The 63,262-nt window shown below is 47.1% G+C and overlaps 2 protein-coding genes and 2 long non-coding RNA genes across 9 annotated transcripts; 3 read left to right on the top strand and 1 right to left on the bottom strand.

Annotated features, from left to right (window-relative positions):
* Positions 1–17,093: 17,093 nt before the first annotated feature.
* LOC116452630 (1,25-dihydroxyvitamin D(3) 24-hydroxylase, mitochondrial) lies at positions 17,094–26,137 on the bottom strand. The gene is made up of 12 exons (XM_032127265.1): positions 25,656–26,137; positions 25,331–25,521; positions 24,920–25,013; positions 24,145–24,241; positions 22,917–23,008; positions 22,062–22,173; positions 20,585–20,730; positions 20,115–20,281; positions 19,857–19,935; positions 19,239–19,433; positions 19,034–19,145; positions 17,094–18,280 (listed from the first exon to the last, which is right to left on the bottom strand). Exons 1-11 carry the CDS (start codon positions 25,839–25,841, stop codon positions 19,035–19,037), a joined length of 1,470 nt encoding a protein of 489 aa, XP_031983156.1. The 5' UTR covers positions 25,842–26,137; the 3' UTR covers positions 17,094–18,280; position 19,034.
* LOC116452631 lies at positions 25,461–31,159 on the top strand. Its single transcript, XR_004243549.1, has 2 exons — positions 25,461–25,545; positions 28,842–31,159. It is a non-coding gene; the product is annotated as an uncharacterized LOC116452631 (long non-coding RNA).
* A 3,872-nt stretch (positions 31,160–35,031) lies between these two features.
* PFDN4 (prefoldin subunit 4) lies at positions 35,032–37,447 on the top strand. The gene is made up of 4 exons (XM_032127236.1): positions 35,032–35,137; positions 36,073–36,180; positions 36,603–36,746; positions 37,029–37,447. The coding sequence occupies exons 1-4, from the start codon at positions 35,090–35,092 to the stop codon at positions 37,158–37,160; spliced, it is 432 nt and encodes a 143-aa protein (XP_031983127.1). The 5' UTR covers positions 35,032–35,089; the 3' UTR covers positions 37,161–37,447.
* Positions 37,448–43,590: 6,143 nt separating this feature from the next.
* On the top strand, positions 43,591–61,631 carry LOC116452536. Of its 6 annotated transcripts, none has more exons than XR_004243533.1 (3): positions 43,591–43,830; positions 44,750–53,513; positions 58,263–61,631. It is a non-coding gene; the product is annotated as an uncharacterized LOC116452536 (long non-coding RNA). The 6 variants fall into 6 exon arrangements; XR_004243532.1 differs by having other exon boundaries at positions 43,591–44,904; positions 46,394–53,513; XR_004243531.1 differs by having other exon boundaries at positions 43,591–46,479; positions 46,757–53,513.
* The last annotated feature ends 1,631 nt before the right edge of the window (positions 61,632–63,262 follow it).

Raw genomic sequence — 63,262 nt, 5'->3', positions numbered from 1 at the left:
GGTGTTCTCCTGTCCTGAGGAGGAGCCAGGCACGAGGGAAAGGTCCAAATCTTCTATTTTCTTTGGACTTCTCCTGAGAAGCCAGGATTGATTGGCCTCGGGCACCTTGTCCTGATGTGTCCTGCTCCTTGGGCATCGCCTGGGAGAGCTCTCCGTGCAATCCCAGCTGTGAGTTCGTTCCTGCAGCTGCCCTGGGACACAGGGCTAAAGCTCCTCTTCAGCACAGGAGAGGCCCCCTCAGGCCACTGCAGGATTTGGGCAGCTGGAGCCAATTTTTCTCCCTGGAAAAATATGATTTGCTAAACTTCTGCCGAGTGCAAACACAAGGATGGACATCCCCGATTCCGTCCGCTGCAGGGATAAAAGCTTGAAGCTGTGGGAGGAAACATTAATCTTCCTGAAAGGCTGCGAGGGATAAGAATTTGATATCATTTTATTGCTGCCACTGGAGAGGAGCTGCCCCTGGAATATCAGATTGGAGCTGTGCCAGCTCCTGGGCTGTCCCTTTCCCTTCTGATCGCCTCATCTGAGCACTGTGACCCCGCCGGATTACTCAGCAAATTGTGAGCCAAAGCTCTACTCCAGGAGAATTCCAGCGCTCCCTGAGCAGCCCTGTCCTTCAGCACAGCTCCCCGGCAGGCAGCGACATTACAGCAGCACAGCCTCAGGTGACACCACGATGGGAGAAACAAAACAGGAACTTCAGGCAGCACAGGGAGATTTGTAAATCCTCTTGGTTCATGAAATCGCTCGTTTAATGTGAAAAAAAACTTATGCACCTGGGGATTCTGTTGTTTTATTGATTCAGTGGTTCCTGGCTTGAATGCATTTAGAAATGTTTTGATAGTTTTGGGTTTAAAAAAATAATTATCAGTGTGAGAAAATTGTCAATATTGCAAAAAGAGGCAAAGGGGAGTTATCAGATATTCAGAATTCATAGTGCAATTCAAGGATCCACAGGCTAATTGTAACTCACCAGCAGTAAAATCGATAATACTCAAATCCAGTAATATTCCACAGTTCTAAAGGGGATAATATTGCCAGGCAGGAACTTCATGACTAAATTAGATATTTAAAAGTGTAAATCCTCAAAAGCAGAAGTGGGGCTGTGCTTAAGAAGGTGAGGGGTTAACAGGTCTCTCATCCTCAGCCCCGACTCTCAGCTCTCCCCTGCCAGGGTTAATTCCTCCCACAAAGATCAATGCTGAGGGAAACTCTGCTGCTGATTCTCTAGCAAGGAGCGAGGGCAGGGCAGAAGTGAAACTCATCTGATTTCAACTTGTCACATCTGAACTCAAAATTGATTAAAAAAATTTAAAATATTAGAAGACTTCTAGGCCTGATGCAGCTTGGAGCAGTTGCTCCTGGATTCAGCCCCAAATATCAGTTTTTGAGCTTTAAATGGAGACGATTCACCTTGTTTGAGTGCAGCTCTCCAGCAGTGACACATCACTACCTGACACTCCTGAGCAGGACGTGGCCTGTCCTCCACGACCTTGGGAATTGCAATTTCCATACAACATTTCACTGTTCCCTTTGTTTTACCCACTTGTAAAAAGCAATTACAACTTTAAATCTGACCATGTTCTCTGCATCAGCTGGCAGAGATGCCCAGGATGCTGAGGGATGCTCAGGGAAATTCAGGGATGCTCAGGGATGCCCCGGGATGCCCCGGGATGCTCAGAAAACCTCCGGGATGCTCAGGAAAGCTTCGGGATGCTCCGGGAAGTGCAGGGATGCCGATGGAAAGTTCCGGGATGCCGATGGAATTGCAGGGATGCCGATGGAAGTTCCGGGATGCCCGGCAGCCCGTCAGCAGGTGGCGGCCTTAAGCTGTGCTCAGCGAGGAGATGCTCAGTGCGTCCTTTCCTTTCCTTTTTGCTTTCCTTTCCTTTCCTTTCCTTTCCTTTCCTTTCCTTTCCTTTCCTTTCCTTTCCTTTCCTTTCCTTTCCTTTCCTTTCCTTTCCTTTCCTTTCCTTTCCTTTCCTTTCCTTTCCTTTCCTTTCCTTTCCTTTCCTTTTTCCTTTCCTTTTTCCTTTCCTTTTTCCTTTCCTTTTTCCTTTCCTTTTTCCTTTCCTTTTTCCTTTCCTTTTTCCTTTCCTTTTTCCTTTCCTTTTTCCTTTCCTTTTTCCTTTCCTTTTTCCTTTCCTTTTTCCTTTCCTTTTTCCTTTCCTTTTTCCTTTCCTTTTTCCTTTCCTTTTTCCTTTCCTTTTTCCTTTCCTTTTTCCTTTCCTTTTTCCTTTCCTTTTTCCTCTCCTCTCTCCTCTCCTCTCTCCTCTCCTCTCTCCTCTCCTCTCTCCTCTCCCCTCTCCTCTCCCCTCTCCTCTCCTCTCTCCTCTCTCCTCTCTCCTCTCTCCTCTCTCCTCTCTCCTCTCTCCTCTCTCCTCTCTCCCCTCTCCTCTCTCCTCTCCTCTCCTCTCCTCTCCTCTCCTCTCCTCTCCTCTCCTCTCCTCTCCTCTCCTCTCCTCTCCTCTCCTCTCCTCTCCTCTCCTCTCCTCTCCTCTCCTCTCCTCTCCTCTCCTCTCCTCTCCTCTCCTCTCCTCTCCTCTCCTCTCCTCTCCTCTCCTCTCCTCTCCTCTCCTCTCCTCTCCTCTCCTCTCCTCTCCTCTCCTTTTCCTTCCCTCTTCTCTCTTCCTCCCACGCTTTTCCTGACAGAAGGGAGCCTGTTGTCTGGGAATTCTGCAAATGGATTTGGGAAAATACGTGCCTGGCTCGTTACAGGTGACTGGTGTAGGCAGCTGGAAGGGGCTGGGGCTCTCTGAAACACAAATGAGGATTCCTGGGGGCCAGACTGGCATTCCTCAGCCACTCGCCCTGGAGAGCTGCAGGAGGTGCCTGGCAGGAAGGGGCTGCTCAGAGGAGCAGTTCAGCAGCTCAGGGATTTGTGCTGGGGGAGCTGAAGGAAGCAGCACCTGGGGAAAGGATGGAATAGCAGCGATCAGCATTTCCCATTGCTGGTGCAGTGACTCACTGGGAGTGCCTGGAACGCTCTGCCTGCCGTGCTTTTCACTTTCCCCATCCACCTGATTGGTAAAGTCACCCTCACAGGTCACGGGGGCAGGAATCACAACCTGCACTGCTTATGGACTCGGGGTTTAGGGACTGAATCATTGGAGTCCTCTCCAGATACAGCTGTGACCTCATTCCCCCGCTTTATACCCCTGATAAATGTAGGGTTTATCAGTTTGGTCTCTGCTGTTCCTCCTGCCACGCCTGTCTCCTTACACCTCACACTTTTAGGCTTGACGTTTCCTTTTATCAAATGCTGCTTTGCAAATCCTTCTTTCAGATGTTGGTGAACACAGTGACCAACCCCTGGCAAAGTCTGGGCCACAGCACACACGACCAAATCAAAGAATTCAGAAAAACCCTAAATCTGGGATAACAGTGGCTGCTGCTCATGTGCCTTTGAAATAACATTAAATAAAACATTTCAGCATTGAAGAAAAACTCTCAGTAGAGATTCAGAGACCCCAATAAGGAGCAGTGGGTTTGGTGTCTGCTGAAACCACCCTTCTCCTGCCTTGCTTTGAAGGTCTTGGATCACTCCTGGGGATTCCAAGGTCTCACCTGGAATAGAAATTCCATTGATTGTTCAATAATTTAGATGGCATCCAGACAACTGTAGGAAAGAATATTCCCAGCAACAAATATTCATTCATGTTGTTCCCACCAGATGAGATTATTGTAACCAAAATTTCCATTATTGCAGCAAGCATCAGTTTTGTCCAGGATTTGGTCTTTCCTTCTAATCCATGTTCAGATTCCCAGAGAATGTGACAGTGATTCCAATCTGAGCCCGTGGAATTCCGGCCTTCTCGGCTCATCCTGCAGGGATGGCTTTGAAAGTTTATCTTTCCCAATGTGTTTGGTCTGGCTCAGAGCTGTCCCTGTGTTTATCTTTGTGCAATTGTTCTGCAGTTCGTTTATGAATTTGGGATTAGGGAGAGCTCCAGGGAAGTCTGGATAAGCCCACGGGATTTCTCTGAGCTGTGGGATTTGCATCATTTCCCCAGCAGAAACCACCTCTCAGCCATGTGCTGTCCCCACACCAAAGGCCAACTGGAATATTAGATTTAGGATTATTGGAAGCACAAGTTTGGGCTGTCCAAAATCCTTCTGGGAATTCATACCTTGCCATGGGATCTCGACCCACTTGGCAACAGCTACAGGGGAGTTTGAAGCTGATTTTGCCTCATCTGTCCTCGAATCCAAGGCTCAGGAGGGGCTGAGGTTCCAGACATTATTTACACAACTCCTTCTGGCATCTGTGTCTCTTCCAGGGCTGGGAAACCCTCCCTGGCTTGCCTTTTCCTCCCTGGCAGAAGGTGCCACAAGATAATCAACCGCAGTTCTAAGTTCTGAGCATTTGGGACTCAAAAGGACGTGCTCTCAAGCAGCCTTGTGCCCTACAGCTCTTCCCAGGTACTTCCAGCTGCTTCCCCCCTCCTGCAAAGGAATTTTCTGTCTCTTCTCTTTTGCCTTCAGAACCTGGCTGATGAACTGCACCTGTCTGTGCACGTTTGTACAGCTCAAACTGGAAGTGACATTTCTACTCTTTAACCGCCAGCTCTGGAAAAAATAATCTTTTCAAGCCCTCTGGGTTTCCTCCATGCTGCTGCAACTCCAACTGTTGCCCTTGTGTTGTTAAAATAGTCAAGCTGTGGTGACTGAGGGGAGGGTTTGGCTGCACAAGAGCTGTTCTTGTCATGACAGACTCACGGGCAGGTTTGTTTTTAGCATCTCTGGTAAAATCACAAGTCCCAGCTGTGAAAATAACATGTGGATGTCAACAGGTCAAGGGCATACTCATACATCCTTTAAAAAATTAGGTTATCATTGTGATTGTTTTTTAAATAAAGAAATACAACGAAGGGAAGCTGATTTGGACATTAATATTTGGCTAACTAAGAGTAACTTAAACATTTCTTTAACTATCAAATTTATCTCTTTTATGCCAATGAACCGGCTGTTATGATTGACTCCTACTCCAGCTTCTTCCCTTTGTTCCCACTTTGAACAAAAAGCCCAATTTTGGCCTGAAAAACCTTCTGAAGATGCCTCTTGAGCAGCCAGAGGTGGAGGGGGAGGTAAATGCCAACACATGACTCAGGCTGTGTCTCAAGCCACACAGCTGCCACTGTTTCCTCCAACTGGTCTCATTCTAAAGTTAGCTTTATTTTTTTTTTCACAGATCAAGATTTTGTGTTGTTAAATTTGTTCCCTGGGGTCAGAGAGTCCGTGCTGGTGTTTTCAGGTGCGGTTAATGATTTAATGTGACTCATATGTCAGGGCTCACTCACTCAGGCCTCACAACAAACTCAGCAGTGACTCAGGCAGCTTTTTATCATTGTGTAGAGATGATGTGTGCTCACAGAATTCTAAAAGAAAGAGGAGCAGTAGATATTTTAGCAGCATTTTTTTTTTGGTGTTCCTACTATCTGTTCATAGCCCTGTGAGGTGATTAGATAGCCCTTATCAGGGATAGAGCACATGTCCCAGAAAACAGCAGGTGATGGGCTCCTGCAGCTGCTGGAGGGCTGGGTTTACAGAGGACACCGTGGTTAATGTTTTTGCAGCTGGGCATGTGACTTCCAGAGGGGACACACAAGGGAGAAGGGAAAGGGGATCTCTGGGTCATGTGGCACTGTCGGGGTTGCTGAGTGCACAAGGCAGAATCACTCCAGGTCTCATCCAAACATGTCCAAACCCCAGAGGATGGAACTCACCCATTTCAGTCAGCTCTGGAAACCACCTTTAATGTGCCCAGGGGTTAACAACGAGAGCATTGTACAGAATCATGGAACTAGGGGGTGGGCTGGCTTGGGAGGGACATTAAAGCTCATCCATGTCCCACAGGCAGGGACGCCTTCCACTGTCCAGGGTGTTCCAGCCTGGCCTTGGACACTGCCAGGGATCCGGGGGCAGCCGCAGCTGCTCTGGGAATCCTATCCCAGCCCCTCCCCACCCTCCCAGCCAGGAATTCTTTCCCGATGGTGCTGAGCAGGAATCACAGTGGGAATGATTTCCATGTGTCGCTGTCCCTTGCTAAAGGAAGATGCAGCATCAGCAGAAGCTGGGGGTTTGGTCAAAAATAAAGATTGAGCTTGGAGCGTTGAGTCAGAACAGAAATCCCATAGGAACCTTGTGGGCACGTTGCATAAAATGAGACTTCTTCAGCAAGTAACAGCCTAAATATTCTGTTCCATAAATGTCACTTTTTGTAATGCTGGTGAAAGATAGGGACTATGTTTTTTTCCCCAGGAAAAACTTGCTTGGGAATTCTAAAAGCATCTTTACTGTGTGTATTCTGCAAATTTCATTTGAAAACACTTCCGAAGGGTGATCCTGGCACTTCCCTAACTCCGGATTTTGAGGAGTTATAAATAACTGGGAGGAAGTACTACACGTACCACTAGCTTGGGTAATATTTGATCGAGGTCAGTGTGCGATGAACTCCTCAGGTAACGGAGTCCAGTGGACAATTATTGCCTGACACTTCAGTGTTCTATTTGGATAATTTGACCTTTTAATTGAGCACTTAACCTGAAAGTTTACACAGTTTGAGGCCACTCAGCGGGAAAAAAACCCAACCCATATATATATTTTTCTCCAAATTTCCAATTGAAAGGAAAAAAGCTGGAAAATATAGTTTTCCTGTAGCTGCTGGCTGGTGTTGGAGCTCCCAGGAGGAGGGCAGGGGCGTTTAAACCCCACAATTTCCCAGCGGGGCAGAGTGGGTCACGTACTCCCAGGGCTGGGATGGGCTGCACTCGTTGGCCTCTCCCTTATCACGGGAGGGATTCCTGCTGGGTATTTGTTCTGCACGCTCAGGGTGAGCTGGGTTTGCTGTGCACACACAGCATGGTTGTATTCCATGTTTCCCCCAGAGCTGGAGCTCTCTTGGGAGCGCTGGGTTTGCCATGTAAGAGCAGCTCATTCACTCAGCAAATCCTTCAGGACGTGCTGGGAAAGGCTGCAGGAGGCAGCAGCCAGGGCTGGGCTGCTCCTGCTGCTGGAGGGTCTGGCCTGCCTGCATGGCTCCCTGTGCATTCCCAACCTGCTCCCAAGGAAAGGCATTCCCAAGACTGCCCTGATGCTCCAGATACTGGCTGGTTGCATTCCTGAGGGCTAAGGCTGGTCCCAAAGGGAATTCTGAAAACCTTGGTGTTTAGAGAAACCACACCATGATAAAAATATATATAATAATTCCTCTGGTGGATCACCCAGCTGCTAAAATGGGCTGTAACACTCCCAAGGAAGCAGCTCAGAGATTCAGAGACCTCAAATTCCAATGGTTTTTTTTTTTCCACCCTTAATAGTGTCCAATAAAAGATAAAAGATGGGAACCGCTTTCCTTCAGATCAGCAATTGCTGGAAGCCAGGGCAGTGCTCTTACTCATGGGCAAGCCTGATAATCCCAGCAAACTCACTCATCCATTCTCCAAGAGGAATTTATCCCCGTCCAGATCATGCAGTTCATTGCTGGTAAGAAGGAGGGAAACCTTTTGCAATATGTTGCTCCGAGCCAATCACCCTTTGCTACTGGTTTTTTCCTACCAGGTTGCCCAAGAATGTTAAAGAAAATTCAATGAGACTTTTTCACACCAATGACTACCCAATGCTTTTGTTGGCACCAACAAACCTGGGCTTGAAAGCTTGTGCAATGTGGAGATGGGATGGGTGGGTGGGGGAATAACTGAAAATGCAGAAGCAAACTCAGGGTTCAGGGTGTGGGATTTAGGATGCTTCTGCTTTGGGTGAGACAGAGAGGGAGAGCAAAAGAGAAAGAAATTCAACACAGAAGCAGTTCTAGCAGAAAGTTTTCAGTGAAATTGTAGAGAAAAAAGGGGTTTGGGAGATAATTCCTCTAAACATTGTCATGGCAAAGGAAAAACAGTGGCTACAAAGACTTCCATGTCTCTGAATATTTTCAGTATCCTCTGTGCAAACAAAGTGGTCTGGACTTCTGGACAAAATGTCCACAAGTCTCCTAATTGACAGTTCTGGCTGACAAACCAGCAATTAACATACTAAATGAATGACAGCTTCTCTGCTAGAACAAACTGCTTGAGGCGAAGGCTAATGGAGATTTATGATCTCTCTAGAAAAGGGAAGTGGTCATTTCCAACACAGCCAGCCATGATTTTGCCATTTTAGCCATCACCGCCAAACCAGGAAATATTGTTGTGCTCTGAACTGGTAAGGGCTGGTGGAAATCTTGCTCTGAGGCTGCCCACGATTAAGGATATTTAACTTGTGAGAGCAGGGAAGAGCAACCAGTCATTCTGCTTGGTTTTATTACTTGTCTCAATCCTGTCCACTTTGGAAAATGTGCAAATAAAGAACACTTTCTTTTTCATGTTATCATAAATATGGATTAGTCCTTCGAACCTTACAGGAAAGCTGAGGGTGCTGCGAGATCAAAAAGAGGGGAAATCCACATGAACTTAGAAAAATGTTGGCATTTTTCACCAATAAACATGATGTGTGGTGGGATGATCAAAGCTGCTGGATTAGTCCAAATATTATCCTTGGAACAGAGCCACAACCACTCCGTTCTGTTTCTCACTTAACCTTTCAAGTAAAAGTCCCATTACTCATGAGAGTGTCACACATTGCTCTGCAGCTCTCCTGGCCTGATTTCCTACTGTTTTTCCTGCTGTATCCCGAGGTCACACAGCTGCAATGTGCTGGTTCCCCACACTGACACTGACTCCCACTTGCTGCACCATGGGGGCACCTTTGCTTCACATACTGACCCTCATTATCTTCACAAGGCAGCTTAAAATGATCCAGATCTTTTATGTCTCCTGACACCATCAGTCTGCCCTGCTTTTCACACTCGGACCGGCTCCTAACATGGTAAAATTAGGGAAATCTGGGGAAAATGTGTAGCTGAGAGCTGTGAGCCTGCATCCCACCTGTCCCTGCATCCCTGCTCCCTGGGACATGCTCTGTGCTGCCCCTTTCCTACATCCCCTGGAGGGCTGAGGGAGGAATCTGGGGACAGGTTGGCCACAGTTCATCCTGGAAATGTTTGGGTTGGAAGGGGCCTTAAAGCCCATCCCATTCCACCCCTGCCATGGGCAGGGACACCTCCCACTGTCCCAGGCTGCTCCAAGCCCCAGTGTCCAGCCTGGCCTTGGACACTGCCAGGGATCCAGGGGCAGCCACAGCTGCTCTGGGCACCCTGTGCCAGGGCCTCCCTGCCCTCACAGGGGGGAATTTCATCCCAATATCCCACCTAAACCTCCTCTTTGTCAGTTTGAAGCCATTCCCCCTCGTCCTGTCCTTCCATCCCTTGTCCTGTCCCTCCATCCCTTGTCCAAACCCTCTCCATCTCTCCTGCAGCTCCTTCAGGCACTGAAAGGCCACAGTGAGGTCACCCCAAAGCTTCTCCAGGCTGAACAATCCCAGCTCTCCCAACCTTCCCTCGCAGCTGGGGGCTGCCAATGTCAGCACCAGTTCTGATGCTCAGGCTGGGGCTGCTCTGTCCCCAGCTGGGGACATTTCCCACTCCAGGAGCAGCCAGCCCAGGCCCTGGCCCTCCTGCCCAGCCATCCTGGTGAGCCCTATACTGGTTTTTGTGTGTGTCTGGTTGGGAAGACCACTGGAGCCGACTGAAAGGGGGAAGGTTTTCCCCTTTTCCCCCTCACCCCGTGCCCTGGCACTGGTTACTCATTAACCCCTTGCTATTAATAGCAGAGCAGCGTGCGTGGGGGGAGTGAGGGTTCAGCCAGTGCATTCTCCTACCGAGGGATGCCAAAAATAGACACACAAAAGTCCAACCCTGATGAAACTTTAACTGTTCTTAGTAAAAGCACCACATACTATACTAACTAACTGATCCCTGACACTCACGTCCGAATTCCTCAGAAGCTACGGAGTAAATGTGTTAAAACCCCATCATCTATTATATTTATAATATCTCTTTTGGCAGCATTTCCAAATTGTTATATATCCTTTTTTTTTCCTACTTTTCAGCTGACGGGATGAAATGAAGCTTGAGGATGTTTCAATGTATTTTATTAACTACAATCAAAATTAATATAAAGCAACTCTTGAGTCAATTCTCAACCAAGGAAATAAATTACAGATTTCAGTTTTATTGCTTTGAAGGTGCCAGTATTAATCCTGTGATTGCACCATCCTGGCTAATTTTTGTTTCCACAGGAAGAACCAGTGACAGGACCAAAAAGAAGGAGCCACAGTGGCTGTGCCCTGGCTCCCCTCAGCACTTGGAAGGCACTTCGAGGTGTATGAATCACCTCCTTGTCTGGACACATTCTGTAAATTCTCCCTCTCCTTGGAGAAGATCAAAGGAGATGCTCCATGGAACATTCCCCTCTTTTTGATTTCCCTGTCTCAGCTGCTGTCTGTCCCCCATCAGTGGCAGCAGTGACTCTCCACGGGGCAATATCTGCCCAAACCAACCTCTCTGGCCCCAGTGTGATGGGCTGGTGATGGACACGACAGAAGGTGTTATCTGCAGTGCCTGCTCTTGTCCCAGCCGAGATTTGGGGCAGGCTGAGAAAACAGCGCAGGAAATGACAGAAATTGGGTGGGTGGGGGATTCCAGGAGGGAAGGGAAAGGACTCTGACAGGTTGAGATGAGCACTGAGGGTGAGAATCGATGGATCCTCAATTCCTAACCAATGGCACCAGGTGAACCTGGAAAGGTGCAGCATGAAATGAGAGGACAAAACTCTGACGGGAAGCAGAGGAGGTGGAGCCCACCTGCTTTTGATAATTACAGCATTAAATTTAAGTTATGTGCTGTTACCCGAGCTTTTAAAACTGTTACTAATAATGTCAATGCAATTCTGTGCAAGCTGAGAATATGATAAAGTGCTGCCTGGACTGCTGGAAGTGGTTTGGAGAGCAGGTTTCCCCCAGGACTGACACTGCCTGATCACAGTCTGGATCTCACGCCAGATAAGCAAAGCTCTATCTCTAGGTTAGCAGCTGAAATAAATCTCTGTGTGCACAGGCAGGAGTAGGTAGGAAAGGGAGCAGTGGCTGCATATTTCTGAAAATTTAAGCGTTATCCACACACCAAAAAGGTGCAACTTTTGGCAGAAGTAAAGGTTTCCTGCTCGGACCAAGATTGTCCAAGGTTTTCCCACCAATTGCTGCTGCTGGTTTAGGACTGATGATGCTGGGCCTGAAGGTGTTTGGGTGGAGCTGCTTTCTAAAAATCAAAACATGCCATGAGACTGAGGTGGTTTCCATGAAATGCCCTTTCAAAATGAAAATGAAGAGTTGTTGACATAATAATGTTGAAGCCTATGGGTTTGGAGCCTGACTGGAAAAGAAATCTTTGTCCTGGAGGAAGCTCTTGTGACAGACCTGCTAATCTTAAAAACAATCCCAGCTTTTCTGAAAGACTGCTTCCCGTAAGATTTGCATCCAGCTGATGTATTTGCTCTCTCCCAAACTTCTGCTAATAAAGAACTTCTCTTCAATCTGGTTTTCAAGCACAAAGGAGTTTTAAATTCCGGGATTGTCTAGAAAAATAGCAAACCTGGTTCCCACTGTCCTTCAGCCTGGCCAATGCGGGGCACGTGGCTCCACAGCATGGCACAGGCACTCTGTGACCCCCCCTGCTTTAACCTTCCTCAGGAAAATGGTATTTCCACATCTCTATTTGCCCACAGGCTCCGATTTCCCCCAGAAATTCCTGTTGTTCCTCTATTGTTTTTCCCTGGATGTCATTGACTTCTATAAATAGCACACTCCTCTCTCTCCATGTCACAAATCTCTTTTCCAGTCTGGCACCGCTTTGGGTGCCAAGCACAACCCCAGAGGGGCTCGGAGGCAGCAGCAGCTTCCCCAGGGAATGTTGAATATGCAAAAAAAAAGTGAGCTCTGTGTTTCTGAGGGCACCTGCCAGAGCCCTGCTGCTGGATCAAAGCACAGATCAAATATTTGGCATCGGCCACGTCCCTCTCTGAACAACTCCTCCTGCAGGCAGTAAAATGTGCTATTTTTAAACCTTTATTCCATTCATTTGTATCCACACATGAATAAAACTCCCCCCCCTGCAGTGGTTATCTGTTGGCTCACAGCTGGCTCCGGTTCCTTAAGCAATGAGTTTCCCTTTCCATTCTGCCTTTGGGCAAGAGAAACTTTACAAGGGTTATGAATCAACTGTGTTCGAAGCTTTATCCTGTCTGGAAAATGTCTTGGGGCACACCTTCCCATGCCTTCCTTGCCAGGCTTCCCTTGGAGCCCGGCCCTGTGCTGGGAAGTTGTTTTGCCACTGTTCAGCAACAAAAATACCTTTTGCAATTGGATCTTTCTCATTCGAACCAGAGGGGAAGTCCCCGAGAGGTTCTTGTGTGTCCAAAGTGAAATTTTGGCGTTTGGAACAAAAACCTAAACTCCTGCTGGTTTTAGATGGCTTCATTTCATTTTAATATTTAAGAACCTGAGGGTCTACATCTCAAACCAAATGATTCAGCACCCATATTTCTCCTAAGAGAGACCTTGGGGATCCTTCCTGGTTCCTTTGGCTGCACAGAAGGGTTGTCTTGTCCTTCCCAGCTCCAGGGTCTCATCCCCAGGTACAAATTGGTGCCTCATTCCCATTGTTGACTCCAGTGATTTTGCAGCCAGGAGGTGAGTCAGAGCAGCCCTGTGATCCCACTAAAACCAACCCTGCAAAAAAGGGGTTTTGTCTGGATCAAAGTCCCCGGATCCCTAGTCACGAAAGGGGGTGAAGGACAAGGGCTCATAATTGGTCTGTGAACCACGAAGTTCCCTGGGGTGCAATCTCCACAGGGCTTTTATTGCAGGTGAGCAAACCACACCTAAAAAATTCCCCCAGCTACCCTCTCCTTTGGAATTGGTATGAGCAGCTCCGAGGGACCAGTTCTTTCCATTCCAGAAGAATTTAACTCCCATTGACTCCCATTAACTGCTGCCCATGGTGTCTAAATGAGAGCATCATCTATAAAGAAGTCAATAAATAAAATTACAATTGCAATTACAAGCCTGAATTCTTCTTGCAACTCTCTGGCACTTTCTGTTCCTGAAAATCCTTTTCAGTCTGCACACAAATAGGTATTTAATAGGCAGGTAGGAAGTACCACTGCTTCTGGAATTAATAAATCTGATAAAGTGACATTTCACTTCCCTGCAAATGTTTTCCTCAGCCTGTATTTCTTATCAGCCCTTCCAAGAGTGAGCACTTAGAGATGAACTTTGAAAAATTGAATTTTCTTAGGAAACCAAATGCCTGATCTCTTATGGAGCCAGCTTCCCTCCGTATGTCTTGAATCACAGAATCCCAGATTAGTTTATGTTGGAAAAGATCCCCAAGAGTCCAACCTTAGCTCAATCTCCACCTTGTCACCTAAACCTGAGCACTGAGTGCCACCTCCAGTGGCAGTGGAAGCTCCAAATAAGAATGCCCAGGGTGTCCAATTACTTTAGAACTTTATACCATTGACTGCATATAAAATATCTCCTGTTCTCTTCGTTGGTTTTTTATTTTATTTTAGTGGAGTGTGCTTTGAAGCTTCTCATTTGTGTTGAATGAGATGCTGAATGTTACAAGGAGCAATGTTTAAAGCTTTTCCTTCCTGTTGCTTTCAAACACAGCCAGAGTGAACACAGGATTCTTCCAGAGCACCAACACTTGGTATCTCCTGAACAGAGCAAAAGTTGTGGATGGTCCCAGTTATATTGTTATCCTGCCCCCAAAGTCCTCCTTGTTCTACTTCTGCTCCCATTTAAAATGACCAAAATTTGGGCCCCAGCTGAGGTTTTCTGCTGTGCTTTATGGTAGCACAGACACTTCAATCCCAGCAGTTTGAGGATGGTGTTTGGTGTCTGCAGGCTGAGGTTGGGTGTCCCTGCCAAGCCACCACAGCAGCTCCCAGGTCTGGGCAGGGGGTGGCCTTTGTCCACGGACTGAGCTGGCTCTTGGCTGAGCCCTGAGCAGATATCTGGGTACCTTTGCCCTGGAGAAAAAGATTCAGAGCCAGATTCAGGCACTGATCTCAACTGGAAATCTCCCTGTGGTTCCCGTTGGTAGAACTGAGATAGCAAGAAGGGCTTTTTTGAGGGAGCTTGGAAGCCTGGATGAGTGAACCTGCCTGAGGCTTCCCAAACATTTCCTTCCATTATTCCCATTAAATTTGGAGAACCTTTTTCCTTTCTTCCCCTTGAGCCAACTTTGTGCTGCTGGAAGTCCCTCTGCAGTGAGGGCACCCTTTAATCTGAGGTAAACAAGATCTGCACCTTTCCCCTGCTCCTCTCCTATCTCCTGTTTTTATGTGGAGCACAGTTCACCAGCAGCACAAATCAGATGAGACTCTGATTTCCATTCCAGTTTCGGGACACTGGAGTTGATAGTGGAGGGTAAAGTACCATGGACGTGCATATTCCAATTTGGGGTAATTTTTGTACTCCTGGCTCCCCTTTACGGCTCTGCTGCTGTCCCCGCCAGCAGCTGACTCCAGCACCTTCCCTTCCCTTCTCCCTTCCCTTCCCTTCCACTGCCTGGAGTTCACTCAACACATGGAAAATTAGAGGCAAAGAGTTTGAACTTGTTGAGAGGAATGTGCCCAAGAAAGCACAGGATCATTTCCCTGATTATTAAATGCATTCCATTCCGCACTTGTTTTGACATTGTCCCCGGACAAAAATACTTTGTTTTATAGAGAGACCTCGTTGTTGCTTTTCCTGTCAGGAATTATTGCTCCATAAGTGTTCTGCTCCATCCAAACCCTACGATGTAAAGTTCTCTAAGATTCCTTCTGGATCCAAGTCCTACAGCTGAAGTTTAACTTGTTAGGTTGTTCCAAAGGCACAAAGATGACAGAACTGAGATAAAAACCATGGACAACAGCTGGAATTCAATGTAGTCCTTCCTCTGCTAGCAGGGTGTGGGAATATAGGAGGTGAAATCCATACAGGAATTGTATGAGGCATTAAGGAAGTTTGACAAGAAAGACTCTGGTTTTCACTCTCTTCAAAGCTGATACTCAAAACTACCCAAGAATAAATATAAGTGAATAAGCACAGTGCTCAGTTTCATAATGCAATACTCACGCTTTTCTCCAAGCCTTGCCTGGAAGGTCGCTTTAAAAAAAATTTGAATGCAGCCACCCACACCTTGATATATCAATCCACAAATTATACATACGCCCAGGGTGAGGGATTAATGAGCTGCTGGTAGCTTCAATCTCAACAAACCTCTTGCTTCAATTATCTGAAGTAAAAAAAGGAGCCTTTTCTGCCAACAGAAAAAAGCTACAACTCTTCCATCGATTTTGAAGATGTGTGCCACAAGTGACTGAAAATTGTCCAACTTTCTCCTCTTCTAAGAAGTGATAATGCATTAAAAACCCACCCACCCACATGCAGTGCCATTACATTAAAAATGAAACTTCACATGTTTAAAATGAGGCATGGGATGAATTTTCTGAACGTTTGTCCTGAAATGAACTTTAGCTGCAAACAATTTGCAGAATTAATTTTTCAGATTTTGGGTTATTTTGCCCCATTAATTAAAGTATTGATAGAGATGTGAATTCTGCATCTGGTTTTTGAACACAAAGGTCCTTCTTAGGCTGGAGGGGACAAACCTGAGCATTCTCTGTCACTAATGAGAGCAGGGGAAGGTGTCTAAATCCCTCTGCAGGGACTGACTCAGAGCACAAGCTGGAGCACCAGCTTGTCAGGAACAGAGCACAGATCAAAAATTCCAGATTGTCAGGCCTCAAAACCGGCATTCTTTATCCATAAAAAGCATGGATTAGCTGGCTCCAACTTTGCCTTTTCAATTCCAACATGCCTAAAGCCTGAACAGAATTCACTTCCTTTTGGACAGGTAAGCCTTGCTCCCTTCCTTGTTGAGACAGGGAAGATGGAGGCCAATTAATTCCATTAAAGTTACAATCCAGCTGCCTTCCTCTGAGGAGTGACTGCAGGAAATGATCCCAGGGAAGTGGTGTTGAAATGGGAATTCTGAATGAGGGCCTCATTTCAAAGCAGCAAAGGACTGCACTGGATTTATCCCGCTGGGCAAAAGGTTTCCCAGATATTTATTAATCTCAGGGCATCCTGCTGGGTTTCTGCTCCGGAAATCCGAGGGAAAGGAAAGCTCTGTTGGTTTCTGAATGGGGAAGTCTGGGTTGGTCATTCATTATCTGTGTAGTTTGATAATTACCCATTTCCTAGGTAAATTGCTTTGGACATTTACTTGGAGGTAGCAGATTAATGAAGTTCTTTGCAAACTTCAGGAACCTGAAAAACTCTGAAGATTCTGGAGCTCAATTTTCCAGCTCAGCAGTTATTGGACTGCTGGTCATCCAGCAGAGAGCACAGATTTGTACCTGAGCTGGTACAGAATCAGTCAAAACCTTCCTCACAGCAACACCCGTGTGGATCTTTGAGGCCACTAAATTTAAGTAACAAAAATCCTGAGCAGTCCAGTAAATATCAACCTGTGATTTACTGCCCAGGAGCAATAAAGGGTTTCGAAACAGCTGATACTGAGGCTGTCAAGGGCAGTTCAACGAGATAACACCACTTCTCTTTGGCTGCCTCCACAAGTTAAATCATCAGAACATTTGTGAGCAGTCAGAGATGCCTGGAACTGAACAAACTGTTTCTCTCAGCACTTGTTCCATATTGGCACAGCTCCATTGGCTCCAATGCAGTAATATTAATTTATAATGCTGTAAAAGGAGGCTTTGGGTGGATTTTTGTCCCAGGATTTGGGTAGGTCCCACACACAGACCTGCACCTCAGCCCGAGCTCTCTGGGGATTGATCTCCCATCCCACTTCTCTGCTGAATTTGCTCTCAGTGTCACCCTCACCCTGCCAGGGACAGGACTGAGGGATGGCATTTTGAAAATATGCACCGTTTCTTCTGATTCTGCAAAAATTCAAGCTATTTCCATCCTTCCTCAGAACTTTGTATGGATTTTATCTTGTTGTCATGGTAGAGGAATGGAACAATCCCATCGCTGGGACCTCCATGCCAGGCAGAAACATGTCCAGACCACACTGAGGATGCAGAAGCCTCTTTTGTAAAGCTGCAAAGACTTTGTAATAAATCATAGAAGACTAATTCTAGAGATAAAAATAAAACTCTTTATTTTCTTACAAAACTGCCTAGAAATACTCAGATAATGCACAAATTGCTTTATACATTGTAATGGGGGTACATTTACTTGTGTGAGCATAACAGAGGAGAACAAACAAATGAAAAACAAGAGACAGACCAACAAATAGTAAGAACTTGCATCAGTTCAGCATGTAAAAAAATAAATTCAGGGTTATAGAGATCTAAATCTGCACTTGAAACTGCAAAAGTGTAAAACCAGTGAGCAAACAGCCAAAACCCAGCATTGCATTGGGAAGTGACAATTTTAACCTTTACCACTAGAAACAGACCCCTTTGACGTGTTTAAGGTCCTTATCTCCTGTGAAATTGTGCTTTGAAGCATAATTTTATGTTACTAATCTAATGTAACTATCCCGTTAGGATAATCATCATTTCCAGTGGCAGAACCCATAGGATTCCAGTGGTTCCATTTCCAGATCAGGCCTTTTCATGCAGTGGAAGGCCACTGAGTTTTTACAATAGAAGTGGGATAAACTGGCTTGTGCAGGAGCTGGAGGGATGGAAATCCATGGGGAAGAGCAGAGGGTGTGCCAGGCACAGGACTGCAACTGTTCAAACCAAAGCAATAAATCCTGCCATGCGCATTTGTCCTTATTTCCCTCCTCCCAGGCAGTGAAGAATGCCAAGGAAATCCATTTCTTTAATTATCCCAATTTCCCAGCCTAGTTTTAGCCTTTTTCCAGACTCCAAACTCCCTTCTCATGGCACTGGTAATTTGATAAGAACTGAGGCAGTTTCCTTTCCCTCAAGCTGATTTCCCAAGCTCTCCCACTCCAAGCTGCCAAGGCCAGTTCAGCTGTGACTGGTCCCAAACTGGAGGCAGCTCTCCCCGAACTGGGCTGTTAAACAACCTCCCATCCATAACCCTCCAGGGCTCCTCATCCTGTAAATCCCTCAGCTGCACTAAATCCCTGGATTTCCACAGGTCTATGAAAGCATTTGACATTTTTCTTTCCTTTTAAGCACATTTTCCCAATAAAACACTCTGGGAGCTTTTCCTGGTGCTATTCCTGGCTCAGCAGTTGTGCAATCCTTCCCTGGTTACTGGAGCCTCCACAGCTTTGACTTCTCCAGTTCATGGTTCTCTCTTTTAAGAGGAAGCAGCACCAGGGCTCTCCTTTACTTTTTGCAACCTGTATTGAACAAAACAAAGAATCTTTATAGTGATTATTTCAAAGCAAACAGCACGGAACAAACTTCAGTTAAAGGAGTGAATATTCAGATTATAATTGGGATTTTTTTTCCTGTGGTGCTGGGTGGCAAAAAAAATAACTTCCCCAATATTGAAATGTCCTTGATTTCTAATAGGAGGATTTAATTCTAGATCAGAGACTTGTTTTTTCGATTTAGGTTGTTGTACAAATAAGTTATTTGTTAGCTCATTTATATAGCCTTGTGAGAGAGAAAATCCTACACTCAAAAATGTGTAAATTGCAACACTGCCTGACTATTTACAAATAGATTTTCTTTATCCTTCTGCTTCAAATCAAGTTTTGCTATCTGAACTCTGTAGTGAGCAGTTCCTTCACTAAGGCATCTTCTTTTTAATCTGCAAATTGATGCTCAAATTCAAATGCTCTTTTCTGGGAAATACCTTCTGGTAATGCAGTGGAGAAGTTCTAACAAGACACTGGCTGTTATTTTCAGTGGCTGTACTTGGATTTCCCCCTTTCTGACCTGCACCATGCACAGAAAGCATGGACATAAAATTAACTCCAGAGCCACGCGCTGTGTGAAATGCGGGAAATTTCCTGTTAAAATAACGAATCGGGATGGCTCTGGCGCTGTGAGAATGGAGACAAACACAAGTTGTTTTCTTCCATAAAAATCCCAAACCAGGTCCCAAAAAAAAGCCTCCTGTGGTCAGGAGAGCCCCGTGCACAAACCTCATCGGCGGCGGAAGGCGATGGGCAGCGCCCGGCTGGGGATGAGGATTCCCGAGTGCAGCGTCTCCACCGGCTCGTGGTCCGTGGCCACAATCTGGTATTTACGGATCAGCTGCAATAAAAGATCCCCATTAGCGTGCTGGGCTCTGGATCTGATCAGCTGGAGGAGCAAAACCCCCCCAGAACCCCCTTTTTGGGTGTTTACCCAGCAGAGGGCCAGGTGCAGCTGCAGCTCTGCCACACGGCGCCCGATGCACATCCTCTTCCCGATGCCGAAGGGGACGTGGGAGAAGGGGTGGATGGAGCCCCTCTGGAGCCAGCGCTCGGGCCTGAACTCAGCCCAGCCCCTGAAACAGTCCTCGCTGCAGCCCAGGGCATGGCTGTTTATCATCAGCACCGTCTGCAGCAAAGCAAGAGAGAGAAGAGCGTTAGAAATCAGCCCTGAGCTCCCGAGGGAGTCAGCTCCGCTATGGAAAAATATAGTGCAGCAGCTTCCTCAGAAGAGGTCATGTAATTCCCAAAAACTTAATTGGAACATCGAAAAGGTCATTGTTTCCTCAGAGAATCACAGGAAAATTTGAAATATTTTGAAACAGCGCATCAAAATGTTGTCAGGCAAATTATTTCTGCCTAAATCCAACAGCAGCACAGGTAGGAGTGGGTTTGTGTTTATGGGAATCCTGGGGGTGAATTCCTCATTCCTTATCCTGGGCCTGGTACTTTTGCAAAGCCAATTTGAGACTGAAATATGAGCAGCTTCTGTGGTTTAAAGGGGAGTTAATAAATGGAAAAACATCCTAAAAAGCTGAATTAATTGCCTTACCCCTTTGGGCAGCACATAATTTCCCAGAACCATTTCTGTGTCAATGGTGCGAGAGGTGAAAGGCACTGATGGAGTCAATCTGCAGGGAAAGAGAACAATGGGTTAAATTCCCAGCAATTTGCCTTCCTTTATCTCTCATATTTTACCTCAAACAGCAAAGTGAACAAAATCCTGTGTACTAGAAAATTCTTTCTCCCTATAGCACACACACTGGTGAAAAGCTTGGTGATGGTTTTGCCGGTTTTTTGGGAATTTTACCTCATGGATTCTTTCAGACAGGCTTTTAAGTAAGGCATATTCCTCAGGCTCTCAGCACTTGGGCTCTTCTGAGCAGCCAGAACTCTCTGGATTTCCTGGAAAAGCTTCTGCTGGACGTGTGGATTGCGGGAAATGTTGTACAGAGCCCACAGCAAACTGTTGGCTGTCTGGAAGAAGGCGAAAAGAAAGGTTAAATCCTCCTTTTGTGGGGACAGAAGAAGGTGTCAAAACTTCAAAGCAACATTTGTGGCTGGTCACAGCTTTATGGAATTTTGACAGCCTAAGGGATTATGAGCAGTCCCCGTTGTCCTCCAGAATTAAAAATCCAGTGATTTCAGGTAAAAATTCCTCTGCACTTGGGCCACTGAGGCAGCTGCAGGATTAACTCCCTTCCAGGCATGCTGGTGGTCAGGTTGTGGAAGGAAGGGGGGAGCTGGGAAGATTTTAAACCCTTGGGAAATCCGCTTTACCGTCTCCACCCCGGCGATCTGCAGCTCTGCGATGGCAGCGTAGAGCTCCTTCTTGGAGAGCTGTCCCCCCGAGTAGATGTCACACAGCAAATCCTCCTGGGGGCTGGCAGAGTGCTTCTGCAGCCGGCAGTCGATGGAGTGCTTGGCTGAGGAGGGAGGAGCAGCACAGGATTAATGGAAAATCGCTCAAAATCCCATAAAAATACCAGCAACCCCACGTCCCACATGCAGGGTTTTAAAGAAGTGCCGAGCTGTGCTCTATTTTCAAGCCATGGGTAAATAGTGAGTGTATTTATACCGAATAAAGGATGGTATTTTCACTTTTAAAACAAAATATTCAGTCCCCGAAATCCCTTTTGAACAGAGGAGCTCCTGCAAGCTCTTGGGAATTCTGCTCTCTTAAATTAGGGGAGGAAATTGGTGATATGTTGAGGGAAATATTCAGCAACCAGGAACATGAGTGTGTAAAACTTATTACCTGGGGTTTTCAAAGGGGATCAAGGTGTCAAAAAATCAAAGGGACTTAGCACCCAGACCCCCTGAGGGGAAATGTAAACCTTGGGTTTACCGGGGGAAGGCACAAAGACGCCAAATTTCAACATGCTGGGGATTTTTTAAATAAAAATAAATAGATTTTGCTCATGAGTATCCCCACTTTTAAAACCAGTTCCTGTAAGGAATTATTCATTTTAAGTGGAGGTGTCAAACTGGTTTTTCTGAGCAAAACTGGTTTGAAGTGTCTTTCCTAAAGCACATAAGCTAAGAAGCAATAAAATGAGTGCATGTGTGGCTGGCAGGACCAAAAGCCTTGAAGTATCCAGGACTCAAACACCAAGGGAAATATCTCAGTGTTACAACCTTCCAGAAGCTTTCTCAACCTTTAGTTATGCCTCTCACTGTTTGAATTAATGAAATTTAGAAATATTAAAAATACAAACTTAACTTCACATCTGGAGTTTGAGAAATTTTTGAGCTTTGAAGGCCAACTCATTTTAAATAGTCAAAAAATGATGGCAAAAGCCAAACTGCACCTTATAATTTAAATTACTGCTGGTTTTAAGATTTACAACCATGTTCCAGGTTGTTCAGAAAACCTATAATTTCTTTTTTTTAGCAAACATGGTTTTGTTGCATGCACAATTCTTGTTTCTCAAGAAAACAAGTCTTTGAGGCAAGTCCCTTTTCATTTATACCCTTGCCTTTAAAGAGATGACACATTTTTAATTTACTTTTATGACAGATTAAAGTGGTGCCATCACACTGCTGGCTGCCGGAATCCTGGGATTTCCCTGGGAATTGGATATTGCCCCACAACCTGGGTGTTAGTCGTGGGAATAGATCTGTGTTTAGGTGCAACAAATGTGTTTTAAACCGTGCTGAAGGCGGGGATTAACAGCAGCAAGTGTGAAAAAATCAGTTCCAGCAAGGAGAAAACAGAGATAAAGGGAAAGGAGATAAACTGGGTTTAAATAATGACCTGTTTTAAATATGTCATCCCAGGCTTTAGTGTGAGCTTGCCAGACTTTGGTGTTCAGCCTCTTGTGCAGCTCCACGGGGGTCACCATCATCATTCCAAAAGTGCCCATCATCTGTGGTGGGAAAGAGGGTGGGAAATCTCTCTTTAATCTCTTTAATCCACCTACTTGTAATCCCTGAACAAAACGAGGCTGGAAAGTTGGGGGCAATTTTCAAGAAGGCAAAATTCTGGTGGTTTTTCCATCCTGGACAGAGAGGATGGGTCTCAGTCCACTTAGGGGATATCCAGCTAAAAATTAGGGACAGCCAGGAGCTTCCTCAGCAGGGAACTCATCCTCTTTATTTTAGGCACCTGTTGAGAGTGGGACAAGCTACTTCTTGGCAATGCCTCTCTCTCCCTTGACAACAGATGGAGGTAAAAACTGAGGCAGGGCTGGCTGGCTCTGTTTGATGACTAAAATTAGGCAGGTTCCTACCCCGGAGCCCCAAAGGCACGGCAGTTCTGCCTGCAGGACTGACTAACCCCAAATCCTGAGTGTTTGCATAATCCCCACAAAGGCAGCAGTCCCACCCTGCAAACAGCAGGGTTGCACCACAGGTGCCTCAGAGGGGAGCAGAGTCACCCATCCAAGCTGAGAGCTCTCCTTCCAGGAGTGCCCTGATGGCCACACAGCATTTTCCCTGTCAGACTGAGGCATTTCATAAAGGAGGCAGAAGCCCAGGATCAGCTGGGCACTACAGGAGTCATTTGGGACACGTAGCACAGAAGCCTGAGCTGCTTTTTCCAGCTGCCTCCTTTAAACCAGCGCAGCAGGGCTAGAAAATCACCACGGCCCCAGGAGAGGCTCTTCCATACCGTTTTTACAGCCTTGATGAAGTTCAGACTTTCCTCTTCTACGTCCTGCTGCAGGAGGCCAAACCTCTTTCTGTACAGCACCAGACAGATACCTGTTGTTGGGCAATATTGTAATTAAATTATATAAACAAAAGGCTGCGTGGGATGCATCGTTTATTACCAAGGAATGGCTTGGATGAGCCTTTGAAAACGTCCCTTGACACAGACCTGTTAGAGCAGCACTTGTAAAACACCTCCTGCTCGTTGGCCTGGGCCCCATCGAGGGTTTCCAGCTAAGGGCCCTTACAGCAGTATTTCTGCACAAGTTAGGATTGCCACTGATCCCCACGAGCAGCAGATCTGGATATTTGGCATATATTTGGTGACTTTACTGAAGAAAACCGAGTGGCAGGAGAACAGGGCTTGAAGAGGTCGTCTACTCCAGCATTCCCTACTCCTTTCCACAGCCACAAACCACTTGCAAACACTGGCAGCATCCCACACTCACCACTTTCCTCCTCTTTCCACTTGCCTTTTTTTCCTCATTTTTTTTCAAGCTGTCACTTCCTATTTCTCCCTTTCCAAATGCACCATCACCACTGACAGTGGAAAAAAACCCCACTTTGAGGAGCTCAGTCCAGAGGCTGCTGAGATGAGCCAGCCAAGAGCAGCCAGGTCTGGCAGAGCTGGTTCAGTCACTACACCCAACCATCCCTTTTTTTGGGAATCACTGAGCCAGTTTCTGCCCTGTGTCATTCCTGGCACTTTCCTCAGTGTGCTCTGAAGGGTTTCTAAGGATGAGGCTCTGCCTTGGTAACTCATTCCAGTGCTTCTCAATCCCAATGTGAACATTGGAAATGGGATTTTCCAATCCCTGCCTACTGTGAACACTGTTATTGGAATAGTTCGTTGATCCTGCACTGCTGATAATTAACAAATATCATATGGACAAAGAAAGGCCGTGTGTTTTCTGATCCCACTCCAGATAAATGAACCAAAATCTCCCTGGTTTTTGGATTTATAAGTCACTGGAATGTTTGAATTTTTTACAAGCCATGCAGGTAGCTCAACAGAAGAGTTTCTATCTATGCTGATGAATTTTGCACTGACAGTCCCCTGGCTGCTCTGCAACTCTCTTTCTATGGTATTATAGCTGAGAGTTTGGAAATAATCAGCCAACACATTCATCCCTGATCGTATTTTAGCTGAAATGCCCTGGCAGGTGCACTCCAGGCAAAAAACTACTCACTTTCAAATGACCATTTGTTGAATTCTGAGTAGATGTCTTCCATCTGTCCATTGTGGTCACAAATTTCATCTATTCTGTACATAAAGTCCTCCAGGACCTAAAGGGTGGAGAGAAGAGAGAGAAAAGAAGGGGATAAAATTACATCAACTAATAAAAATCCGGTGTAATTCAACATTTCAGCTGCCTTTTCAGCAGATAACAATCTTGCAGGAGAGGAATCCCTTTGTTCCCTGTTCTTTCAACAAGATTCAACTTCCCCCTCTGTGAACAAATGTTTGGATCTGACACAACTCTCGTGCTACCGGTGCTTCGATGAACTGAGCTTCCCTCCGCAGGGGTGGAATCCTTCACTCTGGGGCAGCACGGGGGTTTCACAACAGGGTTAAGCTGTTTATCACAGATGCTCCTCAAACTCCCTGAGGAGCACAGAGGTTAAGGACAGACGTGTTCCCTGAGGGGAGGAGCAGAAGACTGAAGGGGTGAAGGCAAAAACTACCGAATGCAAGAAAAGCAGGGAAAAGCTGTTTGCAGGAGCCTGTACCCTTATGGAATAATCCTATTTTTCTGTGGAGACAGTCTCAGCTACAGGTTTCTGTGTGGTCTCAGACCCTGGCAATCAGTTTGTGCTTGTTATTCCCTGAATGATCAGAGTCTGAACTCGTGGTTTTATCACTGTGGAGCAAATCAACATCGATCTAGATAAACCGGATCTGCTTTAATTCCCCATGCTGCCGAGGGAGCGGGGGGAGAGAAAGGATTTCTCAGAGCTCGGTACCTCATTGATCGCCGCATCCAGTTTCACAACTTCCCCGGGCTTCATTAATTTCTTCTGGAAGGCACTTCTTACCCTCTGCCAGTCCTTTCCTTCCCTGGGTTGAAACAACCACAGCGGGGTTGGGAAGCGAAAAGCTCAAAGAAAAACGAGAGCAGGAGAAAACCCCAAACCCGCTGCGTGTGCACCGCTGATGCTCCATCGCACCGACGGCACAAGCGGGGGATCCTCGGGGACGGGGGACGAGCCCCGGGGGCACGGCCACCCTCGGGAACGCAGCCCGAGCCCCCCGGTGCCCCCCGGAGCCGGGCTGGGGGCGGCCGCCGTCCGCAGCATCCCCCAGGCACCGGCACCCCCGCACCCCAGGTCCTCCCGGTACCTCCCCGGGGCCGGGATGCTGCGCCTGCCACTTACAAGATGAGCAGCCCGTAGCCCTCGTCGCGATAGTCGCGATAGGCTTTCCAGGGCTTGATCTCGAGGCGCTGCGGGCAGGCGCCCTCGCGGCGGTACAGAGCCTCCAGCAGGCACGGCGCCGCGATGTGCACCGAGTCGAACGCGCCCAGCTTCATGCGGAAGATCTTCCCGAACCTCCGGTGGTACTGAGCCTGGGGAGCGGAAAAAACCCCGCGGTGAGTGCGGGGCGCTCCCCGCCGCAGCATCCTTATCCTCATCCCATCCTCATCCCATCCCATCGCATCCCATCGCATCCCATCGCATCCCCATCGCTCCGCCGCCTCACCAGCGTCTCGTGCTGCCTCTTGAGCCCCCCCTTCCAGAGCACGTCGGGCAGGCTGCCCATCAGCGGCCAGCTGGGCGGCCCGGGCAGCGTCTCCGCCGGCCGCAGGGCGCTCAGCGAGGACGCGGCGGCGGCGCGGCCGCAGGTGCGGGCGCGGAGCCGGCGGAGGAGGATGCTGCAGCCGCCCATGGCCACGGTGCCGGCCCCCGGCCGCGCATAAGTGCATTTATAGCAGCCCGAGGTGCTGGACTTTCATCCGCGCCAATGGCAGCCCTGAGTGGGGTGAGGTGGGGCGGCTGCCCCGGCCCTGCCCGCGGAGCCCGCGGGGCAGGCGGGTCATGAAAAGGTTCAGGCGAGGCACGAGAGGCACCGCGCCAGCGCCTCCGCCCGCTGGGAACCTGGGATGCGCGGATGGGACCCGCTGGGAGCCCGGGATGCGCGGCTCCGGTCCCCCGGAGGAAGGGACGCATCTCCGGCCACGCCGCAGGCAGCGACACCGCTGCCCGCCTGGCGCTCGTGCGAGCGATCTCGTAGCTCTCTCTCGGTTTATTTTTCTTTTTCTCTTTTTTTTTTTTTTTTAACTCGTGTTTTTGAGTTCGAGCACCCGCATGAGCGTGCAGGGGCTGTGGTGTTCACTCTGCAGAGCACAGGTGGCAGAATAGTTCAGTTTTCCCGCAGCATTTGCACTTTAAAAGGACGGAATAAAAAAGTGCAGGGAGCTGAGGAACAACAAGCTGCGGGGTGGGAACTGCCCTTACCCTGTCTGGCTGAGTAACCAGGAAAGGGCAAGTGGGCATCATCGGAGAAGGCAAAATTCCCTTCACTATGAGTGTTGTTAGCCATTAAATCCTGACAAAAATGAGTTAATGCCAGTCTTTTAATCAGAAACTCCGCAGAAATACTCAGAGTTTGAGGCTAAGAGAAGGCAGGAGAGGAGCAAGAACAGGTAAAGGAACCACGAGGAGAGGAGAGGGAGAGGGAGAGGGAGAGGGAGAGGGAGAGGGAGAGGGAGAGGGAGAGGGAGAGAGAGAGGGCTGGATCCTGCTGCAAGACAGAGCTACCTGTAATCCAGAGGATTTCCAGGAAAGACAGCTTGGCTACCACGGGGATTTGATTTTCCTGCACCCCACACCACCTTTTCTCTTCTTTCCAAGCTGCCCTTGGGAAATCTAATCCCCTTTATGTGAGGGTTTGACAGAGGCAGAGTGTGCAGACAATGGGTGTGTAGGACAGAGCATGATCAGAAGATGGATTTGACACATAAAGGCACACGTCTCAAAGTCAAATTAGTAACAATACAAAGACCAAGGCAGCAGTGATCAGCAGAGAGAAAATGTACAAAAAAAGAGAAAATGTACAGTGCAGAATTTTTCTGTGAGTTTTGTACATCCTTCCCAATCCTGCCCCTCCATCCCAGTGATTTTCTGCAATGGGATCATACTCTGTGGGCCACGAGGTCAGAGCACTTCCCAGGCAGGCTTTAAAGTTTTAGCTGGTTCAAAGGTTTGCGTTTTTTGGGGGGAACACCACAAGCTGACATTCCTGTGATTTGTTTGCTTTGAAGCAGCACTACTGAAACACATCTTGCTGTCCTTGGAGGCAGTTCAGGCTCCATTCAACGATAAGTTCTGAGAAACCAGACAGGAAGAGGCAATTTGTGCCCTCTGCCTATTTAAGGAGTGAAAATGAACTCATTTGAAGGGTCACAGCTTCGTGCCTGTGAAACGATGTCTTTGGAAGAGTCTGGAACAGGCAAGTCAAGACTAAACTGGGCACAGGTCAATTTTTCCATGTTCTTCACAGCTATGGGAAGGAAACCACCCTGTTAATATGAAATCTTCTCTCTCTGAAGCTGTTTTTAAATTACAGAATGGAAAAGGTTGTATTTAACTCCTGTGGCTGTGCTGTAAGTCCCTGGCAGGGAAACCAGGGTGTTGGGAGCTCGGCTGGGCCTGGAGCTGGGACAGCTAATGATTGCCTCAATTCCTGCTCAAGTGCAGCTCCAAGGGCACTTGCAGCCTTCCCTTCTTCCTTCCTTTCTAAGAGATCTTAAACCCAAGGCTATAATTTTAATTTGTGACCTTTAGAATGTATCAAGGGTTATCTCCAGAGTAAAGCAAGAGCAGTTCAGTGTTCTTGAGCTGAATTTTGGGTGTATCCCTCCACTGAGGCACCTGGAACAGCGAAGGTGTCACCACTGTCCCACAGATGCCCATCTGCAAGACTTGCCAATATTTTCCAATGTAACAGCAAATGACAGCTATGAGTGAAAAATGAAAAACCCTTTTCACTCCTCCACTATGGCAAAGAAGATTTTAGGTCAAAGACCAGGAAATAGCTTCAGATCAAAACTAAAGAGCTGATCTTTCTATGCTTCTCTTATGCTTTTGGTTTGATTTCTGCTCTCTTGGATGTCAGGAGAGAATATTCCTTAAGAAACCATCTGCCAGCGGGATGCTTCCGTGGGAGACCTGCTGTGCAGGTACACACAGCTGGCTCACACCTTTTTCACCACTAAATATTCCCTCAGTACCTGAAGTCCAAGTTTTAGAGCTGCTTTCTGAGCTGAGGTAATGGCGACTTCTACCTTTTGGGAACAATTGTAACATATTCTTGGAACAAAGCTTGGGAATCTCATCAAACTCAGAGCTCCTCCCCTGGATTTAGGAGACTGAGGTGTGCGTGGGAAGCTCATTAAAACCAACATCTGAACTTCCGGATCAAAACCTTGGCGCTCATGCAAAGTGACCGGAGTGATTTTCATGTATTTCACTTCAAATACACCAAATATCACCAAAATAACTCCTCAGTGGGAAACAGCTTTAAATTGGTGGTGGATTTTCCTTCTTAATGCTGTGACTCCAGGAGGTTTGCTCTGTGACACCTCACACAGCTCCTGTCTCCTGACCTCTGCTCTGTCTCCTGGTTGGGAAAAGTTTTTGCTGATTTGGCCTTAAAATTCTTGTGAAGTCTCTGGGTTTTCTAAATTAATACAAAACACTAAATTAATACAAAACACGGGAGAAAGAGAAGATGACACAGGGAGAGTGTCTGTCACAGGAGGGTATTTCACAATGTGGGGAAGGCAAATTGATTGCAACTTGCAAACTCTGGTTGTTATTGAAGGCTTTGCTTGGGTTTGTTTATACACTTTTAATTCTGTGTCAATTCTTTTAATTCTCTTTCCAGATGAAGATCTTAGAGCTCTGTAAATATTGATGGGAAAGTACAGTAATTCCCACTCTGCAGAAGAGAAACTGAAATGGCTTTGAAAACTGAGATCTCCAAGTTATTCACATTCACTGGGAAATGAAAGCAAAAGAAACCTTTATTCTAGTTTTACTCAAATACTGGTTTTTACCTCTAAACTCCTCTTCTTATCTCACATTCTGGATGGTTACTCCCCTCCAAGATGACGGTAGCAGTGTGAAGATAAAGCTCTGCTGAGCAAACTGAGCCCAAGGTAATCCTGAGAGAGGGATCCAGAAAAACAGAGGGATGGATGAAAAGCTCAAATTCCACCAGCCAAGGAATCTTCCAGCTGGCTGTGACCTGTGTGGAGATGTCCACCTCAGCCATAAACATTGCAACACTCCACTACTGAAGGAGCCTCCAAAGAAGCACATAGCTCAAGAAAATGAAGAGGTTTCTTGACTTAAATCAAGCAAAGATTGCTTAAAAAAAAATAAACTTGGACCATCTTTTCTGTGAGTAAACATTTATTACCTGCTTTGGAAGAGCAAGCAATGCTTCACACACTCTGCATCCTCTAGAGAGGAGCTTGCAGGGGGACAGTCAGGGAGAAAGTGATGAGAACAGACCAAGGAATCGAGGCCCAGGACAAGATGCTCTGACAGCCAGCTTGGAAATACTCAGGACTTGGCAGGTTTTGCATTTTTCCCTGAAGATTAGAATTACTCTCTGGGATGTTTCAGTTTCTGGTCTCTTTTAGCAGTATTGCTCTGCCTGAGCAGGGAAGGGAGGTGTGGGAGTGAAGGATTTGTGCAATAGTTACTGTCCCAGGCTGAATATTTCTCTTTGAATAGGAGTCTGGAAGGTTTTGCCACCTTCCTCTCAGAGCTGTGCAAGGAACATTTATTTAATTTAAAAAGCAGCATTTAGGAATCCCTGGAAGTGTCCCAGGCCAGGTTGGACAAGGCTTGGAGCACCCTGGGGCAGTGGAAGTTGTCCCTGCCCATGGTGGGGGGTGAAATAAGAGGATTTTTGGAGTCCCTTTCAACCAAAACCATCCTGTGATTCTGTGAGTATATAAAATCTTGGTGATTTTTGCCCATGCAAAAAATTCCTGGTTTAACCCTGCTTACAGAAAAACTGTGCTGAAGAGCAGTAATTTACATTATCCTTTATGTGCAATTAGATGTGTTAACATATGTATTAACATGTATTAACACCCAAAGCAGCACTTGTGTGCTGACACTGAAAAATTCTGAATATTTTCAGTTGTAGTGGAATTACTGACTGTACAACATAAGTGACCAAAACCTGTTTGCCAACAGCAAGGGAAGAAACACAGGGGATGTTGAGCATCAACACTTGAAATTTAAAATAAAATTCTATATCTAAAACGAAGTTGAGAATCTGAAGGTTTTAATTGTTTTATGAGTGTCTAAGTGCCTGTACAAATAGCTGTTGCCTGACTCCTTGGAGGAATTTGCTCCAGCTGGTTCTGCAAGCCCCTGAATCACACCCGAGCTGCTGCCATTTACCGGATTTGTGGATGAAGCCGCAGTGTTTGCTCAGATCGCTTCACTTTCGATCTGCTGGATGTGTTTGTGCTGAGGTAAAACTGACCTCAGACCAAGGCTTGGAAAGCAAATTCCTGTCACTTGCTCAGGGTTTGAGGGTTCTGTTTCAGCTGGATGCTGCTATCCAGTTTGTCAAAGAAAAGGCAGCAATAATGTTGGGCTTGGGCATTTGCTTGCATTTATCTCACAAAAAGAAACATTTCTTGTTCTTGTGCTGGCATGTTACAAAGTCTCCATTGTGTGAATATAGTATTTCGTGTTATTTTTGCATTATACTGTGTTATCTTTCTAGAGTTTCACAGATATTAATGTCTGGTGTCTAAATTCCCCTGAAATTCCAAGCTGGTGCTCTGCTGAGGTCAGCGCCTGGAAGTGCTGCCAAGAAGTGAGGAACATGGTTTAGGAGGTGAAGTTGGTGACAGAACCCTGAGCCCCAGCTGCTGATTGTGCCATTCTTGGTGAATTTCTCCTGAATGACGCCCACCCAGCTCTGTCCCTGCACGTGTTCAGAGAGGAGGGGTGCTGGTTATTCATTTTATCGCCACCTTGCCCACGACTACTGTTTGCATTAATACCTGGTCTCTATATTTCTGAGAAACAGCGAATAAATAGGAGATTTTAGATGTTTTTACTATTAAGGAGCACTGCTCTTTCATCCCAGGGCAGAGGGAGGGTGGAACAACCCTGTCTGCGTCTCTGGAGTATTTTCTGCTGAAAGCTCTAATAAATATGTAAAAGATACCATGAATCCAGAAGCATTTCTGTCAAACCCCAAAGAGATGAGTTTGGACTTTAACCGTGGATTGCTGTGAGCTGAGTGCATTTGGCTTCCATTGCCTCCCTCAGAGCCATAAGAAATAGCCAAGCTCTGCCTGCCTTTGCCATTAGTCAGGCAAGAGGCACTTGGGCTGTGCTTGGCTGAACTCAGTCCCCTCTGGGCCACATCCTGGTTCCTGCTTTTGCAGGGATTAGAGCTGGTTCATCAGATAAAATGCCTGAAATCCTGCCCTGGATTTCAGCTCAGCCCTCTCCTGGGAAGGGTTTGGTTTCAGGTCTCCGAGTGCTGAGTGCGACGCTGCCCTTGGGAAAATGCTTTATGTGTTTATGGCTCTGGTTGGTGAAGCAGCAAAGGAGCATTTCTGGTGTGTCTCTGAGGAAAAGCTTCTTCCAGGCTCTGTTGTGCTTCTGCCAACACTTTCCCCATCCAAAGGAAAAAAAAAAAAAGGACAGATAAAAGAGGAAAAAGATATTTGTACAGATGAAAAAACGCTGAGTAACACCACAGACGGGACACATTAATGACAGACCCCTGAGAGCCTTCAGATTCAGCGGCAGATAAATCTGTGGTGCTTTCACATGAAAGAATCCAGCAGGGTGATGGTTGTGCAGGGAACACTGCTCCCCCTTAGGTGCCTTTTTCAAGGAATACAAACTGATTTTTGAAACTGGTGCTGCTCTTAGAAAGGAAGTTATTTCTACCTGCATGGGTGTGACTGCAGACCTAATTTCAGGCAGTTTGGGAGCAGTTTTCATTGAAGATGAAGCACAAAAGTTAAAAAAAGGCAAGAATGATGCTGCAGCTTCAGGCCCCATAGAGAGATTTCCACAAAAAGTTCCTGGAAAACAGAGATGTTCCACCACTAGAAATATTTCTTGAACAAGGTGAACTGTGGAGGGAGAGAAATATAGAGATAATATTTTGGACTCTGGAATATTCCCTGTCGATACTGAGAAGCCAAGTCCTCGTGAGGAAGGGCAGGGTAGCAGAGACAGATTTTCCCTTTTATTTGGAATTAAACCAGCACAAGGCAGCAGCTGCTCTGCTGGGAGAGAACGACGGGGTTGTAAAACACTGTGTGTGCTCTGCTGTTCACATAGGTGGAGCAAAGCTCTTCGAATGTGCTCAGCCACAGGGATTTCCCAGCAGAAGGGAATCTCCAGCTCCCACCTGAGGCACAAAGAGCAGCAGGAACTCCCCTGGGCTCCTCGTGGCCGGCGGACACTGCAGAACCTCTGCCAAGCACCACGGGCAGGGCAGGGAGAACTTTCCCTCACCAGGGATAAAGTTTATTGGGATGCCCTGCAGAAAGAACCTAATGAAATTTAATAACTAATGTTGGATATGTGAACGTAGAAGAGGCTGGAATGGGGAAATGGTGAGGTTGCTTTTGACTAAGAGGGGATATTTTGAAAGAATGAGGGTAGAGATGTGAGAAAATCTGCCTTCCTTCCCTCAGATTACAAAAGAATAAAACATTTCTGATTGGGGGATTTTACATACAAATAATTAGGAGCTGTCTCATTAAGATCTTTTTTTGAAAAGATGAACACCCTTAGAAAAGGATTTTTTTTCTTCAGCCTCCCTCCCCCCTCCAGTGCTGGTACAAGAAGGGCAGAGACAAGGACCTGCATTCCACAATAAATCCCATTGCTGAATATTGGGAATGTCACGCTCCTGCTATCCCTGTGCCTACATATGGAAGCTGCACTCCTTTAATACAATGGCACAATTAAAATAGTGCATTTTGCTCCAGGTGATCTCCTTCATCCAGGCTAAACCTGGATAAACCAACCCCTTCACCTCCATTAAGTTCTCCCCATTTCCAGTGCACCTTGAATTCACAACCCTGTTGATGTGTGGGTGTTTCAAGATCACCAAAGCCTGAGAAAGGTCTGTAGAACTTCAGGGAAAGGGGAGAAGAATTTGGGTCCTCCAAAGGACTCACTGAGGCAGCAGAAGCAAGGGAATGCTCTTCCCCACTGAGCTGGATTGCGAAAGGCTGGAGCAGGGAAGGAGAAAATGTGCAAAGAACCACAGAGGAGATGTGAGATGCAGGGCAGGGCATGGACGGGATCCCAGCAGGGTGAAGCCAACCACAGCAACAACAACAACAACAGGGACCAGAGCAAGAAGGAGCAAGTCCTTTATGCAACTGGGAGAGAAATGAGAGCACCGGGTTCACTGGGTTTCTCTTACTCCACGCTGGCTGTTTGCACTCGTGCGCTGTTTTCACTTTTATTTACATAAGAAAGGTCTGCAGTGAGCTGCTCCTGGCAATGCTCATCCCACAGAGCTTGCCCGAGCATGTGGGAGAAAAAGATTTCTTTTCAAAGCCTTCGAGTCATCAAATTCTTGTGAAATCCACCTCTTTTCTCTTGAAGGAAATTGCACTGGCTCCAAGCTAATGTGTATTATCCAGTTAATCCAGTCAGGGAAATAACCACGGCTTAGACTATGTCCTTGCCTAGAGGGATCCTCCAGGAGAGGGAAGAGCTGGCTTAGGGAAGAGCAGGAGAATGGCCAGAGAGATGAGTTTGTTTTCTGAGGAAAAGAGAGATTTAGAGATTGGATTATGATTTCATATAAATTATTAATAACGTGGTTCTCTGGGGAGAAATTTGGTGATTAACTTCTTCTTTCAGTGGGAAACAAGGCATGGTGATGATGCACCAAGATAAAATGTAACACTCAGCCTGAGGGTCATCCAAAATATCTTCTACTGTTCCATTTTTCTACTGGTTTGGAACAGGAGTTTTGAAATGAGCAGTCGTTTAGAACAGAAAAAAAAGCCCAACATCATTTTAATTCAGGCAATATTATAGAATTAAGTATCCCATCCTACTCCATCCCGTTCCCATCCTACTCCATCCCATTCCCATCCCATTCCATTATCCCATCCCATGTATCCCATGTATCCCATGTATCCAATCTCATCCCATTATCCCATCCCATCCCATCCCATTATCCCATCCCATCTCATCCCATTATCCCATCCCATCCCATGGATCCCATCCCATCCCATCCCATCCCATCCCATTATCCCATCCCATTATCCCATCCCATCCCATCCCATGGATCCCATCCCATCCCATCCCATGATCCTATCCCATGGATCCCATCCCACCCCATCCCATCCCATCCCACCCCATCCCACCCCATCCCATCCCATCCCATCCCACCCCATCCCACCCCATCCCACCCCATCCCACCCCATCCCATCCCATCCCATCCCATCCCACCCCATCCCATCCCATCCCATCCCACCCCATCCCACCCCATCCCACCCCATCCCATCCCACCCCATCCCACCCCATCCCACCCCATCCCACCCCATCCCATCCCACCCCATCCCATCCCATCCCACCCCATCCCATCCCACCCCATCCCATCCCATCCCGTCCCACCCCATCCCATCCCATCCCGTCCCACCCCATCCCATCCCACCCCATCCCATCCCATCCCACCCCATCCCACCCCATCCCATCCCATCCCATCCCACCCCATCCCATTCCATCCCATCCCACCCCATCCCATCCCATCCCATCCCATCCCACCCCATCCCACCCCATCCCATCCCATCCCATCCCATCCCATCCCATCCCATCCCATCCCATCCCATCCCATCCCATCCCATTCCCGTCTCATGGCGCCCCCTGGCGGCCCCACCGCCCAGAAGCGGCCGCACCTCTCACCGGGCTGTACCAAGCGCCGCAGGGGTGGCTTCATCTTCATTCCGTGCTCCGAGGCCTCTCGGGGCATCCCGCCGAGCTGAGAGCGATGAAAAGAGAGAAAATCCCCGATTCGAGCAGATCTGTGACCTTTTCCTGAACTTTTTCCTTGTCTTCTTTCTATTTCCCCTGTCCGCTGCTCCTCCTCTGCGCGGAGGGCGGATGGTTCAGCCCGACGGTGACAACATGGCCGCCACCATGAAGAAGGCGGTGAGTGGGGACGGGAGCGGTGCGGTTTGGTTCCTTTTCCGCAGGGATCGATCCCCCCCCGAGGAGGTTTCAGCTCCTCCGCTGTGTCCCGGGCCGCTGTGTCCCGCCGCCTCCCGCCCCAGAGGCGCCTGCTGGGCTCCCGCAGGCCCGGAACGCGGCTGGTCCGTGCCCGTGGGCAGGGCCGGGGCTGGCCGTGCTCAGAGTGCCGCGGTCGCTGCTCGGGAGTTGAGGGCGTTGGGATCGGGGTCTGTCCGCCGCGCTTGTCCTGCGGGGCTGGTGGCCTTGCCGAGTCTCTGCTGGTGCGGCTCGCTGTAAACGAGGGCTGGGTCAAGCTGCATGTGAAGAAAAATTTATTCGAGAGGGTGGCTAATCACGGAATCATCATCATGGTTTGCGTTGGAAAGGGTCTTAAAGATCACCCCATTCCTCCCCTGCCATGGGCAGGGACACCTCCCACTGTCCCAGGCTGCTCCAAGCCCCAATGTCCAGTCTGGCCTTGGGCACTGCCAGGGATCCAGGGGCAGCCCCAGCTGCTCTGGGCACCCTGTGCCAGGGCCTGCCCACCCTCCCAGGGAGGAATTCCTGCCCAATATCCCATCTAAACCTCCTCTCTGGCAGTAGGAAGCCATTCCCCCTTGTCAATAGTCTCTCTCCAGAGAAAACTTGGAGCAGGGTGCCCAGTTCAGCCACCAGTATCAAGGAAACCTTTGACTTTAGGATGCTATGGATGGCCAATGTTTTAATTGGATGTTACCCAGCTAAATATGGGTATTTCTGATATCCTTGAAGAGGCACTTCAAGCAATCAGGTGCATAAGCAGAATGTAGTGGCTGTCAGCCTGATTTCCAGACACTTTGTAGGAGTAGCTTTGCAGTGAGACTCAGGTTAACATAAGCACTGTAATCATCCATCCTTTTGACCTCTCCTCCTTGCAGGCTGCAGAAGATGTCAATGTCACCTTTGAAGATCAACAGAAAATTAACAAATTTGCAAGGAATACCAGCAGGATCACAGAGCTGAAAGAAGAAATAGAAGTGAAAAAGGTATATTTGCTTCATATCTCATTAACTTTTTATTGGCCTGAATTAATTTTCAGCTGGCACACAGAAAATAGGGGCAGCGAGTTACTATAAGTAATGCTTGGGTTCTGATATGAGGCTTCTGATCCTTTGGAAATAGAGAATGGTAAAAGCATATCAGAGATTGGTGACATTTAAATCTGCTGTATTGCCTTTGCCTGGACAGTTAATTATTCTGTTAATGACAGATAATGAGTGCTGACTAGGAGTCTCTACTGGATTGAATTGCTGAATTCCAGCTCTGAAACTGGTCTCTTGGATATCCTGGTGGTGGGTGGGATTTGTTCCCCAAATCCAAACTCCCTGAGTTCCTTATCCAGCTGTGACAAGAGTGTCCAGTGAAATGCTTTACAAAGGGAGCCTCTTTCTTGTGTCTTGGCAAACAGAAACAGCTTCAGAATTTGGAAGATGCCTGTGATGACATCATGCTGCTGGATGATGATGATTCCCACCTGATTCCCTACCAGATTGGGGATGTCTTCATCAGTCATTCCCTGGAGGAGACGCAGGAGATGCTGGAGGAGGCAAAGGTTTGTCTGGAGCCTCTGGACGGCGCTGTCTGTGTGCTGGGCACTGGGATGGGATGATCTATTCAGCCTTTGGAGTTTTCACAGTCTAAAATTGATGTTGGATTTAGGATTTGAGTCACTCCAGCGTCACTCCAGGCTTTGTTTGGCCCAGCAATAAATCCTGCAGCCAGACCTGGGAATAAGTTGGAAAAGGGGCACCTCTTTGTTGGTTCCCTGTTGCTGACAAACCTGGCTCAGTTTGTTGTACAGAACTGGTTGATTTTTATTTAATTTCTTTTTCAGAGGAGTTTACAAGAGGAAATCGAAGCTTTGGAATCCCGAGTGGAGTCGATCCAGAGGGTGTTGTCTGACCTCAAAGTTCAGCTCTATGCAAAGTTTGGAAATAACATAAATCTGGAGGCTGAGGACAGTTAGAGCTTTTCTAAACACAACACCCAACCTTTCCTTAGGTTATTAAATGTTTTGACAACATTGCTGCAATTACATTTGAGAAAAGAAAATCCATCCCTTTCTTTTTGTTGGTTTGTGGTTTTTTTTTTACTTTCCTGTAAAATTCTGTATATTTAATAAGAACCTCCTTATTTTGGTTATTGCAGTTATTTATTTGTTCAGGAAAGCATTGGCTTCACATTGTTGGTAAAGCCTCAAGTTCGGAATACTTGCATTTTTTGTTAAAGTAATAAAGTCAGGCATGAATTGGAGTTTCCTGGGTCTTGTTTTCCACGCATGAAAAGGTTTAAATGTCAAACCAGTGGAAACAGGGAATTTTGGAGTGGCTGTTGTAGAAAAGCTGTGTGGTATAGGGGACATGATTAGGCAGTGGTGCTGTTCAGGTGTTTCTAAGAGCCCTCCTGGAGCTCCTAAATGTGTTTCACCCTTAGCTCACGTGTCAGGAATTTTCCAGAGGACAAAGAAGGGCTCTTTAAAGCTCTTTTTGGTAGTGAAGAAAATCTTTTGGAGCCCCCATACTCAGTCATTTACTGCTTTTTATTTGGGAATCCCAAAAGATGCTTCAAGTCACAGTGGTGAGTCATAATTTCTAATTTTCCTGAACAGTTTCTAAATCCATATTTATGTAGCAAATTGATGTCAGAGTTGTTCGTAGGTTGTGTCGCTGTGTGAGCATCAATCCTTAATCTGTGCCTCCATCACCAGGAGGAGTTGAATATAATTTTTAAATGTCTTAATTGGCTTAATTTGTCTTCATAACCAAAGAAATTACAAAAGGGGTATTTTTTTCCAGGTGAAAACTGCTGGAGTTTGACCCATAACGAGGAGCACCCAGCAGATGGCATCCAAGGTCTGGGAATCCAGCCCTGGGAGCGGGGCCCTGAGGGGACACAGGGGTTTCCCTTCCCCCGGTCAGCCCCGTTCCCCGTTGGTTTTTTGTGTTTCCCAGCGAGGGCAGGGACCCTCGGTCCGGTGATTGTGAGAGTTCCTCATGTTATCAACATACATTGTAATACTGGCTTCTCGCAAGTATAAAGGCAGATATTATATAATGTTAGAAATGCTTTTTGCTGTGTGGATGCAGTTTTCTCTCTTAACAAGGATATTAGCAAGTGTGAGCAAGTAAGAGAACCTCCAAGCGAGCAGAGGATGAGGCCCGAGGAGCTGCTGACCAACACTTTGTCCAGAGAACAAAAGGGCCCAAAGGCTGCTCCGCCCGGAGAACGGGCGGCCAGGAGAGTCCGAGAGCCGCTATCACCGCTCTGCCCGGGGGGCAAAGAGGCCCAAAGCTGCAATCAGCCCTGACTGTCTGGAGAATTAAGAGATCCACTCTACCATCGACTCTTACCTAGCGGGCCCAACCCCAAGAATCAAAAGAAATAAAACCACAAGGCCGAAGACTATGCATGCTCTAAAAAGGCGGAACCAAGCAGTGGCCATGCAGAACAGCTCCGGGAAAAGTTTGAATATGAATAGAGAACAGACAGTAAAAATGGTATAAAAAGGACTCACCTCGGGCATCAGGTGTGCTCTTGGCAGAGCGCCAAGGCACCCGGCCGTTACCTCTTTGCTTTATTTTATGTGTTTCTTATTGTCTTTCTATTAAACCCTTTAAATTCTCACAGGAGAGTGAACCTCCTTTTTCACAATTACCAATTTCCTCCCTTTGTGGGAGCCCATCCAAAAGTCATGCAAGAGGAAACTTAGAGGTCACTAAAGTAATTAGGATTGTTAAAACTCAGAGAAGCAAAAAGGTCAAAATGAGGAGGATGGGTTACTTCATCTTCTTTGGGACCACTGGCCCAATTCAAGACCACCGACTCCATTCAGAACACACACTGTGCATGCTTAATGACATTTAAGTTCATTTCCATATGAAGCAGAGAATGGGAGGTGTTAATGTTATGAATATACATTTGTATTTTGGATATTCATAATATTTGGAAATAAAAGGTATCGTGTTTGCTTGGATCGGGGCCCTGCGTCTTAGGGAGCTATCCCACGCAGTGCCCAGTGCCAAATAAAACATACACTTTCTAACTTTAAACTGTTAGAGAGTTTTTGTCCGTCTCAGTTGGATATCGATATTAGATCGATCTTCATATTTTGGTAGATCACAACTGGGGAGTTTTGAGCAAAAAAGAGAGTTTGGGCCCAAAAAGGGCGAGTGTGGCCCCCGAATATGTGAGGTTTGAGCAAAAAAAAGAGGAGTTTGGAGAGAGGAAAGGAAAGTTTGGGTTGGAAAAGTGGAATTTGCAGCCTAAAAGGGGAATTTGGAGCCCAAAAAGGTGGAATTTGGACCCGAAAAGGGGCAGTTTGGGCCTAGAGAAGTGGAACTCGCGGTCCTCCAAGCGGGCCAGAGCGGCTCCATTGGGCCTTAACGGGAAACAACCATAGAGTTGAGAGGGGGTCATTGATAATATGGGGGCTGTTGGTCCTCCAAGGTGGCCAGAGCGGCTCCAAGCCGGAAATCACCGCAGAAAGATAACGGCACGGACCAGGAATGACCATAGAGCCGCGAGGGCTCCTTAGGGATAACGGAACTCGCGGTCCTCCGAGCGGGCCAGAGAGGCTCGAACCCGGAAACCACCGCAGAGCTGAGGCGGATCGCTTCTGAGCGCCGCCCTTTCCAGACGCGCTTCCCCCGTTCTCCTCTGGGCCGCGAGAAACGCCCGGAACGGCCCCAAAACGCCGGCAAAAAGCCCGGAACGAATCGCTCGCGATGGAATTCCTCACGCCAAGGGCGGGGAGGGAAGAGCGGCGCCGCGAGCCGTGGCGAATCTGCCGCCCCCGCCGCCTCTCCTCGCCCTTTTCGCTGTTGTCTCCTTTTCTTAAACTTCCCTTCAAATTGTACCGGGAGCGAAGCTCGTTTGCCACCGCTGATCCCTCCGCGGGCGGGGCCGCATCACCGCGGGTGCCTCCGGCGGAGCCCTCTGCTTTTCACATTTGGGGTGAAAAATCGGGAATTTGGGACGAAAAAGGGGGAATTTGAGGCGAAAATCGGGAATTTGGGGTGAAAAATCGGAAATTTGGGGCTAAAAATTGGGAAAATGGGGTGAAATCCGGGAATTTGGGGCGAAATTCGGGAAATTGGGGTTTAAAAAGGGGAATTTGGGGTGAAAAATCGGGAATTTGGGGTGAAAATCGGGAATTTGGGGTGAACAAAAGGGGAATTGGGGATGAAAAATCGGGAATTTGGGATTAAAAATCGGGAATTTGGGGTGAAAATCGGGAAATTATGGTGAAAAATGGGGAATTAGGGTGAAAAAAGGGGAATTTGGACTGAAGTTCGGGAATTTAGGGTGAAAAAAACGGGATCCGCCCGCGGTTGGGGCTGCATCACCGGTGATCCCTCCGCCGGCAGGACCGCATCACAAATAGTCCCTCCTGGCGGATCACTCCGCGGCCGGGCCGCATTACCGCGGGTCCGTCCGGCGGGTCCCTCTGTTTTTCACATTTGGGGTGAAAAATCGGGAATTTGGGGCGAAAAATCGAGAAATTGGGGTTAAAAAGGGGGAATTTGGGGTGAAAAATCGGGAATCTGAGGTGGAAAAAGGGGATTTTGGGGCGAAAAAAGGGGAAAAAAGAGAAACGGCAGAAGCGGTCGGTGCCAGGGGAACGGTGCAGGCGAGGGAGGGAGGGGGGGTAGGAGGTGGGAATCCTCTCGGAGGCCGATTCCTCCAGGAGCGGGGGAGCAAAGGCGGAGGCTGCTGCCGGCACCGCCAAGGGCACCAGCTCTTGGGGCCGGTACCAGAGGCTGGCGTGGAGCCTCTGCACGGGTCCGCAGCAGCCACGGCGCCAGGAGGCCGAGCTGCCGGCGGGCCCAGCGCGGCCCGCGGGGGCCGAAGCCGGGTTCAATGGAGCCGCGGCAGAGAACGCAGCGGGGGCAGGGGCTGCTGGAACGGCCGCGGACAGCGGGAGCGGGGCCGGAGCCGGGACTGGGGCCGGGGCAGGGCCAGGGCGGGCCCCAAAAGCGGCGGGCTGGGCTGGTGTGGAGCGGAGAGCTGGGCTGGGGACGGGCACAGGGACGCCGAAAGCGGCGGGCTGGGCTGGTGTGGAGCGGAGAGCCGGGCTGGGGACGGGCACAGGGACACCGAAAGCGGCGGGCTGGGCTGGTGTGGAGCGGAGAGCCGGGCTGGGGACGGGCACAGAGACACCGAAAGCGGCGGGCTGGGAGCTGTGGAGCGGAGAGCCGGGCTAGGGACGGGCACAGGGACACCGAAAGCTGCGGGCTGGGCTGGTGTGGAGCGGAGAACCGGGCTAGGGCCGGGCACAGGGACACCGAAAGCGGCGGGCTGGGAGCTGTGGAGCGGAGAACCGGGCTAGGGACGGGCACAGGGACACCGAAAGCGGCGGGCTGGGCTGGTGTGGAGCGGAGAACCGGGCTAGGGCCGGGCACAGGGACACCGAAAGCGGCGGGCTGGGAGCTGTGGAGCGGAGAGCCGGGCTAGGGACGGGCACAGGGACACCGAAAGCGGCGGGCTGGGAGCTGTGGAGCGGAAAGCCGGGCTAGGGACGGGCACAGGGACACCGAAAGCGGCGGGCTGGGCTGGTGTGGAGCGGAGAGCCGGGCTAGGGACGGGCACAGGGACACCGAAAGCGGCGGGCTGGGCTGGTGTGGAGCGGAGAGCCGGGCTGGGGCCGGGCACAGGGACACCGTAAGGGGGGGCTGGGCTACCGCTGGAGCCGCAGGGGCTGGAGGGGGCGGCGGGAGCAGCGGGGCTACCGGCGGAGCCGCCGCCGCTGGGACAAGCGGTGGAGCCGCGGGCGGTGCCTGAGAGCCGGCACAGGCGGGACCTCGGGCTCCGGGAGCGACGCTGCAGCTGCGAGCGGCGCCACAGGAGCCTGGGCTTGGGGCGAGGCAGGCGGGAATGGAGGGGGCGATGCTGCCAGGGGCTCCCAGCCCTTCTCTTTCTTGCTTTCCCTTTGCTCCTTTCCTTGGGTCCCGGACAACTTTAAAATTCTTTTCCCCTTAGACTCTGTTTCCCACCCAGCATGAAGCGTACTTGCTTTCTTCTGTGTTAACGAGTTCTTTTGAATTTACAAATACTTATAAAGCCTGACAGATCCAGACTTCAAGAGCCATGTCTGGGCCAGAAGACACGGTCGGATCTTATTTCCTTCTCGGCCCAACCAAACATCCAAAACTGGATCATTTTGACTTTGCTCGTTTCCTTTGTACTTGGGTTTGTATTCCAGTTAGCCAGCATCACTCCCCAAGGGCTTTCCTGGGGTATTTCCGCTGGCACGCCTCTATTCCCTTTTTTATTCCCTGACTCTTGCTTACTAGTTTTATGTCCCATTTTCTCAGAATCTTATCTATCTTCCCCAGGCCTTTGTTTCCCACCTTTTTAATAAAAACCAGCAAAACAACTATTCAAACCTCACCGCCTCTTTCCCCTTTCTTCTCCTAGAATACAAAAGTTCCCTCCTCTTAATAAAATATGCCTCTTTCCAGAAAATAAAGTTCTATTTCAAGGTTTAGCATTTCTATCACCTACATTCTCATTCATTCTCACTCACTCCTTTCTATTGTTCCAACTTCTCTTTCTCAAGCGCTATCAGTCACAACCACACAAGACTTAATTTCAAATTGCTGGCCAATATTCACCCCTGGGCCCATAATTCCAGGTTTCTTGGAGTAATCCTCAATTTGGCAGAATTAAGCCTGGATTTCTTGAAGTTTTAACCCTCAATCCAGCAGCCTCAAAACCCAAATGTCTCGGAACCAATCCTCCATTTAGCAGAGTTAAGCCCGGATGTCTTGAATTTTTGAACCCTCAATCCGGCAGTTTTAAACCCTAAATTTCTCGGATCCCATAGTAGGAAATTCTTGACTCCCCTCCTTCAAGGAGTCCAATCCCTTCCCTGAAAGCCCGTCCCAGTTAACCCGGGGCTTCTCTCACTCCTTTTATCTTTGGCTTCACCTCTTTACTGACTGCTTCCCTCGCGGCAGAGCAGAGCCGCAGCCTCAGAGGCTCCACACTCGCTTCGCACCCCTGGGGTAACCAGCCCGCGTCTCATGCACACACTTTCATCCCCCTTCTCCCCCCAAAAAGAGGAAAGAAAAAATACTCACCTTTCTCGGAGTCTTGGTGCACAAGATTTTACGTGTTTAATTACCGCGGTACCTCAGGGAGCCTTTTCTTTCCTTTCTTGTTGCTTTGTCTCCTCTCTTGCGCTCCGGGTGTTTGACTGCAAAGCCCCCTGACCCCGCCGGGAAGCACAAAGCGAGGCCGCCGAAAGCGGGCGGGGGCACCTCCCTGCTCTGGGTTCCCCGGAGATCCCAGAGCTGAACCTTTATCCCCGTACGGGCCCCAAATTGTGAAACACGAGGTTCGCTATTTGTAAAATTTGAAGGAAAGTTTAACAAAAGAGACAATTCGGAGACAACAGCACGAAGGGCGGTACGGCCGGGTGCTTCAGCAGAGAGCCAAAGGCGCACCTGTACATCCAAAAGATCGGCTTTAAAAGTACATCGCTTATTTCATATTTCTCACCTGTTGGGGAGTGCCACTGCTGGTTTGAGTGAAGTGAAGCTTTGCCTGCAGGGATCCCAGGCTGCTTAACTGGATGGTGACAGTTTCAAAGTCACGGCTGTGCTGAGCATTTCACAGCTCTGCAGGGATTTCAGGTGACTCTCATTTCCAGCTAGGCCACAGTATGGCTATGGCTTCATTGTGGGGAAAAAAAAAAGAGTTTTGGAATGGTTTGGGTGGGAAGGGACCTTAAAGATGGTTTATTTCCAACCCCCCTGCCATGGCAGGGTGTGGAGAGCTTGCTGCTCTTTGATCCTGAAAGTGGGATTGGCCATTTATACAGTGCTGGTGTTTAGGGAAGACTCTTCAGTGCCACAGATCTGATTTTCCCCTTATTTTCTCTCCCTTTAGGGGTTTATGTGTGTGGTGCATCTTTCCTGTTGGCTCAGTGGGGCCTTCTTGCATCTGGGCTGTCCAATTTCCTCGTGTGCTTTGGACAACTGTGTTTGCAAGTCATTACGCCTCACAATTTTTCAGCTCAGCCTCTGAATTTTTGTAGTTTGCAGAGCTCCTGTGCCAAGCTATCATTTGGTATTTTTATATGTGTAAAACAGAACATGCAGGAAACACTTTTTATATTCTGGAGTTGTCATTGTAGAAGTGACTTTGCAGATGGTGCATCAGTTGCTTGGAAGGATTTGACAGCATCCTGGTTTTGCCTTTCAATAACCTTTCTGTCATGAAGATTGGCAATTGTGTTTGAGTTGGCACTTACTCTTTTCAGCACCCCATGTTCTAAGTACTTTTTATTTTGGTGGCTTGGAATGTGTTATCTCTAATAATGTTTCCCTTACCTGAACAAGAGAACTGTGATAGAAGCCCATGAACAAACCCCTGATACTCTGTTCCCCTCTAATCTCATGAATCATTTAGTTGCACGTAGCAATATAAATGTTTAAATATCTGGTCAGAATGCAAATAGTTCATTGTCATTCTCTGTGTTGGCAAGGGAGTGACATTTGTAAGACACCTGGAGGATGAAATGTGTCACAAAGTGCTGTTCTTTAATCTCAGGGCTTTTAGGGTGCTGGGCCAAGGATCCTTTAGGGATGGAATCACATCTTCAGCTTTACTTTCGTCTTCAAATACAACTTCAACACAGGTTTTGTTTTGCAAGTCACAGAGTCGCCCATGGCTGGTTTTTCACTTGGCTGCAGCAGTTAAAGCAGGTAAAGTGCAGGTGAAATTCAGCTCATCTTGGCTCCTGCTGTCAAGGAGACCCCAGGTTTTTAAAGGTTGGTAAAACCTCTGTCAAACACGGTGGGATTCAGCTCCTGCGCTGAAGGTATTTTCAGGGCTTATCTGGGATTCTGTATCTCAGCTGATACAAAACTGTTTTCCACAGGATGATCTCCAGCATAACCTCCAGTGCAATGTTTATTAATCCACATTTTGTAGAGCAGATTTGGGACCCCTTTACACTCCACTATACAAATGAGATGGATAATTATTCAGTAATTACAGGAAGCGGTGTGTAGCCGAAGCACTGATAATTTTGTGATAATAAAATCACTTCCAAGAGCAAAAAGAGACTGAATTCTAAATACTGAAGCCACATTTTCTGTAGGAACAACAGAGCTGAGCACTTTGGTTTGCATGAGTCAGTGGTTCAGATAATTTATCTAATGTCATTCTAATAGTCTGATTCATGAGAGAGAAAAATATATGAATATATATAGGAATAATAAGGCCTGACAGAAATTATTTATGACCAACTTTGTCTTTATTTAGATTGCATGAGTCATGCAGAAAACCAAATTATTTGGTAATTAAACTTTAGCTGCTGATGGGGCTGCACAGAGCACCAAACGCAGGCTGGGGAGGATTCCCTCAGCAGGAGATCAAACAGGTTCACATTAAGGGGAATTTCACCCAGCTGCTAAAAGGTGCAATTAAAAATGGAGTAAAAAAATTATGAACATGAGGAGAAGCTCAGGATGTGCTCAGTGTTGGACTCCAGGCTAGGCCAGGACTGCTCCCAGCCATTCCTTAAGGAAAAATTCCTGTTGGATTTCTTAACACAGCCCAGCAAATCGAGGAATAACCTTGTTCAGTGGAGTTTTAGGGTCTGACAAGTTTTGTCCTTCAGGCACAAGACAGAATTCCATCAAATCATCAAATCTGGGTGCTTTTCCTGCCTTATCTGTATCAAACAGGGTTGTGCACACCTGACTTACAATGCTCTGACAGAGAGCACAGGTTTGGTTTTTTTTTTTTTTTAAATTAGAGTTGAAATTTCTGCTGTCCCTTGGGTATCTGGGATAAGCCTGAATTTAACCAAGCTCCTGTGTATGGCCTGGCCTTTGAACAGCAACGTCTAGCACACAAATATATATTTATATATAAGATAAAACCTGACTGCCTTTGGGTACAATCAACTCAAAGGAAAATTATTAATCCCAGCACACATGGCCAAGGACTGCTGGCACCTCCAACGCTGCTTTTTATTAACACTTGGGGGGAAAATAATAAAGCTTTCAGTTCCAGTTCTGTTGTGAAAGCACTTTTCCCCCCCAGTTTTTAATCTTGCTGTTAAAAGTTCAGCCAGAAGAGCTTTGGTTCGCTTCTGAAAATGCGTCTCAGCACCAGTGTTGACATGTCAAGGATCAAACTGCCTCTGGGAGAGGTTTTAAACTTAGGGCTTGTTTCTTCTTGTAGGGATTGGAGAAATACTCCGGTGTTTTTTATGTGGGTGCTACCCAGGAGAAATAATTGTGGCCATTTCAGCTCTTGAAGAGTAATGGGTGAGTTGGAGATGTCCAGGATGGCATTTTGAGGAGTTGACTTTTATTTTGCAGAAAATGCTGCTGCAACACATGTGCAAATAGAGATCCTAAAATTACTATTTTAAAATATAAATATTAAGAGTCATTATTTTTATGTAAAAGAACAACATGTACTTCAGTGTAGAAGAATTTTGGTCCTAATGACATTTTATTGCAGTCAGGATATTTCATTTTAGACCAGTGGTAGGAAAATCAACGGCAGAATTTATTTTGCTCAATTTATTTAATTTGACAGAGCTACAGTGGAAGATATATTTCTTGTGGATGTTGCTGTGAGATTGCAGAAGTCTTGGAATTATCCTCTCCCAGATTATCCTCCTCACAGTTCATTCCTATGGGATGTGGCCATGGAGGAATTGGAATATTTGGGAATAGTCAAGGAGGTTACAGCACCTATTTTTCCCTCTCCGTCACTCCTCTGGCACCTCATTAGTGCAGGTACAAAGTACCTTGGGATGAAGGAGGTTTTAGGATATTTTAAATTGTGGCGTGGTTGCTTGTGAGTTTTTTCTTAAGTTCTTGAAGAAGAATTAACTAAGGGCACAAAATACAATTTATACTCAGCTTTTCATTGGACACAGAGCTGTCAGAATTTAACAAAGCTCAAAACCCAGTAATTTCCCTCTGATATTGCACTGTGATGGCCAAATTTATCTGAAATGAAACTCAGAACTCACCCCCTGCTTCTCCTGCTCCCCAGCAGTGGTTTCCTTTCAGCCACGTGCATTCTCAGTGATATTTGCTGGTATTTTGCATTCTTTTTCCATTTACTTTGGGCTTTTTAAGCTGTCACCTCCCCAGCCAGCTCCTGCCCAGTGTTGGGAGTGTTCCTGGTGCTCCTTGGTGACATCAGCACCAGGATGTCACCTCAGCCTGGATTTATTTATTGGCACTGCCTCGCACTTCCCAACACATCATTTCATTGCCTTCTATTTGCTCTGACAAACATTAATAACATAAAATTGCCTTTCATTTCCTAGCAAAGCAAAGATTTATTGGATATCCCCACTAAGTTTCAGCTGGTGCCCATTGCCATGGCAACATGCAGGAACTTCAGGAATCATCTCCAGAATTTCCTGAGTTTGATGTCAAATAGGAACAGCTTGGAAAGATTTCCTTACACTGAACAGGACAGCAGGGACAAAGATCCCACTCTGGTGGAACTCTTCTGGATATAAAAGTTAGGAATTTTCCCAGGGTATTTTGTAACCTATTTTCATTTGTCCTTTGTGCTGCAAAGGAGAATACAAAGTTTGCTTTTTATCTTTTTCGATTTGATGCCTTGGTGGTGAGCTCTGGGTCAGGTTGGCTGTTCCCACTCTTCCCAGTGTGCTGGAAAACAGGGATTTAGGCTCTTGGCTTTGCTCACGTGGGGACCTGTAAAATGTAAAATGTTGATATTTTAATGACTGGAGGTGTAGAGATGCAAAGATAATTCACAAATGGGAAAAAACAAATTAATCAGACAATTAATATAAAAGGATAAAGGGATTAATTCAGAGCCAAATCAGTGCCCCTCAGCTGTAATGGAATCTGAAGGAGAATATATTCTGTATAAAGGCAACTTTCCTGAAAATCTCAGCCATTTCCAGGGACTGTTTCAGCATTAATGTGCACATCAAAGTTTATTCTGCACTTCATATTTCTCAAATCAGGCCACGGAGTTGGGTTGTTGGGCATCAACACCCGTTACCCTCAGCAAACATGGGAACCAAATTGTCCTGAAAGGAGAAAGTTGTGGTTGAGCTTGGAAAACGCTGCAGTCTCAGGCTTTTGGTGGTGAAATGGAATTGAATTAATGAGCTGGAGGAGTCTGAATAATTACACAGCAACAGAGAAAGCAAACAGAGAAATGTGCAACAACTCACAAAACCCCAACAAAATGATTTGCATTTCACACCCGCTCTGGTTCGTTTGGAAGGGAGGAGGAGAAGGAGCTGAGACCCACCTTGCTGGGAGAAGGTGACAGCAGCAGGGTTTGGAGTGTTTAAATTGTGTTTTATACTCAGTGGTAGAGCCGTGTCTTCTGCTCACAGTGCATTCCCTTGAAAACACACGTGGAAAACCAAACAGGGCTTTGGAAAAACACCTGAGCTTCATTCTCATGGGCAGATTTCCTGGATTCATGGTTGTGGATCTGTACAAAAATTCCTCTATGAGGAATTAGGGGTGCAAACACAACAAGGAAATAATTTTCATTGTTTTTACCTGGTGGATTTGCTGTAAGCTGCCCATTAACACAGAGAGGAGAGAATTTCTCTCCAGATGGATTATTTCAAAGTCACTGACTGGAGACTTTCCTATATCCTACATAAAAATCACCAAAAGAATCCCTCTGATTGAGGAAGGCAGGGCAGCAGGAGTACAGCTCCCATCAGGAGTGACAGGAATGGCTTCACACTGACATGGAGGAGGTTTAGATGGGATATTGGGAAGAAATCATTCCCTGTGAGGGTGGGGAGGCCCTGGGATGGAATTCCCAGGGAAGAACTTTTTGAATTTCTCATTTTTTTGAACACTTAACCAACACCAGAATGCTCCTGGAATTTCTGTTCAGTTCTTTTCCTCCTCCTCAGATTAGCTGGATTATTTACTCATGTCTCAGCTACTCCAAGGAGGAATTAGTCCATGTTTTGAGAGCTTTGTAAAACATCATGTAGGTGTCAGGGTTTTAAATAATCTCTCAGATAGCATTTATCTCTTTATTTAATAGGCTTTCAATTAGCATTCCAATGGACACTGACACAGCCACGTTTTTAATTGCAGCATCGCCCATTCAGCCTTGTGTCTCATTGCAACAGGATTGCTGAAGTGCTGCTTTTATCCCCAGATGCACAAGGACAAAGCTTTCACTCAATTCCCTGCTATTAGGATGGAGTGGGAACATTGTCTCAGCAGGTACAGGAAAGCTGAAAGGGGAAGAGTTCAAGAGCAGATTTTTTGGGCCCTGCTGCTGAATGGCTGGAATTTTATAGGTTTTCCCCCAAAATGGGATTTCTGTGCTAAATCCCAAACACAGGAGAAATTGGGATAAGTTGTAGCTGGATCTCCCTTTTCTCTGCAGAGTTCACCCTCCTGGGCTGAAATTCTCCACAGCCAATGAATGAGTGAGGTCCTCAGTAAAGGAAGAACAGAACTCCACAACTGTTTCAGAAGTTGGATAACAGCAAAATGCTGTCCTAAGTCAGGTGTTCCATTGGCAGTGTGAGCACACCACAGCCCATATTCAGCATGAATTCCTTTCCAGCACGCACTCAGATCCCACTTTGCACTTCCATCTGCTCCCTTGGAACACCTGTATTTGTATTAAAAGCTGGTCTGATTTCTGGTTTAGGGTCTTTTTTGTCCCTTTTGCGTCCGTGTGTCACCTATCAGTGAGGTAAATCTGGTGATTGCAGGTGGTTTGATGTCAAGGCAAGCTGCAGGCTTTGAAGTTTTAATCCAACAATCCCCTTAGCAGGCAGGAAAGGTTTTGAGACATCAATTTTCAGTGTGCTATGAGTATAAAAGCAGGGGCAGCTCTGGTGACTCCTCTCCCAGCTGATGATGGAAGTGGAGTTTTGGGAGGTGTGACACTGATCACTGCTGGGATCTGAAGGGTTCTCTCAAATCCTTATCCCTGCTTTCTCACACAGAGCCCGAGTTTGTCTCAGGGATTTATCTCCTGGCAGCTGTGCCCTGCCTTGGCACACAGGGCATTTTTGCAACAGCACAATCGATTATTAACAAAAGCCCCCCAAAGCTTTCACCATTATCATGTTAAAAACCACTTGACTTCAGCTTAGTCTCGTGCTCAGTGTTAATATTCTCATATTCCTGTGGAAAACAGTGGCTAAGCGTGGAATTCTCAGGTTCTCAGCACTGCACAGGATGACGTTTGTGGCTGTAATAGTGGCACATTCCCACTGAGTGTTTCAATACCTTTTATCTGTAACATTTGTTGTCAAAAAGGTGAAAATTGAAGTAATTCTGAAGCAGAATGTGACCAATGTCTGGACTGTGGCAAAATGGACCAGACTGAGCCTTTCAGCCACTTCCACAATTAAAATAAACAAGGCTCAGATAAACCCAGAGTGGGAGATAAATGGAGCTGAGGATACCACTGCACCCGATTTCCCCGGGCTTTGTCATTCCACGTTGACAGCATCACTCCCCCTCTGCACAACTGTGAACATTTTGTTCTCACCTGATCATTGATTCCTCTCATCCTGAGGAACAACTTTATCATCAGCTTCCAGAAATGAGTGTCCAGCCCCTTTCCATGAGCAGTGCCATCCTCTCAGGGAGAAGCTGCTCTGGAATGCTGTTAAATTCTTGGCACACACTGAATTTCAGCAAAAAAGATAGACCCAGACTTGTGAGTCATTTCCTTGATTGATCTAATTTACCTTGAAGGTTAATGTATTCTAAACTGATTCAGACATTAATAACCACTTAAAGATATACGAAAGACATTTATCTGTATACCAGGCAAGTGTTGTAACCTCATTTATGATCTCTTCAGTGACTTTGGGAGCTCATTGGATGAGATTTAAGAGTGATTTGATTGTTTGATACACAGAGTGGCTGGTACAAAGTAAAAGGTGTTTTACAGCTCACCAGATAATTCTGAACATGGGATGTAATTCTATTTGCTTACCGTGCATAATTAAAACCTTTGTGGGAAGGTGATGATGTTTTTTATTATGGCATTCATTACAATGTTCAATGATTAAATAATTGGACCAGAACAATGCCCATTCTCCAGTTTTTTTTTGGCTTCTGGGACAGCAGAATTGATGGTGCTGCTCTTTCTCCCTGATTTTTTTAAGACTGCACTGCACCACCAATACCAGGAGCTCAGTTCTGTCCAGAGTTTGGTATTTACAAATGCTGAACATCTTGAGCTGCCAAGAACTGCGGAGAGTTGCAAGTTTGAAGAAGCAGCAGGGAATAGATCAGGCAAATAGCATCTGTTTCCTGTAAATATTTTGGTTTCTACTCACACCAGAAAGGTGCCCAAACTGGGAGTGAGCAGCTCTGGATGTTCTGTGTGATCCCATGCACTGATTAAAACCCCGAAGGTGACACACAGGGTGCAGAGTGTGGGATCTTCGCTGCCTGTGGAGTTGGGCTGTGTTTTGTCCGGGTTTTTATCTCACACCAGGGCTGCAGGAACACGGAATGCACACTGAGCCCTGGCTGATTCATCTCCAGCTCCTCAGTGTCAGACCACAGCTGAGCCCAGGCTGATCCAGAAGTGTCAAGAGAGAAAGGGACTGGGCTGGAATCAGGGCTCTGGATGCAGCTCTGAGCTGCTCAGGCACCCAAATAAAAACCTGTTCCATACCTAAGCCAAGCCAAGCAAACAGTTAAAGCTATAAAATAATTATAAATGAAGAACAACCACCACAGGCTTCTCTGGGCAACCTCCCCACCCTCACAGGGAGGAATTTCTTCTCAATATCCCATCTAAACCTCCTCTCTCAGCTTGTCCCATTGATTGGCTGATAACTGCCCCACCAAAACAAGAATATACCCCCAAAAAATCATGAAGGTGTTGCTGAGCTTGGTTTGAGAAGCTTGGGCTCGTGATAAACTTGGGGAAGGAGGCTGTTATCCCTGCCACTTTGTATCCCAGCCTGCCATTAGTCATTTGAACTCACAGCATATGTCAGCCAGGGAAATTTCTGCAGTTTGGGAATACATTATTGGAGGGTGTTCTCCTGGACAAAAGCTGTCAAATATCATGAGCACAGCCTGTCCATCTTTTGTGAGGTTTTTTTAAAGATATAAAGCTTGGAGCAATATGGTGTCAGTCTGTAGATTAAATTAAAGGTGGTGAAGTAGATACTTTATCGGATTTTCTACACAAGAAGGTGTAGATTTGCTACTGATAATTCATAGGGCTCTGGAGAGATTCCATCTGTTTATCACCTGGTGCATTGAGGAGGAAGAAGTTTTCCTTTAAATCGTTGTAAAGCCTATCAGGATTCCAGGGAGCTGACACCATGAGGATCATTCCAGCCCTTCCCTGGGCCGGTGTATGTAAAGTGCAGGACAATTTAGGTTTTCAAATCTGATGAGATTTGGTGAACTGAAAGAGGGAGATGTCAGCAGGGCAGAGGCAGGAGAATCCTGAAGGAAAGGGAGAAGCACAACCTCAGGCAGGCTGGTGTTGATGTCAACAGAGCTGGGAATTCCTGACAGCAATTTCTGCTGGCGTTGGGCTGGGCAGCAACATGCGGCTGATGCCAAAGCAAAGGCTCTGAAAACCCACGGGGCAGAGGTTCCAGGATTCCCTGAGTTCCCATGGAAAGGAAGGAATGCCATTCCCACCCTGGATTTGAGAATGCAGCACAGCAACGCCTTGCTTGTGATTCAGAGGTGCTCGTCTCTCTAACGGCACTGATGGCAGCAAAAAGGTCAAACCCACCTTCATTCATCATCCCAGTTTTCCCCTGCAGGATCAGTTTGGGGTTGGTGGCAGTTAAACCGGAAGAGGAATTGATTTTCTGGGTGAACACTTCAGAATTTAGCTGGACACAAAAGCAAAGCCATTCCCTGTCAGACACGGGGCTGGATTGTGTCCTTCACCCTGGTTTTGGTCAGCCTCCAGATCAGCTTCATACCTTTGGATTATTTAGAAAAAACTCTTAAAGTTTTGCTGAACAAATTGCTTTTGGACAACTTTTTCTGAAGAAGGGAGATGTATTTTTGCCTGGTTCTAACAAAGTGATTGGAGCTGGCAGCTCAGTTATGAAGCCAGAGCTTCATTTTTCAGACTTTACACAGCCACCAAAAGACTTCCACTGGAGGAGGAAGTGTCAGTAACAAATGGTTACAGTAACTCTGTAGTAAGAATTATTCTATTGCCTGTGGACTGTTGTAAAATCTCATTTTGACTTTTCTCAAAATAATTGTGTTGCAGGAGATCCAGGCACTGAGACAGGAATTGCAGTTCTGACATCTCAGCATCAATGCTGAACGTTCCTGACTATCCCAGCTCCCAGGTTCAGTTCATTATTTCACAAACTTTGTCACTTTTATTTCCTTGGTGACTGAAGTCATTTGGCAAGTTCATTGAGACTCTTGAAATGCTGCGTTCAGAGAGCCTGTAGATAGATTTTCTGTTTGAAGTATTTTAATTATCAAGTTAAAAATCTGTCTTTTCCTTTAAACACAGAACACTTCTTATGTGGGGTAGAGATTTGCTGTGCAGAGCTTTGAGAAAACAGCCAGCTACAGAAAAATCTGAGTCCAGAGCACAATTTTTTTAGCTTTTAGTGCTTGAGTTTAGGTGATGGCAGTGTGTCCTTTAGATTGTAGCCAAACAGATAAATTTGTAGATAATTAGTTCCAGTAAGCAGAGAGCATTCAGCAGCACGAAGCTGGTATTTACAGGGATCTCATTTCACCACTGGCTGGAAAACATGTTTAACATTTTCTGCAAAGCAGAAGATGACTTCTTTTCTCTCCCTCTCCTGTTTGATTTGCTCTGGTGTCTTTGCCCACCGCATTTTTCCCATCCAACTTCCCCGAGCCACTCTGCAATTCTGATGATTAAATGTGCAATTAAGGCTTAAGCACTATTAGCACAAGGGATTTGGAAATTAGGATGAGACTGTAACATTGACATCACATTTAAATGTCAGCACTGCTGTAAGAGAAGTGTGACTTTCATCTTGCAGAGAAGGGCTGGGTGGCTCTGTCGTGCAAATTCTTCACGGGGAGGAAGCACCAGGGCTCCCTGGACCCAGCAGCAGCCCTGGAGTGGATTTATCCACCACAGTAATTTCTGGAATTATGTGCATGCTGACAGCATACAAATGGCACAGTGCAAATTATATTATTTTACCTTGTTTATCAACTTGTCATCACAGCCCTTTTCTTATTTTTTCCCCCAGTGGAGCAGTGTAAATCTGACTCATGCAGAGAAAGTCACAAAGACGCACTGGCCTGGCTGGATTTCCAGCAATATTATTATGAGAAATACATTAATTTGTCTGTATGGAAAGGATTTAAAGGTTGTTGCATTCATTTGTTACCAGAGCCTGAGCACTTAATCATCCAGACTCGCTGCAGCAAGAAAATTATCTCTTCTTCTCAACTCCATTAACAGCACTTCTACAGAGTCTTGAAAAATATAAATATTGGAGGATGTTAATGGAAATGACACCTGTACCTGATGTATTGGTGCCAGGAAATGTGATTAAGTGCCCTGTTAATTAACTCCTTTGCTCTGGTACTTGTAAAAGTGGAGTCATTTTTTAAAGGCAGCTGAACAGCCTGGAAAAGGGCACTGCTCTGATCTGGGGGAATGTGGGGGTTTTACATGGAGAATTTTACCTGCTTCTGCTTTTCAAATACTTCACTTCAGTTGCACACTTGATTTCCAACACCCAACAGAGATATAAAGCTGGAAAAGCACTTACAGGACCTAATTCAGTGCCTATTTATTTCCTTTGGTCGAAATATCTGAAATACTGTAAAGATAGTTTAAAAATATCCCATTGCTCCCCATATTAAAATCCCTAAGATGATGATTAACTCTCAAAAACGAGATTGATTCCATCAGGATTCCTCTTTGACTGTTTCTCCTCTGTCCCAAGCAGGTTGCAGAGCTGGGGACAAATCCCTCTGGCACACATCATGGTGTGTAACTCATTATTGGGCATAAATCATTCCAGTTTGTCCACAAGATTTTCTACCCAAGCTCTGTCCGTGTGTTTCAGGATGATACAACCTTGGTGAAGAGACACAGGGAGTTTTTCCTGTATTAAAACAGAAAAAAGGGCACCTTTTGGTTCAAGACATCAGAGCCAACAGCATTGTGAGTTGTACCTTCCAGAGCAGCAATTTGCTGGCTATTTAACAGTGAAATATTCATTCCTCTTAGCTTTCATTCGTCATTTTTTTTGAGCTGCTTTCATTGACAGGACCACTCTAATAGCAGTTGTAAAAAATTATCACCCCAGCTCCGGGACACACTTCACAAGCACGGCGACATCACCTTCCCTCCGACATCACCTTCCCTCCGACATCGCCTTCCCTCCGACATCGCCTTCCCTCCATCACCTTCCCTCCGACATCGCCTTCCCTCTGACATCGCCTTCCCTCTGACATCGCCTTCCCTCCGACATCACCTTCCCTCCGACATCACCTTCCCTCCATCACCTTCCCTCCGACATCGCCTTCCCTCCGACATCGCCTTCCCTCCGACATCGCCTTCCCTCCAACATCACCTTCCCTCCGACATCGCCTTCCCTCTGACATCACCTTCCCTCCGACATCGCCTTCCCTCCGACATCACCTTCCCTCCGACATCGCCTTCCCTCCGACATCACCTTCCCTCCGACATCGCCTTCCCTCCATCACCTTCCCTCCGACATCGCCTTCCCTCCGACATCGCCTTCCCTCCGACATCACCTTCCCTCCGACATCGCCTTCCCTCCGACATCGCCTTCCCTCCGACATCGCCTTCCCTCCGACATCGCCTTCCCTCCGACATCGCCTTCCCTCCAACATCACCTTCCCTCCGACATCGCCTTCCCTCTGACATCACCTTCCCTCCGACATCGCCTTCCCTCCGACATCGCCTTCCCTCCGACATCGCCTTCCCTCCGACATCGCCTTCCCTCTGACATCGCCTTCCCTCCGACATCGCCTTCCCTCCGACATCGCCTTCCCTCCGACATCGCCTTCCCTCCGACATCGCCTTCCCTCCGACATCACCTTCCCTCCGACATCACCTTCCCTCCATCACCTTCCCTCCGACATCACCTTCCCTCCGACATCGCCTTCCCTCCGACATCGCCTTCCCTCCGACATCACCTTCCCTCCGACATCACCTTCCCTCCGACATCGCCTTCCCTCCGACATCGCCTTCCCTCCATCACCTTCCCTCCGACATCGCCTTCCCTCCGACATCGCCTTCCCTCCGACATCGCCTTCCCTCCGACATCGCCTTCCCTCCGACATCGCCTTCCCTCCGACATCGCCTTCCCTCTGACATCGCCTTCCCTCCGACATCGCCTTCCCTCCGACATCGCCTTCCCTCCGACATCGCCTTCCCTCCATCACCTTCCCTCCGACATCACCTTCCCTCCGACATCGCCTTCCCTCCGACATCGCCTTCCCTCCGACATCGCCTTCCCTCCGACATCGCCTTCCCTCTGACATCGCCTTCCCTCCGACATCGCCTTCCCTCCGACATCGCCTTCCCTCCGACATCGCCTTCCCTCCGACATCGCCTTCCCTCCATCACCTTCCCTCCGACATCACCTTCCCTCCGACATCGCCTTCCCTCCGACATCACCTTCCCTCCATCACCTTCCCTCCGACATCGCCTTCCCTCCGACATCACCTTCCCTCGGACATCGCCTTCCCTCCGACATCGCCTTCCCTCCGACATCACCTTCCCTCCGACATCGCCTTCCCTCGCTTCCCCGCGTTTGCATCCCGCAGTTGTTAATGAGTTAATGATCTGCTCAGTTTTAATGAACAGAGCATCAATGAGGGCACAGGGAAGTGGATGAGAGTTCATGAAGCCGCCGAGTGAAGGCTTTAATTACACCCCGTCTCCAGGTCATTAGCTGCACAACTACCTGTGCACGAGCTGATAGTTATTCTCTCGTGGCACTGATGAATTTGGGGTTTGTTTGGATTGGGAAAAATGCTGAAATCCTTCCCATGAACAATTCAAGTCACTGCCCTGGCTGGATCAGAGGCTGACCACACTCTGCATGTCTTCCTTCACCCCTGCTGCTGCTGCACATTGGGTTTAATTCCCATTTTCCAGCCTGACTTTGAATTAACTTTGCTGCAGTTTGGACAGGAAATCTTTGTGGGACCTTGCAAAAAAAAATCAAGCAACAAGCATTTAATTTTTCATAAAGGAGTTGCTGACAGGGTTTCTAGAGGCTGATCCTGGTTGTGTTATCCTTGAACTCAGAGGTGCCTCAGTTCCCAAAATCATGTGTAAAACCAATAATCCTTACCCCTGATAATTTTGGAGTGGGTTCTTGGCAACTGTAATACACTTCTAAAATAAATAGAATTTATTTTAGCTGCTCTGAAAAGGGTAGCTTAAAATGTACGTGGGGTAATTTTTTCTGAGAGGTTCCAAACCTGCTTAATCCATTTTGCTCTGCACTTTACATGTGTAATTGCACTTGCTGCAAAGAGCATTTGAGTGAATGCACAGATCAAAGGAGCTGACAGCTCACATATACAAATCCTGTTTGCTCCTCACAGAGCTACAGGGCTGAGCATTTGCGTGCACAAATCTGGGGAATTTTTAAATATCTGAAGTTACACTGCAATCAAATAGTATCAATCTCATTTCTAGCAGCTAATCATCATCTTAGGGATTTTTCTATGGGGAGCAATGGGATATTTTAAAATTCTCCTGACAGTATTTCAAATATTTCAATCAAAGGAAATAAATAGGCACTGAACCAGGTCCTGTAAGTGCTTTTCCAGCTTTATATCTCTGTTGGGTGTTGGAAATCAAGTGTGCAACTGAAGTGAAGTATTTAAAAAGCAGAAGCAGGTAAAATTCTCCAGGTCACAACCTGAAAGATAAAAAGATGGTGACTGTCTCCAAATTCCATCTGACTTACACAGGACAATGACACTGATTTAAAGCACTGAGTAATCACCTGGATGGTTTTCAGAGGGTTCATGTTTAGTGTGTGACACCGAGGATTGGTTTATTCCATGTTCTGCCCTTCTATTTCCCATTTTCCTGCCTTTTATAGCTCTCCTCTGCAAGGCAAAGAGAAAGGAAACAGCCAGAAGTTGATCCTGCCTGGACATGACCCTGTGGGAAGGGAGAATGGAAAAGCTGCTTTCAAAGCAGACAAGCTGAAGGATATTCCCTGATTCCCACTCTTCTGCCTCAAGATGAAATTTTGGTGATGAAAATCAAGATGAAACTGTGGGAATGTTAAAGAGGTGCAGCTGCATCCGCAGATGTAGAGTTTCCTATAAACGAGGGGAGCACAAACGAGCAGGAAAGCAGAGCCCTGAGCCTTCCCTCCCTTTTCCAGCCCTTTTCTGCTCCAGCAGAGAACTCCTGCTTCAGGCCAAGAACAATGTATGGAAATGATCCAGAGGGGTCACCTAAAGGTGTTGCTGGGGAAAGAAGCAATTTCCAGCCTGAGTGGCACCCTCAGTTTGGAAAACTCCTTTGCAGTCCCACAAATCCTCCTGAGTTTTGTTCAGGATGGCCCTGACCAGCACTGCTTGAACAGACAGAATTAAACCCTTTGCCCCATCCCCAAGGGGCAGAACACAGGACAGCATTTCCCAGGCAGTCCCACTAAAATATCCCAGTGAAGGAATGAGGGAAGGGCCTGTTTGTGGGGCTGAGGGAGGTTCGGTGGCACAGCCATCCCCAGCCAGCTCATTTTTCACTTCAGTCTTTTTCCCTTTGGTGCTGTCTGCAAATCCTGGGAGGCAGCTCGGAGATGTGCTGTGGGTTTGATCCCGTTGTACCTCTGGAGCAGCAGCTCTGATAGCATTCCTCTCGATTTAGCACGGACTAAATGCAAGCTGTAATATTTTATTAAACTATTCCCACTTCTTCAGCTTGCTGTGTGAGTTAGGCTGTTTATGAGATGCCGGATGGTTAGCAGAAAAAAAATGGATTAACAGAATGCTACATTCATTTTTCTCTAACTTCTGGGTCAAATTTAATCAGCTTACAAGTCAAAGAATGCTTTCTGCCACAGCAGTAAACACAGCTGGGATCCAAAGTGGAGCTGTTGGGGGCAGAAAAAAGGCTCATGCAGTTACATTGTCAGCTAAATTCTTCTTTCAGGCTCTTTCTCACTGCTTGTGATCCTTGGAAGAAAGAGGCAACTTTTTAATTTCAGCAAAGGCCGGGTTGCCTGGATTGCTCATGTGGCTCCTGTCAGACTTTTCTCATTCCTAAGAAATCCCAGCTCTGCAAGTGCTACAGGAGAAAATTTATTTCTTCAGTGAAGCCCAAGCGTAGGGATTAAAAATAGAGAGGAAACAGAATTATTGTGTGAGGTGGGGTGGGGTTCACCCTGCTCCGGTTTTCTGACAGTAATCAAAGCTGTCTGCAATATTGCACAAGGTGATATCCCCAATAAAGTCAGGAGAAGGTTGGGCATTTATCATCAGTTTATCAAATTCCCACTCCTGGTGTGCACAGGCCTCATCTGCAGTGGGAAACCACAGAGCAGGAAAAAGGAGGTGTCTGACTTCACTGAGAAACCGTGGAAAGAAAAGACCTTCTGTCAAACACTGAATACAGCGATATAATACATTATCTTTCAGAGATCTTCTTAATTCTGACAATTCCAGTGTAAATTTGGTGACAGGATCTATTTTCCCCTTCGAGTTGGTGGCACTTCACAAGGACAATATGTCACTAGGATAATGTGCTTTTTCCCAAATGCCCCACTGTGCTTTTAGCCATTTACATTTCTGACACCTTAATGCACTCTCTTTGCTGCTGAAATGAATGGCTCATTAAAATAACTCAATAGAATTATAATTTGTTTTATCTAATAATGTATTCTTTTAGTTGTCCCTTGGAAGAGTTTAGCTCCTTATCTCACTGCTGGGATGACCCAGCCACAAGGAATTTTTGTGGGGTTTTTTTAACCTCTGACTCGGATGCAACAAAACATCTCTGGAGGATCTCAGTTTGGGCATGAGCTGTGCCAGGATTTATAGAACACCAGGGAATTTCTGGACCTGCAGAACAAATGGAAGGATTTTTGGTTTGAGCACACTGACATCTCCAGGTGTTGGTTTTTTGGGAGGCAGGGAATGCACATGGGAAAAGCAGGACACTTGGCAGCCCCTTCCCACATTCCTGTGGACACAGAGCTGCAGAAGCAACATGCTGGGATACAAACCAGCGAGAAATGAAAAGGCAGTGCCAGGAGGTGTGAGGAAAAGAGCCCAAATTCTCACCACCCAGCAAACTCCAAGGGCTCACCTCTACCTCTGCAGTTGTCAGGAAATGGGAAATTGCTCAGAAATTTCTCTCTGGCACTTCTCTTTATTTATTTCCTTGGCAGGATTGCTCCTTCATTAAAACATGAAGCTCCATAGCATCCCAAGGGCTGCCAAGAACCCAAGCAGTGCCTTTTGGGAAGCTCATCCTACAGAACCAAGCCTGGCATTATTTGCAGTCTCAGGAATTCCTTGTGAAGGGAAAAGACCAAGGGCAGATCAAACCCCATCTCCTTGGGCAATCAGGCTGTTTGCCAGACTGAGCAGCACCGTGGAAGTGAGACAGGAGCAGAATTCCCGCTGTTCCCACTTCTGCTCAGTCTGGGAACAGCAGGAGCTCTCACCTTCGCTGGCTGCTGCACGGGTGGGTTTCATCCATGAGTTTGTCAGGTTTGGGGGAAATCTGCTTGGAATCAGGTTCCTCTTTCTTGGTGCAGGGAACCAAAGGACCTCTCTGGCTCAGGCTCACTCTTTGTGGTGGCCAAAGCCACGCAGAACTCGTGGTTCTGAGCTGGTGCTGACCAAACCTTCGGATCCTGAATCCTTTCAAGGGACGCTCCTGAGCTGTCAGCGCCCATGGGAACCTTCCCCCCCTATTCCCCACCCTCTCCCCCCACTGCCCAGCACTTTGGCTCCTGGTTTTGCCATTTTTTCATTGAAATTCCCTCCAAAAATGTAAATTTTGCTTTATTGGGTCAGAATCTCACCTGGACCATGTTGCAGTGGAAACCAAAACTTTTTTGCTGGAGTTTTTTAAATGCTCAGAAAAGTGTTTTTCTGGGGTTTTTTTACAGGCAATGCCAGCATAGCTTAATAGAGGAAAGCAAAGAGGTTCATGGAGCACTGCTGTGTTAATCACTACTGAAATATTGCAGGTAGCATGGTGAGCACCAGACTCACAGAATTGTTTCACCAAAATTTGTGAGTTTCTCTCTGTTTTCCCACTCCTGTTTCTAGTCTAACTGAACCCAAACTAGAATACCCTTTTCTGATCATAATATTTTTTTTTCTCCAATTGTTTGTAAAGCAGTGAATTGTACAGCATGTTCTGAATATTAGAAAGCACTTCCTCGCTTGGTCTGGAGCCAGTAATAAAAAGAAATTATAATGAGCGAATTTCAATTCCAAATGAACTCGTTCCTGTGCTGGCTGCTGAAAATGCACGAGCCAGGCATTGTACTGGCAAAAGCAACTTGGATTCTCCCTTCTTCTCCCTGCCTGCCCACAGAAAACATCCAGACTGGAGTAGTTCAAAACGAACATGCTGGAGAAGGAAATGAACACCTGTTACAGTACTGGCATTGTCTGGCCCGGTTTTGAACTCCTGCTGCACCCAGAGTGCTCAAATAAAGGTTTATAGGCACAAGAGCAGGAGTGTGGTTCCCTGGGCTGCTCATAAAGTACAAGCAGGTTTTAAGGGGTGAGGAAAATCCTGCTCTGTGCCACTCTGGGCTGGGGGCTCAGCTGTTCTGTTTGGGTCCCAGAGTGAACAAGTGAAAAAATCCCTTTGCACAGGTGTCAGCTCAGTTTGTGTTTGATTCATGTCTGAAACACCACAAAGAGGAGCACTTAAAACCTTGAATTCCTCCCTCTAAAACACCATTTTGGGTAGTGGTAGCTAATCCTTTTTAAACTGAAGACCCTGAACAAGCTCTTAAAAACCCACAAAATACCCCCCTGCTCTTGTCACAAAATTGCCACGATTGAGCTAAAAATTATTGACATCGTTTTCTGCTCCCATATTTCCAAAGTGTTTCAAAGGACTTTTTATGTCAGTATTTAGTGCTGCAACATACACTTTGAATGCCTTGAGGGACTTTATCTTAGTTTTTTAGTTTGGGAAGTCCTGTGGCAATCAAAACATGAACCTGCTAAAATACAGGGCAACACAGTCTACTGAATGATAGTAGGGCTGCTCTCTGTGGGAGAAAAAGTTACTGGAGCTTGTTAAATTGGAATGTAATTACAGCCAATAATCAAATAGAAAATATTCTGGTAGGAGGCGTCCCTGCCCATGGCAGGGAGGTGGAACTGGATGGTCTTTAAGGTCGCTTCCAACCCAAACCATCCTATGATTACATGATTTTTTCTAAGCCAAAACTCCACCAGACTTCTCTTCCTACTCCTCCTTCCCTCAGCGTTGTCCTTCCCTACCTGCCCTTCCCATTTAACTCTGGATGCTTTTAAACAGACACCAAACAGTTAATTTTTGAGAGCATTTGAAACCCCAATTCACTCTTCCCAACAGCCCCACGTTTTTCATGCTAAAGCTGGGACAAAATGATGATGAATCAGCCAAGCCAGTAATTGGAAATCTGATTTTGAGTCAGCAGCCTCAGTTTCCTCTGCTCAGGGAGAGGAAAACATTGACCTTTCCACCTGTCAGCGAGCCCTGACTCACTGCTGACAAACTCTGAAGCTGATGTGCACTGCTGGCGAGATAAACCAGGGCTGCAAATCCCCGTTTTATCTTTGCCTTGGTGCTTCTCATGGGCCTGGGGAAGCGCCTCGGGCTCCTCCTGTCTCATCTGGTTATTCCTGGACCATTCCTCGATGTGAGGTGAGCTGAGAGCCCTCAGCCAGGAGCTGGGCTTCATCCTGGGGGTGAAGGGCTGCCTGAGAATCTGCTGGGACACAGCAGGAAAATCCTCCCTGGTCAGTGCTGGGGTGGGCACAGGTCCCATCCTGCTGTCCCTGATCCCAGGGGCTCTCACTCTGCCTCTCCTGAGTGTGGAGAGGCAGAGGGGGAGGAAGCTGAAGGATG

The sequence above is a fragment of the Corvus moneduloides genome, chromosome 17, assembly GCF_009650955.1.
Source record: "Corvus moneduloides isolate bCorMon1 chromosome 17, bCorMon1.pri, whole genome shotgun sequence".
Classification (NCBI taxonomy): domain Eukaryota; kingdom Metazoa; phylum Chordata; class Aves; order Passeriformes; family Corvidae; genus Corvus; species Corvus moneduloides.
This window is presented reverse-complemented; position numbering and strand designations above follow the sequence as displayed.

Bases quoted from the DNA above. Each gene is read 5' to 3' on its own strand.
- LOC116452630 (XM_032127265.1), bottom strand. From the start codon at position 25,841: ATGGGCGGCTGCAGCATCCTCCTCCGCCGGCTCCGCGCCCGCACCTGC. The intron at 20,731-22,061 runs GTCATTATTTAA...CTCCCTCCTCAG, and splicing joins GGATGACATATTTAAAACAG to CCAAGCACTCCATCGACTGC. The intron at 19,146-19,238 runs GTAAACACCCAA...CTTTTATTGCAG, and splicing joins TGCACCTGGCCCTCTGCTGG to CTGATCCGTAAATACCAGAT.
- PFDN4 (XM_032127236.1), top strand. From the start codon at position 35,090: ATGGTTCAGCCCGACGGTGACAACATGGCCGCCACCATGAAGAAGGCG. The intron at 36,181-36,602 runs GTATATTTGCTT...CTTGGCAAACAG, and splicing joins AAGAAATAGAAGTGAAAAAG to AAACAGCTTCAGAATTTGGA. The intron at 36,747-37,028 runs GTTTGTCTGGAG...TTTCTTTTTCAG, and splicing joins AGATGCTGGAGGAGGCAAAG to AGGAGTTTACAAGAGGAAAT.